Here is a 69,174-nt window from a genome sequence, read left to right as displayed (position 1 = left end):
ATGCCCTTATGGGATCTTTAAATATAAGCGAAAATAAAAATGGATTGTGAAGTACAGAAGAAAATCAGCCAAAGTCTGTAAAGTATAAGAAATAATAAGCAAGGACCTTAAAATACCAGAGAAAATTAGTGAGGAATGTAATATATATGAAAAAAAATCAAGTAATTTTAAAAAGACAAAAAATAAAACTTACCTTGCAGCAGTTGAAGATCTAACAAATCCACGTTGCCCATTTTGCAGAATTATCATTCTTAAACCGTTCTGTGAAAATAAAAGGAAATTAAACTTTTGTATTTAATAAATTTAATAACTCTACATACTATTTAAATTTGGCATTCAATAATGTTTAATTTATTACAGATAATACAAGATATGTACCAACCTTTAGTGTGAATGGCTTTAAACTTCATTGCTTTTATGTTAAAAGCCCTAATCCAAATTAGGCGTTGTAACTTTGCCTGTAAAAACAAACTTTTATTTAATTTAATATATATACAAAAAATGTTAAAAAATTGCATCACACATTAACGTGGCCAATTTAATATCAGTTACTAACAACATTTTAGAAAATTGAAATTACCTTTTAATATTGGATAGTTTAACAGTGAACTTGTCTTCTTGTTTGCTTTTTTGTAATTCGTACAGCAATCTAAAATTAAATTAAAATTAAATGTTAATATTATTAGTTTGATAAAACTTACTTTTTAAAGGTTTGGTAACCATGCCATATTATTCTATCAAATAGAAAATGTTAACCAGGCATGTCTAAAATTATAAACACAATTTTTATTTTTCGTTATATATTAGTTCTCTTACATATTGCCTTATTATAAATTGGTTTAATAACCAGATATATTTACCTTATATCGTAATTGCTGTAGCTTTGTAAAATGAATGATTAAATCTGCGTCTTTAAATCCCTCCATCCAACAGAATAGTGTTAGCAAACCATATTGAACAGGATGATGTTAATCATTTCAACATGAAAAAAAATTTTTGTTAGTTGCAAATATTGTTAGTTTGGAAATCAATCCAAAAATTGTGGTGTTACATAGAAAATTTTATCATTGCAGTTCTTATTTAAAAAAACTGTTATGCACAATTATATATTATAATAACAACAAGAAATATATTTACCTATATCCTTATTGCTAAAATAAATGATCAAGTTCGTGTCTTTAAATCCTTCTCCTCAGAATGATGTTAACCATTTTGGCATAGATGTTATTTTCTCCAAGAAAACAGAATTCCTCTTTTGCTTTAATAATCATTCCTTTGTTCCAATAATTCCCATTTGCTTTACTAATTCCTTTTTGCTTCAAAAGTTCCTCCTTTGTTCTGATAGTTCCTCCTTTGTTCCAATAATTCCTCCCTTACTTTAATAGTTCCTCCTTTGTTCCAATAGTTTCTCCTTTGTTCTGATAGTTCCTCCTTTGTTCCAATAATTCCTCCCTTACTTTAATAGTTCCTCCTTTGTTCCAATAGTTTCTCCTTTGTTCCAATAGTTCCTCCTTTGTTCCAATAGTTCCAATAGTTCCTCCTTTGTTCCAATAGTTCCTCCTTTGTTCCAATAGTTGCTCCTTTGTTCCAATAGTTGCTCCTTTGTTCCAATAGTTGCTCCTTTGTTCCAATAGTTGCTCCTTTGTTCCAATAGTTGCTCCTTTGTTCCAATAGTTGCTCCTTTGTTCCAATAGTTGCTCCTTTGTTCCAATAGTTGCTCCTTTGTTCCAATAGTTGCTCCTGTGTTCCAATAGTTCCTCCTTTGTTCCAATAGTTGCTCCTTTGTTCCAATAGTTGCTCCTTTGTTCCAATAGTTGCTCCTTTGTTCCAATAGTTGCTCCTTTGTTCCAATAGTTGCTCCTTCGTTCCAATAGTTGCTCCTTCTCTCCTTTGTTCCAATAGTTGCTTCTTTGTTCCAATAGTTCCTCCTTTGTTCTAATAATTCCTCCTTTGTTCCAAGTTAAATGCAAAACGAATTTTACAGTTGCATTGCCATTAGGTTTTTGTCATAAATGTTACTATGGCTTGTATAATTGTCATTTGATATTGTTTTTTAATGTATATACTTGTTAAATTGTCATTAGTTAATTGTCAATTGTCATTCACACATTATTGTTTTTTTTTGTTTATGCAATTGTTTGTTAATTTAAAGTTTAAAAAAAATGAATAAAATATAAATTTCAACTAGTTTGTGTTTTATATTAAAACTAACTCAGTTTAACTCAACTTTAATGTCCAGTAATACCTAACAATAATATGCCAATTTAAAAAAAATGTCAACTTTACTAACGATACAAAGTAGTAGCGAATAGATTCACGTAACCTTAAAAACCGAAAACTATACTTAATCCAAAAATTTTAGAAAGCCAAGTTTATAAAAGGGATAATGATTATGCAAAAGCTCACTAGAGCGCTGATAATTATGATCGCAAAAAGCAAATGCAGCAGCAGCAGCAGCAGCAGCAGCAGCAGCAGTTAGTAACACCATGCAAAAAATAAAACCCATGCAGTTCATGCAGCATACATGCAATTTGGGAAGGGATGGTAAGAAAGGGACATTAATTTATAAACTTAAAATCTAAACTTGGAACGAAATATTGTTAACGAGTTTTTAAAATTATCGTGAATCTAATCGCAAGTACTCAACACCATTAGTTTAGTTGATAGAATGTTTTAAATTTTTATATTATTGCTAGGCACACCTTTTATTAAAATTAAATTAACCAGGTATAAATTTGTGTTTTTAGCATTATAGATATACTACAAATATTGCGTAGGGTTGTCATGTAAAACAACATAATCACTTTTAACAGTAGAGCTATAAAATGTTTACAGTTAGTTCAGTTGACAAATAAAAAAATTATTACGTTCGTTTTATAGTAAAACGACATAATTACAAATATGGTAAAAATTAATAAAATATATATTTATATAAAAATTAGTTAAAAATGTATAAATTTGTGCTTTAAAAATAATATTATTGTATCATTTTATAGTGAAACGATATTTTGTTTCGACTATATATTAAAAATTAAGATAAAAATGTATCATAAGATATAGAAATTAATAAACAGTATATTAAAAATTAGGTTAAAAATGTATAAATAAGTGTTTTTAACATTATATATATACTACAATCATGCGTAAATAAATGTATAAAAATTGCTTTGCACTATAATATCTTAATTGTCTGTTTATAATATACAGTCATTGTTTGTAATATTGTTAAAGTCTGTATAAAGTTATTTTTGTTACAATAAAGTTTTGTAACTCACTCAAATTTGAATAACGGTTAAAGTTTTCAAATTCCATTTAACTCTGCATAACAGTTTTCCACATAATAGTAAAAGTTTTCAAAATCTTAACTCAAATCCAGCAAACAGTTGAAGTTTTCCAATGAAAATCCAAATTTTATACATTACTAATTAACAACACTTCAACTATATTAACCTAAGTAGTTGTCTTAAAATCTAAAAAAAAAAAATATAAGATTAATTTTAAATCAATTGAAGGTTCTCATTTTTATTTAATCAAATATTTTTTTGCTTAAATCTTAAATCAATTTTATTTTAAGAATTAGTAACATTGTTTTTAATAATTTTTGTGACCTGGTTTTGATTATTTTTTTATTTAATTTTTTTCGAAAAAATAATTTTTTGTAATTTAAAATTTTGGATATCAAAACCAGGACACTCTGGTTTGTTGGTGATAAGCCATTGCACCACGACAAGGTCAACCAGAAAGCAATGGGTTAGTTCTAGGCCAACACCGGAATTTTATGGGAGTCGTCGGGAGGAGGTAAGGTCAGAAACCCATAAAACCCGATAAAAACCTTTGGATGTATACAGCGGACTAAAACTAACTCTCGGTGGTTGTACATATTAGCAGAATATCGGTCTGGTTGCGATTGGTTCTGAACCACTAAAAACGAATAACTTAAAGTAACATGAACTGAACTGTAATACTGTATAACTGTGATGATGTGATTGATATTTTGATTCCCCCAATTTTAGATTGTTAGATTGTTAACCTAAAAACCTTAAAAGAAAATGGGTTAGGGTTAATTTTAGTTAACCTGTAGAGCTGAAAAAAGAAAATGGTTAGGGGTTAATCTTAGTTAGCCTGTAGAGCTGAAAAAAGGAAATGGTTAGGAGTTAGTTGGGTAAAAAAAATATGCCAGCGAGATACTTGCATTGGGGACCATACTTGCCCAAAAATTGAAGTTGTTAGATGACTTGAAAATGTTGAGTCTTGTTGAGTCCAAATTTTTTCCAAATTTAAACTAAATAAATTACTTAAACCACCGAGCTAAATTAAAATATTTCTTTATTGGAAATATCTAAGTCTACAAATTTTATAACTTGAAAATTACTAAGTCTTCAAATTTTCTAACTTGAAAATTACTAAGTCTACAAATTTTCTAAGTCTACAAATTTTATAACTGTATTCTATAAGTAACTAAATGCTTTTTAAAACTTTTTACAAGAATTATTTGCTAAATCTGCCATTTTTTTTAATTTCCAAAATTGCATAATTTTATCTCAGTTCTACTTTCTGCTGCAACTACATACAACGGAATCGCAAACGAGAGTAAAGCATCGGAATCGGAGCGATTTAAATTTAAATTCTTTTACGGAAGAATTGAAGAATAAATGATTTATTCAAGCGTCGCAACACAAAATATCACACTAGTAATATTATAACACATTTAAGTGTTAAAATTCTTTTTTGTAAGAATTTTTTTAAGTTAAAATTCTTTTCTGAAAGAATTTAACTTGAACTATGACACCACATTAGTGGTTATCATAACACCAACCTTTATTTGCTCCATCTTCGGTCCTGACTTTCTTCAGCCCCGAGTTTGTTATATTTCATCTTCAGTCCTGAGTTTGGAAGTCAGAGTTCGATAAAAGTTTAAAAATCCATCAGCAGCACGAATTATCAACACAAATTATCTACTATCAACTTTTTTAAAACCTTTAAAAACCATTTTACAAATTACAAATAAAATTTAATATTTTACAAAAATTTGAAGACTTCATCCAAAATCTTTTTCCTCCTTTTTTGCTCTGCGAAGACTTCGACTCATGTCACAACATTTACATTATATAGAAAAAGTTTAACCCAAGCATGGAAAATACTTGACCAAACTTTTAATTAGAAAGATAATGAAAAGATCATACCAGTTAGAAAACTGATATGATGGAGAGCAGCCGAAATTGCGATCGGTTATCCGAATTGCGCGTTTACCGATATCCGTATACATCCAGATTTGATGCGAAATTACTTTACAGATGTTTAAATATATCAGTTAATAAAATTATCAAAGTTGTGTTACTTAAGTTTACAGTTTAAGGACCCCCCCCCCATTATCCTAACCTATCCTAACATGACCCCCCCATTAACCCTATTTGTTTAAGGGCCTTAGTTGCAACAATGTTGCAGTTAGTTGAAAATTGAAAAGTGCCAGGAGGCGAAGCATTACACACATTAGAGCTATCTTAGCCTAGTGAAAATTAACAAGAAGAGTTTAAATAGTAAAAGAGATAGAGTTAATTAACTTAATTAATGAGGTATTACACCACTAAAGTTCGATTGTGTAGTGTGTAGAGATTGTGTGGTGTTACACCACGTAGATTGAATTGTGTGGTAGTAGAACCACTGAGGTTTGGTTGTGTAGTCTAAAGCAGAATCCATGTCATAGAAAGATGTCTAAAATAAAATAAGTTTGTAAGATAGGAAATTTATTTAAAAGTTTTATGTTGTTGAAAAAGAGTTTTACATTAAAAAAGAATTTTTATCTAAGCACACATCTAAATTGACCAGTATTAGGTTAATGCATAATTATTGTATAACCTTTTGAATGCCAAAAAAAGCAATAGAAAAATATAAATTATCTTCAAAAGCACCCAATAAATTACCTGGAGCCAAATCGATCCAAATTTTTGAATTGATTATCTCATTTTTGAGCAGAAATCCACATGCTTATTTTGCGACATTATTGTTTGAAACCATTCTGTAGAGGTAAAATAAAGAATGTTAAAGTTTTGCATTTAGTAACTACTCAAGCATGCCACTTACCTTGGCATTTAAATATGTCTAGTTTAATATTAAAGTTTATGGCAATGTAACTTTGCCTATTAAAACAAGATAAATAATTTAGGATTTATTTTGGGATACTAGAAAAAAAAACAGTTTTATCGTTACTGATTTTTAAGTCAAACTTTAATATTTTTAGTTACCTGGTAGAATTAGATTGTTAAGCATCGAACTAGGTTCAATAGAGTTGAGGGTTGATGTGTGTTTGATACATTAAGCAACATCCATCGTAGAAAGTTGTCACCCAAGTTGGATTTGAGGATTTTCTTTATATTAAGGTTGAAAACTTTGTTTAAATGATTAAAAACTGAGTTGCAATGATGTGAAATTGCAAGTTTTCAGGTAGGAAATGTTGTTAGCAGTGATAGGCGAGAAATTTCAGAGTGATTTTGTACAGCGAAATCTCTAGAAAAAAAAAAAATTTTCGGTTAATAGGAATTAAAAAAATTAATTAAATATAAGGCAACAGCAAAATTTGAAATAATTTTAATAAGTTAAAAACCCAAATAAAAATTACCTGGAACCAAATAGATTCAAATTTTTGAACTTTTGAAATTTATCCGGTGTAAGAATAGAAATCTTGACTCTCATTTTTGTAGAAATATCATTCTTAAACCATTCTGTTAAAATAATATATATATAAAGTTTTACACTAAACTCCTGCTTAGATATGCTTTCTACCTTGGCATTTAATTATGTCTAGTTTAATATAAAATGTAATGATTAGAAATTGTAATACCTTTAGAATGAATTGCTTTTAACTTTATTGCTTTTATTTTAAAAAGCCTTAATCCAAATTTAGACATTGTGTTTAACTTTGCCTTTTAGACATTGTGTTTAACTTTTAGACATTGTGTTTAACTTTGCCTTTTAGACATTGTGTTTAACTTTTAGACATTGTGTTTAACTTTGCCTTTTAGACATTGTGTTTAACTTTTAGACATTGTGTTTAACTTTGCCTTTTAGACATTGTGTTTAACTTTGCCTAAAAAAAATAATTTTATTATTTTACTTTAAAATACATTAATAAATGTTGCTATTTATATTAATCTTAATCAAAGTTTATTAACACAAACTGGAATATTTTAAAATCAGTTTTACTTAAAAATGGTTACAGCCAAAATGAAATAACATAACGACTTGGTAAACTGAAAACATTAGAAGTTTGAAATTATTTTAGCCAGTTTGTTTAAAAAAAGCTTACCTTTTATTCTTGGATAGTTCAGCAATGATCTTGTTTTTTAACTGCTTTGTTTTCAGTTGTATTGAATAATCTTTGTTGATTGAATGATCAAGTCGATGTCTTTAATTCCTTCTGTAAAAATAATATATAAGCAATTATTAATGGATCTCTAACATGCCTACAAACAGAAGATAAAATCAAGTTTAATTTTTAGACAAAGAACTAGAAAAGTACAATATTTTTATTATTAATATTTCAAGTAGAACTTAAATTTTCCACATCAAGGATAAAGATATATATACACAAAAAAAATTACCTGTAAGAGTTCGATTGTTGAGTATTAAATTTAGTAGTGTTCAGGGTTGTTGAATGTTTAATATATTGATAAACATCTATGGTAGAAAGTTGTCGTTTTATTTGGATTTGACGATTATTAGCTGTGAACGTCCTTTTATTTGCTTTGTTGTATGTACAGCAATCTAAAATAAAAATACTGTTAACTAAAGTGACAATAAAATAAATAAATTAATTTACCATATTTAAAAATTCGACACCTTTGTCACATATTCTACTGGATACATAAAATAATTCTGGTACGTCTTAAAACATACACAAGATTCTTTATTTTTTGTGTTTTTCTTTTTTGTTTATTTAAATATAAAACAGAGTTGTGCCTACCTAATTTTGCTATTGCTGTAGCTTTGCTAATTAAATAATTAAGTTTGCGTCTTCAATTCCTTCTGTAAAAAAATACAAAAATTGTAATTTTTGGATCTCAAACATTGTGTTTTTGTTGTATTCTTTAATAACCTAACGATTTTTGAACCTTTGTTTCAAACTCTTATTCGCATTAGATTATTTAAAATAATTTAATTACCTTTAAAAGTGTAGTTTATTGAACATTTGAAAACTGTTGAATCTGTAGTCTTGTTTGCAGAGATAACTTAACTAAAGCCTTCTAGCAATGTAACTTTGCCTACAAACATAGAATAAATTCAAGATTGATTTTGGGACACAAAACTACAAAAATAAAATATTTTATTTATGACTTTTTTCAATTAAAAATTAAATATTTTTTAGTTACCTGTTAAAAGTTGGGTAAAAAAAAGTTGGGTGAAAAACCATGGGTGAATAGAGTCAATAGTTGTTGAATGTTTAATATATTAATTAACATCCATGGTAGAAAGTTGTTGTCCCATTTAAATTTGACCAAGTTGCGATGATGTGAAGTTGAAGTTTTAAGATAGATATTGTTGTTTACAGGTGCAGGCTAGGATTCCATAAGTGTTTAATAGAACAGAATACCTGAAATCTAAAAAAAATTTTAGTTAATTGAAATTTAGCTAAAAAATAATTTAATAAAATGAAACAAAAAACTCGGAATAATTTGAATAAGTATCTTATAAATTCAAACAAAAATTACCTGAAACCAAATAGATCTAAATTTTAAAATAGGTTATCAGTTGTTCCAATAGAAACCATTATGTTAATTTTGCAGAATCATCATTTTTAAACCATTCTGCTGAAATAAAATATATTAAGTAAATTTTTACATCTAGTAACTACTTAGATATGCTATCTACCTTAGTATTCGAATATGTCCAGTTTAAAAATATTTTTATCGTTAGTATTTAAAGCCAACATAAATATTTTCTAGTTACCTGTTAAGGTTGGATAGTTCAGAATTAAACCATAGTTCAATAGAGTCGATGGTTGTTGAATGTTTAATATATTAATTAACATCCATGGTAGAAAGTTGTCGTCCAAGTTGGATTCAACGGTTTCTCTATATTTAGATCGGAAAATTTTGTTTAAATGATTGCAAACCAAGTTGCAATGATGTGAAGTTAAAGGTTTTAGGTAGATTTTGTTGTTTGGAAGTAGTAGGCCAGAATTCCATTAGTGTTTTTATAGAATAGAATACCTGTAATTAAAACAATTTTTAGTTAATTGAAATTTAGCTGAAAAAAATAAAATTAATAAAATGCAACAGAAAAACTTGAAATTTCTTTATTAAGTTTTCTTGAAAACCCAAATAAAAATTACCTGAAGCCAAATAGATCCAAATTTTAGAATGCATTATGTTGTGTACGAAAAAAAATGTTTAAGTCCGTTTTGGCAGAATCATCTTTCTTAAACCATTCTGTAAAAAAAATCAAATAAAGTAAAATTTTGCATATAACAACTACTAAACATGGCATTTACCTTGGCATTGAAATGATTTAAGCTCTCCGATTAAAAGTAATTATTTGTAAACTGATAACATTTAATGTTTGAAATTGCTTTACCTGACTCTTACATTAAAAACATTAAAAAGGTTTTATATACCTTTTGTTATTGGATAGTTTAGCTGTAACATTGTCTTTTTTATTTCTTTATTTTTAGCACTACAGTAAACTTCCTTGCTTTGATTTTAAAAGTCTTGATCCAAATCGGACAGTGTAAATTTGTCTATAAACAGAAGATATATTCAAAATTAATTTTAGGGAACAAAACTAAAAACATGTATTTCTATCATTAGTATTTAAAGTCAAGCTTGATTATTTTTTAGTTACCTGTTAGGGTTGGATTGTTTAGCATTAAACCGTGGCTCAATAAAGTCAAGGTTTGTTAAATGTTTGATACATAGATCAACATCCATGGTAGAAAGTTGTCGTCCCATTTAAATTTGACATTATTTCTTTATTTAGATTAAAACTTTGTTGTTTTAAAAATTGCAAACCAAGTTGCGATAATGTAAAGTTGAAGTTTTAAGGTAGATATTGCTGTTGGTATAGGCCAGGTTTTCGTAGATAGAACATGATGCCTGAAATCTAAAAACAATTTTTAGTTAACTAAAATTTAGCTAAAAAATTAAATTAATTAAATGCAAAAGAGAAACGCGAAGTACTTTTAATAAGCTTTCTTAAAAACCCAAATAAAAATTACCTGGAGCCAAATAGATCCAAGTTTTTGAATTGATTATTAAGTCCATTTTTGCGAAATCACCATTCTGTAAAGATCAAATAAGTAAAATAAAGTTTTTTATTTACCTTGGCACTTAATTATGTCTCGTTAAAATTAGAGACGATTTTCAAAAATGTAATTACCTTTTGCATAAATGGCCTTAAACTCCCAACTTAGGTAGTGTCAATTTGCCTAAAAAAAGAGAAAAAATTTATAATGTTATGTAAAAGTAGACCAGTAAATGTTGTTATTTATATCAATTTTAATCAAAATTTAGTGATACAAACTAACTACAATATTTTACGATAAGTTTTGTAATAAAATGATTACAGCCAATATCAGTAAGCAATTACTTGGTTAACTTAAAACATAAGAAGTTTAAAATTAATTTTACATATAAATATATATATGCATATAAAATATTAATACATTTACCATTTAATATTGGATAGTATTGCTGTAAACTTGTCTTTATATTTGCTTTATTTTCAGTATAAACAGCAATCTAAAATAAAAATATGTATATATATATTGCCTAAAATAAATTTAATATATATATTAAAGGTTTTGTATATATAGGCTATTCTACTTTAAAAAATATGGAATTGGCATGTCTTTTAGCAAACAAAAGTCAATTTTACATTTGCACTATTTCAATATATATATATTGTCAATTGCCAGTCATATTTGCTGTATTATATTTGTTAACATGTTTGCAAATATTATCTAATTTTTGACCATGATAATTTACTTGTAATACAAACAGTAGTTGATATTTTATTTGGAGGCCTATAAATTGAACATATATATATATATATATATACAGCAGTTATAATAAATTGTACTTACCTTATATCGTTTGTGCTTTAGCTTTGTTAATTGAATGATTAAGTTTGGGTTTTTAATACTTTCAGTAATCATAATAAAAAACGATTATTTATGGATATCTTTAACATTGTACTATTATCAATATTTTAGAATAACCAAAAAAACATAATTACCTGTAGAAGTGTAGATCCAAATTGTTGTGTCAAATGTTTAATGGCAGAAAGTTGTCATACTAGTGAAAGTTGAAAGTTGTTGTCCCAGCAGAAACTTGAAAATAAATTTTGACCAGAAACCTTTGTTTATATGAATGCAAATCGAGTTGCAATGATGGTTTTTTGATAGAAATTTATATTAATAGTAAAAGGGCAGTTTTTCTTAGGTTTTTTCGTGCGAGAATGCCTAAAATTTAAAAACAGATTTGAATTTATTGAAAATTTTTTAGAAAGTTCAATAACAGGAAAAAAAAGCTTAAATAATTGTGAGTTTTTTTAAACATAAATGAACTGAATAAGCTTTCTTAAAAAAAAAATAAAATTACCTGAAGAAAAAAGAATAAATTTTTCGAAATGGTCATCTTGTATATTGATGTGTCCTTTATTATATAATTGACTTTAAGAAAGTTCCAAGAATATTTGCATATTAAAATTCCTGGAATTTAAAAACAATTTATATATAGATTATGAAAACAAACAATTTAAACTTGAATTTTTGTAAATTTACTACTAATAAGAAACAAAAACTTAATTTCTAGGAATTTTATTTTTTAATAAATGCAAATATTAACTATCAAATTAAACAAAAAATTTTAATTCTAAGGGTGAAGTATATATTTTAAGAATTTCGAATTACCTGAAGCAGAAGTAGATTTAAATTTTTCACAGCAAAATTTTTAATTTTTCATGCCAATTAAACTGTTCAAAATTGGCCAAAAAATAACGTCGGGTGCATCTCACAATGAGGTGGCTGTTGTAGAATTTGCTCTTATGTTAAAACCCTTTATCCAAATTTGGTTTCGTAGCCTGTAAAAATTAAATATATTTCTAAATTAATTTTTAAAATTAGATTGTACCTTCTAATAATGTTTAAAATTTATAACTTTTTTTTTGTATGTATCTTTATCCTCGATGTGGGAAGGTCGAATGCGCGACCTAAACATAGAGTAACATCAGTTACTCCGAGTCTCGAGTTGCCTGTGGCAGTTTGGGATATTATAGAGACTATAATTGCCTGGTAATTATGCTGCTGATGAAGTGCTGGCTCAGCAAGAGTTTATACCATTTATAGCGCCTCAGGGGGCGCTACAGCATGAGAGCAGTGGGGATTAAACCCACAACCTCATGGTGGTGTAGCAAGTGTTCTTACCACTACACCACGCTGCCGGTTAATAACTTTTAAAAAAATTAACTTGTTTTTAGTTACCTGATAAAATTAGATTGTTTAACTGTTTAATCGATTTCTTCGAAGCGGGAAACTTGTTATAAAGTTATCTGTAATAAACAAAAAGCTTGCTTAATTATATCACAAAAAATCATAAAAGCCAAACCAATTAAGAATAAAAACAGTGTAAAATATTTACCATATATCGTGATAACTCTGCCTTCCAGAATAAATTGATTTATGCCTCTCCATATATTGTGTGCGAAGGTTCAGCCATAATTTAATAGAGGTTCGAATTGTGGTATCCTTTATATTATGTACAGAGGATCTTTGCGAAATTGAACACCTAAAATATAAGAACAATTTTTAGATTACAAAAAATAAAAAATTAACCTGAAATTGTAATTTTCTAGGTTAAATTTTAACAAAAAGCAATTACCTAATTTCCAGGTATTTAAATTGTTAAAACACTTAGTAAATTATCAAAAAATTTATAAAAATTAAATCACCTAGAGCAGAGCAGATTTAAATTGTACACAGCAAAATTCAAAGTTTGATGTGCAGTCGAAAATTGTCTCGAAAGATAAAATCGTGATGTATCTCACAATAGAATTGCTGATGTTAGTGTGTAGTATTTTAGAATCCAGAATTGGGTGCCTTAGTTAAGGGAAAATCATTTCAAAGCCTTTTAAAACATAATAAAAAGCTTAATAAATATATATATATATATATGTAATAGACCAGTTTGCAATTTAGGTAATTACTTATTTGTCTTAATAAAAATAAATAGTTTTAGGAACTACAAAATGTTTTAATCACCAGTTTAATTAAAAAATATTACAGTTTAATTGTTAATTAAGAATAAAGTTGCTAATCACCTTTGTTGTAAATAGCTTTTAGCTTCATTGCTTTTATATAAAAAGCCTTTATCCAAATTAGGCGTTGTAGCTTTGCCTGTAAAATTGAAATTGTAATTAATTTTAAGCTTTTTATATATATATATATATACAATTTTTTTTTTTTTAAATTAAAAATAATTTTTTGCAGTTTAAACCTGAAATTTTTTAAACTTTTTATCAGCTGTCAGAAACATACCTGTTGAAATTGGATTGTTTAGCTGTTTAACTGGTTTCTTGTATATATCGAGAAACTTTATTACAAAGTTACCTAAAATAAATAAAACATTAAAAAAACAATATATATATATATATGCAATTTTTATGTTAAAGACCAGCAATAGAAAAAAAAGTCGTTACAAATTTACCTTATATCGTGACAACTTTGCCTTTTAAATGAAATGATTAGTCGGCACCTTTACATTTTCTTTGTTGAAAAATATCATTTGTTAAAAGATTGTGGGCCAGATACAATGGGTAAACAAAGAGTTAGTTGCACTAAAAAAAAAAAGTTATTTTAATTTTAGATTTACTATATATATTGAAAAAATTGTTAACCTTATCCCCCAAAGTTAAAGCTATTTTAGCAGACTACTACTCCAAAAATGTAATCAATAATGTCTTAAACTGCAAAAAACAACTCAGGACTTAAATACAGTGGCAAATGTTAGAGCTGCAAAGTCAACCGTTTCACGTCAAGAATATGTAAATAAAAAAATGAAAGCAACATTTACCCTTTAACAATTGCCATAAAAAAATTAGCAAAAGTTTAACCTTAATAAAATAAAATTCACCTGAATATCTGGATTGACTAAGAGGGTTAAACTTTATTGTAGTTTAAAGCATTGCATTGTATAGGATGGTGTTTCAAAAACAGGTCATCAAGCTGAATTTCATTAAAAGGTTATTTTATTTTTCAGCATGTAGATTGTTCTTCTCATTAGCCAGTGTTGATGTTGGTGTTACGTGTTCGTAAGCAAGGTTGAAAAAAAATTCACATTCTTCATTAGAGTAGTTTTTTTTTCAAAGGAATTTTATCCAATGAATTGTCACGATATTCCCTCTATTAAAAATTCCAATTTTCCTTTCCGATGAATTCCTCAATAAAAAATCGCAGTATTCCTTTCCAATAAATTTCTTTAAAAAGAAAAATTACAATTTTCCTTTCCAATAAATTTCTTCTAATACGAAAAATCTAGTATTCCTTTTCTGATAAATTCCTTTCAATAAAAAATTCAGTATTCCCTTTCGATAAATTCCTTCCAAATATATTCCAATCCAATTAATTCCTTCCTTTAAAAAAATCCAGTATTCCTTTCCTGATAAATTCCTTTTAACAAAAATCCAGAATTACTTTCCGATTAATTCCGTCCAATAAAAAAATTCACTTTTTCGGTCCGATAAATTCCTTTTAATAAAAAAATCCAATTTTCCTTTTCGATAAATTCCTTTCCATAAAAAATCCAATATTACATTCTGATAAATTCCTTCCAATAAAAAAACGCATTGTTCCAGTTCAATTATGATAAATTCTTTCCAATAAATGATCCAAGTTTTAATCCTCTGAAAACCGGTGATAAATGCACATTGCATTAGTCACAACCCCAAAATATATATTTGTTATAAATGTTAATATAAGTTGCTTAATTACCAACTGCCATGGTTTTTATGCAAGTGTCTATTACCATGTTTTTTTATTGTCAGTATAAATTGTCATTATTTATAATGTAATCAGTAATTGTCATTGTTTCCAAACACCATTGTTTTTCAAATTCCAGCATTAAAAATGAATAAAAACATACTATTGAACCACTTTTGTGTAAGATACTAACTCAGTTTAACCTAATTTTAATGTCTAGTAGTACCGAACATTAATATGCCAATTTAAAACAAAAGTTAACTTAACTAGTGGTGCTAAGTAGTAGCGAATAGATTCACGTAACTTTAAAGATCGAAAGCAATACTTAAACCAAAATTTTAAAATGCCATGCTTATAACTTTTTAAAAAATGCCAATTTCGCAAAAGCTCGCTTCAGTGCTGGTAAATATGATCGCAAAAAGCATATGCAGTTAGTAATAACACCATGCAAAAAAAAACATGCAGTTCATGCAGCATACATGCAAATTTGGGGCAGGGAATAGATTATTAAAAATTTATAAACACGGTTTCCAAACTTTTAGAATAAAATATTGTTCGGATTTTTAAAGTTATCGTGAATCTATTCGCGAGTACTCAACACCAATAGTTTAGTTGACAAATTATTTTAAATCATTATATTATTGCTAGGCCTACCTTCTATTAAAATAAAGTTAACCAGGTATAAAATTGTGTTTTAACATTATATTACAATTATTGCGCAAGTTTTCAATTGAAACAACATAAGTATATACTTTTAATATAAAAAATAAAATATATTGATGTAAAAATTGTCTTTAAAATGCTTTGCATTACTATGTTAATTTTCTGTTTTAAAATCAAAGATGTTGTCCATTTATAATATTGTTAGTGTCTGCAGAAAGTCATTTTTTTACAATAAAGTTTTTGAACTCACTCAGATCCAGCAAATAGTTTAAATTTTCCAATTGAGTCCGCAGCAGCCTTATAGCCAAAAGAAATTCATATATTTAAAAACAATCTAAAAATGTTTTTAATATTTTTAAATTAATGATATATATAACAAAGTCAAATATTATAATGTATATTGTTTTATGATGATAACAATGCTATAATAAAATTCTTAATTTATTAACCAACTAACCAAACAAGGCTAGGCGACTGAGTGCCACGTGTTTCAAACAATGGCAACGATAGTTGACAAATTGGATTTAAGGGTTAACAACCGATGGCAATTTCAAAACATCCAAATTCCTTTATTTTACACGCCGTTTGGATAACGCCTTTTGGCACGGTTTCCAAGTGATTGTATTATAATCTGTATTATAACATTAAACGCGTAATTGCAACAATTGTGCAATTTGTACTATTACAACACACAAAAAACAATTTTAAAACAGTGAAACCGTTCATTTTTAATCTATTTAGTTTGCGTATAATAATTAAATGTTCTAACGCTATATTTCGTTAGGTAAAACCGAAACCAACCCTTTATATGACTTTGGTTAAAACAATTTGCAATATTTAACGAATAACACTTACAAAAAAATTCGCGCCATTTTTAATTTATTACATTTTCCATAAAAATCTGCTTTAATTTGGCAAACTTTAATATTAGTAAAAAGGCCAGCATATTAATCTATATTATTTATGTCTAGCTTTAATATCTAACAAAAACACTTAATATTCTAGTAGGGTAAAAATTTAACCATCAAATTACCAAAAAAGAATTAGTGACAAACTATTAAAAGACGCGTTTACAATCCATTATCAGTTTTTAAAAACAAATACAGATAAATTATTTAAGAACATAAGTTTAAAACCAGCAAACTCGCCAAAAAAGACACATCTTAGAACAGAGCTAAAAAACACGCGCATCGCAAAAGCGCAACCTAAAGAGAACCAATCTGTGACGTCAAAAAAACACGTTCCCGGGTTTTTTGTCTAGCAACTCTTGTGCTGACATTCCAACGCTAATTGTTTTTTTAAATAATTACGAAAATAATATTTATCCCCAGTTTCTAATTTCTGTCGTGCCTAAATGTTTTTTATATTTAAACTAACATAGTTATTAATATTTTATTAAACTGAATATACTTTAAAACATCTTTATATGAAACTATACATCTATTAGGTTATGCTTTTATAAAACGCACAATGTAAGAGCTTTAAGACATAAGCATACATAACAAATAAGGATTACATTTAAATGCAATAGTTTATAAATAATAATTGTGTGTATTACTGTATTTTATTTTCAAAAGTTATCGATACCCCTTTAACCCTGTAAATCAACGAAAATTTAACTCCGTTAACTCACAAATAACTGTTTGGTGCTCAACTTTGGTTGTAACACAAGAAATATTGCGCTGTTTTTTTTAATAACTAAAAATTCTTTCTTGTTTTGTATGTTACTACTTAAAAACAAGTGAATCTTATTGCAGTGACTTTATTGAGCAGCAAATACTGTATGTAACAAAAGCAAGCTAGGATAAATTGGCGTACAAGAAAAAAATAAAATAAAGAAACCATTTTTTTTGGTTTATATAGTTAACAGAAGCATTTCAATTTTTCACACAAAAATAAGCACTTTCCTAATTATAATGTATTAGCGACCGCCCCTTGCAGCACTTTGTTGGGTTTGTGCATGAATTCTTGCAGCATCATCATAACTTTTAACCAAAACTGTTTCTTTAGGTCCTGTGTTCCACCAAACCCCATCCTTATCCTTGACTATAGTGTCTATGTGAATATTATAAATTCCTGAAAAATAAAAATAAAAATTTCTAACTTAAAGCTAGCATAATATACCAAAACATATTTAATTGCATAGTTAAAGCAAATTTTTTCTTTAGCTTTACTCAATTAAATAATAAAATAAAATTATTAGGTAATTATATACAAAAAACTTTTACCTGCAAATGGAAATTGAATGAGAAATTGGGTGCTAAAATAATCATTATGGGAATCAACTATTTGTTCCAATTCAGTTGTGCCTTCATCAACCTGAATAAAAACAAATTAATATTCATTCCAAATTAAAGATGTGATGAACTATATAACTTTTTTTGCAAAATCTTACCTTGCTATTTGTTACTTTAACTTGACCTTGCTTCACTTTCTTTAAAACAAGTTTGATTTTGTCAACGCTTCTAAACTTTTGTAACTCCGCTCGCTCATGTATGATGTTTGTATTTGTGACATCATCATCTTGTGATTGGCTGTTTTCATGTTGGATGACCCCTTCAACTTTAAGGGCAAGATGTTGACTTATTTCAACACTAACTGGTTCATTTGTTCCACGTTGGCTTGGTGAGATTGCAAGCTTCAAAAAAGTAATTTTAAATTAAAAATCAAATTGAAATGTTATATTTTAGTTACTTTTTAGGGTAAAAATATCATTTATTTATTGTTTTATTTAAATATATCTTAAATATACCTTGATGTTTGTTGTTTGCAGACTTTGGTAAAAATATCTTGGGAAAGACATCGAAACAGACAATATGATGGATGAACACTTCACTAGACATTCTGTATGCTAGAATTAAATAAAAATATCATAAATTTATAATTATTAGTTGAAAAAAGGGCAAGGCTATCCAGTCTCAAAAACAATTTTAAAATAAAATAACATTAGAATCATTTTGAAAATGTAAAGTTAAATATAAATACTTCGCAAATTTATTAACCGTTTACCTTATGACTAATTGGTTGGCTTAAATTTTCATTTTCAGATTTTATAACTTCGGCAACTTGTGACATTACTTTAGAGAAGGCATTCTTTAAGGACTACAACATTAACATAATAAAAAGATTTAGTTATTTTACAAAATGCTCACAAAAAGTCTGAAAAATGTGGAAATACTCAAAATGTAAAAGATGGTTACCCTAACGTGATGACTGTCATCTGAATTAGTTGCAACTGTATCCAAGGATCCATTCTTCAAAGCTATTGAACCACTGTTAATAAAATTAAACAAAAAACTTTTTTTATTGTTTCTTTCAATTAAAATTTTCTTAAATAAGTATTAAAAATTTTAATTATTGATTTACCTTCTAGACAAAACCAATATATCAATGATATAGGCCATTATAGAGCAAGATTGTTGCAATCTAAAAAACAAATATTGTAAAAGATTAATTATTTTTGTACAAAATATATGGCTGTAATAGAAAAGTTGCAAAGGTGTATATTTAAAGTACAATAAGTTTTAACTTACATGTCCAAATTGGCTAGAGTAGAAGGATCACAATCAAATGAAGTTAGATGTAAGTTACTGTAACTTCTATCAACTGATGAAAACCAATCTGCACATTGCTTCATCTAAATTAAACACAAAACTGTTTTTAGTAATTATAAAGTCTGATTCCATAACATAATAATGACAAAAATAATGGGTAAACCTGTGTTATTAAGATTCCTTGTTCTCCCGTGTCATGTGATCCACCTTCACCACTAGATGTCACTGCTGACAATGCAGAGGGGGGAGAAGATCGAATTAACGAACAAACTTTTAAAAGTTGATTATGTGCCTGAAGAGTTTCACAGCGCAAACGGGAATACAAACATTGGAAGTTTAAGGAGTGATTTGGTGTTACTGCTGCCTAAACAATATATTGTTTTTTATAGTTGAAGGTAAGAAGCCAGACAGATATACGAGAAAAACTTCAATTATTTTTCATAAACCATAACTAACATAAAATCCTATTAGGAGTAAATGCTATTAATGTTGGTGTCTTAAATAATAATGATAATGCTCTGCACTATTTACGGTTTCGTCACAGGTCAGCAGTTTTTTTTGTATATATCTTTATCCTCGATGTGGAAAGGTCGAATGCGCAACTTAAACATAGAGTAACTCCAAACCAGTCTTGGGTTGCCTTGAGCAGTTTGGGACATTATAGAGATTATGCTGTTAGCTAAAAGTTGTATTATACAATCTTAGTGCAGGTTATGCCATTTTTGACTTGTATATGATAATAACTTACTGCCATGGAAGTATTGGCTTCATGGTAACTATGAATGGCATCCATAAGTGCTTTTGAATTTTGTGAATTCCATTTTTTGCCACCTCCAAAATTATCACAGATAATGGATTCAGCCAAGGACAAGTCAGCTAATGCAACCAACCAAAAATAATGACTTTCTGATGCAACTGAGTGAGAAGTTTTGGAGAAAATTTCATGAGCTACTTTGTGTTCTCCCTACAGAAAATAAATAAAAGAATTTAAAATAAAACCAAAAAAGGCCTAAAAACATTTTAAAGTATGACATTTATTGTTACTAACTCCCTTAAATTTATAATAAAAATACTATTTGTATAATACATTCAATTAGAATCTTGTAAAAAAATAATTTTATGTCATTTTACCACTCTTGATGCTTGTCTAGCAATTCTGTACAGTGTCCAATGATTAAGGTTTGAGTTGTTAATTTTGTCAACTATTTTACTCGGAAATCGAGAATGATTTAAATCCCGATTGGAAAGAAATAATAAGTAGCACAACAGAGTCTGCAAAAAATTTTAAGTAAATTATTACTATTTGCCTCTTTACACACTATTAAACAGTGCCTTTTTTAATTTTCCTATTTCTCTAAGTTCGATATTTAAATGTTAAAACTTACAGCTACTTTTTGTTGATTGTTTGTGTTGTCTTCATTAGAAATTACTTTTTCCAGTAGCTCAAAAAATTGGTTTTTAGATGAACTTAATAAACCTGAATGTTGGCTTTAAAACAAAAAAAATTTTAGAATTTAAAATTATTGAAAATAAAATAATTTACATTTTTTTATATCTATTTTAATTTAAACAGTAAAAAAATAATAAGCCAGCTATTTTAATTTTGTTTTTAACCTGTTAGAAGCGATAGAAGCCAAAGTTTCCAACAACATTTTAGTTGTGTTTGAATTTCCACAAATATTTTCACTTTCCAGCAAACTAGTAACTACAGAAGCAAGTTTAATATCACTTTCTTTTGATGCACTGCAAAGACGATGCAAGCAAGGCAGAACAATCTAGAAAAATAATAAAAAGATTTTATAAAGATTTTAAGAATGTAGAGAAGTCATTCCAACATAGACTTAATTTAATTTCTTGAATATATTGAGTAGAATTAAATACAAATTTTAAAAATTTCAACTAACAAATTATATTTCCACCTGTAACGCTTTCCGATCTTTAACACTTTTATCACTAGTGGGCACCAACATCAACAACAATGCCTCGGCTGATTCTATTGACTCATTTCGGAACTCTAATTGTCGGTGATCATTTAGCCGTGTCACATGTTTTGTGATTAAAGAAAAGAGTTTGGTTGCTAATGCAGCTTGAATAACATCAATATCGTAACAACATTGTTGGCAGAGTTGTAAAAGTAAACTCTCTAAAAATTTACAAATTTTATTTTAAACAAAACTTTTTATGAAGGCTTACTAAATATGGGCTTTCCTAAATGAAGTCAGTAAAACTTATGTTACTAGTAGTTTTATTGTAATAAACATTGTTTTTAGATAAATTTTAAATTATTTTTAAACAATCAGAATATTATTATGCTGCTATTTATTTACCTTGCTTAAAATCTATGTCCACAAACGAATCAGATTTCATTAGAGTACAAAGAACTAAAATTATTCCTCGTCTGTGGCTCACTGATATCGTCTCCAGCTTAAATGACTAACAAAAAAATTTTGAACATTTAAAGCTTATTAAACATGTTTAACAAAATATCATTGTTATATTTTTACTTTACAAAGTTGATTAATGTCATCAGAATTCCACAGATGAGGTGCCTTTGTGGCCAAGATGTTGAGATTGTGAAGAGAATCTGACTTCACAGCTTCCCGAGGATCACATCGAAGATTTTGAAGCAACAAAGAAACCTGAACCAATCGACAAAAACACTTTTTATAAATTTAAGACTGGTAATTTGTTATTTTTAATGCAGTTTATTTTTTACTAATAAATTATAGGCAGTTTGGTGTAGTAGTTAAGACACAAGAACATCTGGCTTCAATCCATGAGGTCCTGAGTTTAATCTGCATTGCCCTTATGCTGTAGCATCCTTGATGAAGGCGCTATAAACACTATTAACTCTTGTTAAGCCAGTATTTAACCAACAGCTTGATTATCGGGCAATTGTAATCTATAATATCATAAACTACAAGTCAACTCGAGGCCAGGTTAGGGTAACTGAAGTTCACTTGATTTTTTAATTTATTGCTAATAAAATGAGTTTAAACTTTAAAAGAAAGATTTAGTTTATACTTACTTGTGCAGGAATATCCACCAATGAATGTAGAGACAAATTAGTAAGAGTTGCCAAAGTTATTAAAACAAAATCCTGAGCTGGGTAAGAGGGAAGAAGATCTTGTAAAACTTGGCGTGCTTTAGTTGATATTTGAACATCATGATGCATGTGCTGCATGACTGGAATTAATTTTAATTTTATCTCTAGAGGAGTTGATAACCCTGATAAAAAAATAAGTTTATTTTAAAAATTTGGTTTTAGTATATTTTAAAATTCTGTTTCTAAAAATAAACATCAGTTTTAACATTTATTGTATTTATCATAACAGGACACTTTTTTTAAAATAAAACTAGATAAAACTTATAACAAAAAATTTATATACTCCTACTTATGTATTGTATTTCAAATAATTTAATTTTTCTACCATGTTTTAATTACAACAGTTACATAACTATAAAGAAATGTATTAGAATTAAACATAGTTTATTAACTATCCTAACATTTAAAAACAACCTTGTAACATTGTTGCAATCTTGTTGCAAATTCCTGAAGCAAACTCATGTGAGTACGAAGCAAATTGAATGGTTGCAAATATTGCTGCATCTTGCTCGACCCGATCATGGGAGTCAAGACCAAGTTGGATGCTGTGATGAACATTCTTCTTCTCACTTATCACACAAGCTACACTCCCAAGCATTCTGCGTATCAAAAAAAATTACAAATATAAGTATAACTAAATAGATATAAATAGTTAAGTAAAAATAATTAAGCATTTAGCATAGGCTAATGAAAATAAATCAGTGTATGCATAATAGACCAAATAAAAAAAATAATTAAACAATAAAAACTTTATTAAAATAACAGGAATTTGGTAAGGTATGTAACCCACACATGTAATATGCAAAACAACATGATATTCTGAGTTCGATCTCTACTTATTTGGTTCTATAATACAAAAAAAACAAAATTTACTGGAATTGGGTAACGGAAGTTAATCTGATTTTAGGTTGTAAAGTTGATGTTCGGTGTTTAAAAAAACAAAAAATAAAGTTTAAAAATCGTTTTTACAATTTTTCAACTTACCTTAAAGTAATTGCTCTTGCATATGGATCATTACTATGAATTACCATGTAAATTCTCTTCATAAATTCATCAACATTTAATATTTTATCCAAGTGTTTGTTGCTTTGTTGTGCAACTCTCAGAATACAAAGTCGAATAAAGTTGTTGCTGTTAAATAAATTTCCAATAAAATTAGCTTTTCTACTAAAATTTAGTAGCTTTTCTACTAAAATTTGGCCAATTTATAAATAAAAAATCAGGTTTTATAAAAAAAAAGGTTTAAAATTAAAAGTTTTTCGTAAATGTCAGAGAACCACAAACTAACAGAAACTTATAATATCAGACAAAAGATCAGAAAAATAATTTCTAGTTATACTAATTAGCAAATAAATGTTAAATTTTACCCAGTTCTAAAGGTGTCAGCAAGTTTGAAGAAGGCTGAGTTAATTAAAATGGGAAAAGGAAATCGAGAAAATAAACTCGGAAATCTGACAATTGCTTCACATTGTTCACCAACTTTATGAGCTCTTAAACCTAAATGATAGTTTAAAATAAATTTTACAGTTTTTTTGAAGAATTAATTGTAAAACGATTAAAGGAAATGTTTATTTAACCAAATTAAAATGCTTAAATTCTTTTTTACGTTTACATATTTCTTGCAAAAATGTTACTGTACCTTTATCTAGTTCCATGAGCGCCGAATTGGCATCTTGCTGATGTTCATCCATTGCATTAACTGCTAAAATTCGAACATATATTTGTAAACTAATTTTGATTTTATGCAATGAACGTGTTTATAACGTTTCAGTTATGGGAGTTCACCTTATTATAAGTGTGTTGCCAAATTTTTTTTAAAGTACTGTATTTGAAAGTAGTAGTTTATCCTCAAAAATAAAAATAACTTTAAAACAATGTTATTGCACATTATAGAAAAAAATGCATTCTGTATACCCACAAAAAAATTATTTACATATAGAAAAACACAAAATAGGGTAAATGTTAAAAATAGTTTTTAACCGTGCTTAGTTAATGACGTCATACTGGTAGATTACTTACCTTTTAAAAATCGTCACAACAAAAGGGTTGTGTAACCGATCTATCTTTCTATATTTGGACTCAACATTAATACTAGGCATTCATAAAAACATAAGGTATTAAATATTTGTACAAATAACCATTACCATGTCTGGGCCAGGCAACAGAAGACTACAAAAGGTAAGAAAATTATTTATCTGTTTATACTTATTTTTTTTGTAAAATATTGTAAGATAGTTAACATTTGTAAATTATCATTTATTAACATCAGTGTTTATTTACTAATCTTTGTTTTAATGAATGGGGCATTGTAATACAAATCCACGTGTACGTTTTTATGGGTATATTATTACTTTTTTTAATTTTTAGGAGCTAATGTCTATTCAAAAATCTGCTCCTGAAAATAAGTTGTACAGATTTATTGATCCGGAAGATACAGAAAAGAATATTCTAGAGTGGAAGATGTTACTAACTCCAGTATGTAAAATTGTAGATTACTAAAGAAAGTTTTTCATGGTAAAATATTAATTACCATTATTTTCTTTTTTTTTAGCAATCGGTACCCTATAGCAAAGGAGCATTTAAAATAATTATTACTTTTCCAACCGAATATCCATTCAAGCCACCAAAAATATTGTTTAAAACTAGAATTTATCACCCTAACATTGATGAGAAAGGCCAAATTTGTCTTCCAATTATTAGTCCCGAAAATTGGAAGCCTGCGACTAAAGCAGATCAAGGTTGTTTTTTTTTGTATATATCTTTATCCTCGATGTGGGAAAGTCGAATGCGCGACTTAAACAAAGAGTAACATAAGTTACTCCGACCCAGTCTCGAGTTGCCTGTGGCAGTTTGGGATATTATAGAGACTATAATTGCCCGGTAATTATGCTGCTGATTAAGTGCTGGCTCAGCAGGAGTTTATACCGTTTATAGCGCCTTACTCAAGGGCGCTACAGCATGAGAGCAGTGGGGATTGAACCCACGACCTCATGTGTGGTGTAGCAAGTGTTCTTACCACTACACCACGCTGCTTTTATTTACTATTAAACTACTAATAATTAATAAAACAAACTTTGTGTATTAGAATAGCTGTTTAGTATGTGCCTTATTTGATAATAATAAAAAATCGTGTTTTTTCACCCTTGCACTTAGCTTTTGCTTTTTTAGATATGAACCTAACCAGAAATTTATTTTTAGTTTTAAGAGCATTGTCGGATATTCTTAAAAGTCCTCAAGCGGATCATCCTTTGAGAGGAGATGTTGCAGAGGAATACACTAAAGATCGAAGCAAGTTTAATAAAGTGGCCGAAGAACAGACCAAAAAATACTCTGAAAAAAGGCCTTCAGATTGCCGGTAAATGACTTCTAAAACAATTTTCACTTACCCTTAAATGCACTTCAAATTTGTGTAATTCCTTTCTTGAAAAGAAAACTGTATCAAATGTGCATTTCAAACTTTGGTAAAATTTAAAAAAAATTGCATATTTTTGCTTTATAAATGTAACGCTTAGTAGGCCAATAAGATTTTTTCTGCTTAAATGGAAAGTATGTTATTAGATCTAGTATTATTTATCCAGCAAAGTTCTTGTTTTATATGGGCGTACAGTTGATTTTCAAAAGGTTCATGTTATGCTTTATTAACTGTCAATAATAAAACAATTTTATGTTTATCAAGTTTGTTAAGCAATGACTGTGACATTTACAATCACAATTTGCACATGATGAGTTTTACATTAACAAGAACATTTATAAACCATAAAAAATCGTTAAAAATATCCAAATAATAAAATATGTACATGGTAGCAACACATGTGAATTACTATAAAAATAAAATAAATAAAACAAGTGTTTTTGTTGTAGATTTGAAGATTTGTATTGTTTTAAATAAAATTCTTCAATAGTTTAGTATCTTGTAAAAGAAGGTAAAAAATGCGTTTCGATTGCTTCTGCCAAGTCAATTTTTTGACTTTGTCTGGCTGCATTAATCATTTCAGGGACAGTCCCATTTCCATTCCTACATAACAGCATTAAAACAAATTAGTTTGTATTAAAACTAACCAAGCTAAAACATAATTTACGGCATCAAAAATGATTAGTCGATAGCCTGACCTACAGTCGGAATTTTATTTGTCGTAATATGGTCGCAACTATTAACTTACATTTCCCAACACACTGAAAACTGCAGTTTTACCAATTTAACAGTGCTAAAATATATATAGTATTCACTTAGCTCCATTATATATATAAATAATATACCTTCCCCACCACGACAATGATTCCACAATTTGTTGCTTCATATTGTGATGGTAATTATAAACAGATTGACTTATCACTCCATCAGGAACATTTAGATATCGTGCTAAAACTTGCCAGTTGTGAGACAATCGTTCTGATACAAATGTAATTAAATTTTGTACTAGCGGATCTAGGCTCTCGCTTTCATTTTGTGCCTGTTGTTGTTGTTGTGTTACAAAAGTTGGTTCACTGATATCTGTAAACTCGGGTTCTTGATAATTACTTACTTCAGGATTGGAAAACGGTACAGCGTTAAGTTTTGCTGGCTCTTCGTAATCGGAAAACGTTTTAAAAGTTAGCATTTCTTCAGATAGCCATTTGTTTTTATATGCTTGGACGTGCTTTACCAAGTCTTTGCGACGAATGTTTGTTAATATTTTAATCAAAAAGTCAACATTGTCAGCAGAAATTCTGTCACGTTCTTCTAAAACTGTAAATAACTCCAATGCGCTTTTTATTTTTTCCATTTTTCCTCTGCCAATATCATCTTTGCATTGATATTTTAAGGCTTCAAAATCGGAAATTCGGTCACAAATTCTTAAAATCAAAGGCCGGAAATCTTCGTTTTCCTCCATATTAAATTTTAGTAAGATCTTTTGTGAAAATACTTACATAAAAATGTAAACAATTTATCTGTAATATAAAATTTTTTCAAGAGTCAATATTAATATTATATAAACTAATCTACATTTATTTTATACCTTAAGTTACTATACCAGGTACTTTTCCACAAGTTAATTATTAAAAATTTAAAACAAACAACTTACGTTTTAGAATGGGAGAAAAACAGTTACTTTCTCTTTTATTTAAACGGTTTTAGAAAATAACAATTAATTTTTCCTGTTACTGTAAAAACTTAAAATCTGTATCTTAAAAAAAATAACTTGTGTAAAAAAGGCAGCAAACTTTACTAAAAAATTGTACAAAAGGAAAACAAAACAGCAAAAGTTTTTAATTGTTTTATATGTCTACAGGTAAGATAAAGAAACGTCTGGTTCTGTTTTGTGTTTACGTCTAATATGACTCAACACTAAGTACTTTAAGCGGTAAATGTTGCCACAAATGGGACATTGAAACGGTTTTTCATCCAAATGTACGGTCATGTGACTGGTTAGGTGGTCATTGTTTGTAAAACCTTTATTACACACATCACAAGTGAAATCTCTTTCGCCGTTGTGAGCTTTTATGTGATTCTGCAACGATAGATTCTTAGCGAATTTTTTCTCGCAAATTTCACACACAAATTTTGGATTTTTCTCGTGTGTTTGCAGATGTGATTTAAGATTGGATTTGTCGGCAAAGTGCTTCTCGCAGTACTGGCATTCGTGTGGTTTTCTCCCACTGTGCAAAAACATATGCCTCCTTAACTTATCTTTGGTGTAAAACAATTTTTCGCACACCACGCATTTCTCTTTGGGTTTAAAGTTTTTGTTATGCTGCATATCTTCATGATTTTTTAAAGATCTTTTTTGTGCAAAAGTAGAAGGACAGTAGCTGCATTGCAGTTTTTTGTTTGCAGCAGATTTTTTAGTGGAGTGAGTTTGTATGTGTTTGTTTAGTTGATTGTTTTTTTTAAAAGACTTTGTGCACACTTTGCACTTGAATGGTTTGGCTTCATTTAAACTATAATCCAATAAAGGAAGTTCGAATTCCAATGCAACTCCACCATTTTCATTTTCCTCCATTTTTATACTTCTACAAAACAAATTTAAAAATATAAATTAAAAATAAAATATAAATTAAAAGTAAACTATTATTCCAAAGTAACTTTAGTTAGTAAATTTAGAGTTTAAAACTTACCAGTTATGGGTTGAAAAATGAAAATTACTTTTCGTTAGCAGCAGCTTCAAAACATTTTTTTTATTTAAATAAAAATAAACCTATACACCTGCAAAATACAGAAAAATGTTAATGAAGAATTGCATAGTTAATAATTTAACATAATTGGCAGATTAGGGTTCATTTGCACAGGACGATTAATAGCACATAATTTCATAAATACACATTCATAAAAAATTAACACTTTTTAATTAATAATAATAATATAAACATAAAAATTCAGTACAATTAAAAAATATGAAGAATAATTAAATGTTTTTTTTTCTTTAATTTTTAATGAAATAGTTAATAAGGTATTTCATCTGGCAGTGGGTTTCCATTTACAGCAGCGGTAACATTATTCAAAGCTTTTCGGAGCATTTGTACTCTTGTTTGTAATGTGGCACTGCCCTGGTGTGGTGTTATAATCACATTTTTAAGTTTCAGTAGTTCGTGGTCTCGTGGTAAAGGCTCGGGACTGGTTACATCCAGTGCTGCGGATCTTATTTGATTTTCCTTCAATGCTTTGACCAAAGCATCCTGGTCAACAACATCACCTACATAAAAGTCATACCAATGAACAAAATGTATAAATTTTAATAAAAATGTCATAATTTAATAAAATTGGTTACGTTACTTTTAAGAGTTTTTAAAAAACATTTTTTACCAAAAAATCGTAATTCTTGTAAATACCAAATGGTAATTAAAAACTAAATAATAACCTCTGGATACATTTATGAAAATTGCAGATTTTTTCATTAGTTGAAACTGTTTTGTACCAAACATCTTAGTTGTTTCTGGTGTGAGACAAACAACCACAACAACATAGTCACATAATGGTAACATCTCATTTAAATCTTTGTAATAAGTTGCATTTATTTCTGTCTCATCAGAAGGAGATCTAAAAAAATTAAACGTAGTTTTAAAACAAAAATAGTAGCAAAAAAAAATTTTTTTTTTCTGTTTTAGCTTATAGCCATGTAAAAACAATAGAATATAAGTTTTACAAAAAAAAAAAAATTAATTTTACTTACTTTCTGTTTCTGTTATGATACAAAATCTCCATTTTAAAACTTTTTGCTCTCTGAGCTATTTTAAATCCAATTCTACCCATTCCGACTATTCCCAAAGTCGTTCCATTAACATCAACACTCCATCTATTCTCTTCAAGACGGGTTGTCTCTGGGCTCATAGCATACTGTATATCTATAACAGAATGTAATTTTATATTAAAATCTGGCATTTAAGGGAAGGATTTAGAAGTATGTTTTCAAAATAGTTATTTGATAAGGTAGATCTTATTTCAAAATACATCAGTGACCAAACAATTTGAATCGAATTCAACCTAACTTTTGGACAACTTAACCTAATGGCAATGCAACCTCTGAAAAAATTATTTTATTTACATAAATTAATAAGAAAAAGGTTGGTTTGTTTAGGGCAAAGTCGTTATAACATTGTGTTTTGGTTAAATTAACATAAAACCAATAAAACAAAATAAATCAGAGTTTTTTAAAAAAACTTAATTATAAAACATTTCTTACTTTGATAAATATCTCTTCCTGCTGTCAACAAAAGAGCAAGTGCCAGGTCAGCAACCGTCTCATCCAAAACACCGGGTGAGTTTGATATTTTTACTCCAAAAGATTTTATAAGATCAACATCAAGATGATTGTATCCTACTCCATTAACAGCAACAACTTTAAGGTTTGGAAGTTTTTCTAAAAGTGTTTTGGTAACCTGTAAAATAAAGAAATGCCAATAACATAAAAAAAATTGTTTATTGCATGAATGCTAGATAATTTAATAAGGTTTTTATTAACTTTTATTGTATAAAACCAAAAGACAAACTAAATAAATATATATTTTAACTTACCTTTGGTTTGGCATGGTAAGAAAGTATTCCAATGATTTTTTCAGCATATTTGGATGGGTTGCTTTCAAAATCAGCTACTAAAACTAATTCAAAATTTTTTCGTATTTCCTCAACATACTGAGAAGGCAGACCATATTGTTGATCACATAATGAGCCAAGAATAAAAGGTTTTTCTGCCATTTTTTAATATGTTTAAAATAAATTAACTTTGTAACTTAATCTGTAATTGTACAACAACATTTATTAATTAGGTGAACCAAATATTTTCAAAATATTATAACGAATAAAGAAGAAATTAAAAGCTTTATGATTTATTAATTTAAAAACAAAAAATATTTAACGTGAAACAAATAAAATATAATACAACAAATTAACTTGCCACAAATCATTAAAACATTTAATTAAAACATGTTTTTTGCATAGTTTTTTTTACATAAATACATCTTATATATACTAAAAATTATAAAGAAGAATTTAAAAATGTTTAATTAAACTAAGAACTGTATTATAAGGTATTTTAAAAATGACCTCTATAGTCCCCTTAATGTATTATAAGGTATTTTAACAATGACCTCTATAGTCCCCTTAATGTATTATAAGGTATTTTAACAATGACCTCTATAGTCCCCTTAATGTATTATAAGGTATTTTAACAATGACCTCTATAGTCCCCTTAATGTATTATAAGGTATTTTAACAATGACTTATATACTCACATTTCTAATGCTACCTTCAACACATATTCAGAAAAAGATAATTTAAATTTATTGTTCACTGAAAGCTTCATAGACAGCATTTAACCAAATAGCAACTGCTGTAGCCCCTGGATCTGGCTGGGTAAGGAGAGAAGACTCGACGTAACTCGCTCTTCCAGCCTTGGCTTTCATAGTAACTGTTCCCTCGGCAGCCAAATTAGCACATCTTGCAATTTCTTTTAAAAGTTCATTGGAATTCATTTTCAGTGAGTATTTTAGTATAGTTTGTGTAGCTGCCAAAGGGTCTAACATAGTCCTGTCCCCTGCTTCTGCCCCTCCATACTTACTTATTGCTGAATTACCAGCATCTAGACATTTTAACCACGACTCGGCAGTGTTGGATTTTGCATGATGTGATGCAGCAGTGAAAAATAAACTGTATAGACCGCCCGATGCCCCTCCCATAGTGTTTTCGGCACATCTTGCAACTTGCAAAAGTATATCAGCCATACTATAGTTCCCCCATGTATCAATTTTTGACAAAATTTCCGTTGTGCCGCGTTTTAAAGTAGAACCACAATCCCCATCTCCAGCTGATGTATCCAATTCATTTAAGTGTGCTTCTTGTTTAATAAGAGCTTGGCATGCTTTTCTAATGATAGCTAACAACATCTTACTTGATTGTTTATTAGCATCATCTAGCTTATTGACCGAAGCTGCTAAATTTTCATCATCTTTTACAACAATTTGAGGGTTATTTACCCTTCGAAATCCAGTGGAAACTGATTTAGAAACTCTTGGCCATGCAGCAGCATTTGTTTCGGCATCCAATGCTTGGATAATAACATCGTTTAGTTCCATAATATTCAGATTAAGACCAGACATGTCGAGTGATGTCATCAAATGACCATTATAAAATCGTTCCACCTTAACTCCTCTTTCTTCCAACAACAAAATTAGTTTTCGAGCAAGAATGTGAACTTCTAATTCCGATAATCCACCAAGGTTGTTGATAATAACAGAGACTTTTATATCTTTCTTAAGCAAGAAACCACTTGCATTTTTAGGGTTAGTCATGTGATCTAACATAGCTTCAACAGTTTTATCGGCTGACAGAATAGTCATCCTTTTGACTCCTGCTTCCCCATGTGCACCCAGACCAAGCTCCATCTGAGAACTATCCAGTTCAAATGAACTACCGCTTCCAGGTATAGAACAACCTGTTAAACTTACTCCTATAGTCCCCATGTTTTTTGCAGCTTCAGATGAGATCGCAATAATTTCCTCCAGACTTTTTCCTTGTTCTGCTAATGCACCGGCAATTTTTATAATGTTAACAATCCCTACTAACCCTCGTCTTCCAGCAGTTTTATCATTACTTTCCAAAGCACAATCTTCGCCCACCACGGTCATATCGACTTTAATTCCCAATGCTTTTGCTCTTTCCAAAGCTATACCAAAGTTGAGACGATCTCCGGTGTAATTTGCAACAATAACAAGTGTACCAGCAGAAGATTTGACCGCTTTTATAGCAGCTAGAATATGATTAGGAGGCGGTGATGCGAAGACAGAGCCAGCAACTGCAGCAGTAAGCATCCCCTGCCCTACAAAACCCCCAGCAAATGGTTCGTGCCCCGAACCTCCTCCACAAATTGTTGTAACCCGATTTGATTTACAAAATTCATCCACATCTTCTCGGATGATAACTCGATGACCTTCAAGGAGTCGGAGACTGGGATTTTGGAGCACAATTCCTTCCAACATCTCGTCAACACAATTCTCAACACTATTTATTAATAAACGATTTGTCCGTGACATTTTGATAAATAATTGAACCAATTTACAAAATTTAAAATAATAAATTACATGCCTTCAATAAAATACAAGAGTAGTTTAATTAGTAGGTACGCTGTGTATGTAGTATGTTTTTCAAATTTAGCAGTCTGACAGTCCTAAAATTTGATTAAACAAAGCTTTAATCAATGCAAAAAACAAGTTGGCAAATCTTTAATTTGGTGAAATACATGAAACCATGAGGATAACAAATTTAAAAATCCTCCAGAACGGGTAAAAGTCCCATTAAATGCATCTTAAAAATGCTGACATTGTGCAACGCTTTATGATCTTTGCATTGTATAAATTTGTTTACCTTTCTGGATCACTGGTCACGTTTTATTGCACCAGCAGTTTCCAAAAAAATTTATCATTTTACCTTTACACACTTTAACGTTTTTATAAGAAAAACTGTTTATTTATAGACCGTATATTTTATTTTATTATTTTAATTTTGTTAAAAAAAAACAATTAATTAATATTGTTCAAAAAATATATTAAACGTTTTGGCAACATTGCTCCTAAATCCGATGTCAGGGTAACAATCAACGCTTCCTGTATTAAGCAAAACGCGCCAAAATTATTGCATTTTATGCAATAATTGGAAATATTGTAAAGCAAAAATAATATGTAAGTATATGTTATAGTAATTTAAATAAATTGATTTAATATTCTTTAATATTTTAAAAACCTATTTAGTTAGGCCCATTAATAAATTGTTAATATGTTAATATAATAAAAAAAAATAAAATAATAATATCTTAGATTTTTACCTTTTTAAATGGCAAAATGGAAATTCTTGAGAGCGAGACAACTTTTGGTTTGAACTTTATTTCTCCAACAAATTCTCTGATCATACCACCTATCAACAACAAAATTGATAACAGCTATTTTCAACCACACCCTCATGGTATATTTTATGATGAAAAGGCATTACAAACAAAACAGGCCCAAGCAAGGCAAGACACTTCTCATACCAGAAAATCAATTCTTAAATGGTTTGAAACATGGCAAACTTGGCAGCACAAAATACTTCTAGCAGGACTTGCAAATAGATTTTCAAAATCTCAACTTCGTAGTTTATCTATTGCTGTTGAATCTGTTTTTCACAGAGACTTTCTTGCAAATTTATCTGAAAAATATCCAATGAAACGTGTAAGAGCTTCTATAAAAGAAGTTACACCTGTTATAACAAAACTTCAAGAAAAAGAACCAACAATCTTACAACCCTTAAAATCAGCTTTTTTATCCCATTCTCCTATTCATGATAAAGAACAAAAAGACTTCAGTCTCTTGGAAAGAAGAAGAATGCTTAACAAAAGCATTGAATTTAGTCAGAGTGGTGGTAGCTCAAGAAATCTCTCGCCCATTGATGAAATCGAGAAATCACCAACAGAAAAATTACCTCAAGTTGTTCAAAGTATTATGAACCCATTGCATGCATCGTTAATGAACGAAAAAATTCGAGGAAGTCCAACGAGCTCGTCTCAATCCATTGCTCCAAGTTTGTCCCCAATCGAGGAAGCAACATCACCCTTAAAGTCACCCAGATCTCCACAAAGTAACCCTCCAAGCAGAGGCACACCTAATAAAAAAGAAAAAAAGAAACGACCAGATTATAGAAGAAAACGGGGAAGCAAAAAAGAAAAGTAGAATTTCGTTTTAAAATTTTGTATTTACAATTTTGAATATCTTGTATAAAATATATTTATTCATAAATTTTGTAATTTAGTTAATATACCTCTTTACCTTAAGTTGTATTGTAGCTTGGTGAGGCCAGATTCCAAGGCATCTATATGGGAGATGGGGCCAGCTGATAAGTCAAGTGGGGATATCGAAACTAGAAGTGGTCTAACTTCATTGCAACTTAACACTGAAGATTTCTTCTCAACCAAGGCTTTAAACAAGGGGCAATATATTTCCACCAAAAGTAAAGTTGGAAATGATTTCGTTAAGAAGTAAGAATATTTTTAATAAAGGTTTATTGTGTTATTGGACTTAATTTGTGTGATCTTTATTATAAATTCTTGAGCAGAATAATTCCTGAAAGAAATACAGTTCCTATACCTACACTTCCACAACTTTATAAACCTGCCAAACTGTGGTCAACCTCTAATAAAGTTGAAGCAAACAGAGTAAGATTAAAAGAGCAATTTCGAGAACAACTCAAACAAATTTGGGAGGTAAGAAATGTAATAACATATGAAATATTATTTGGATTAGATATTACAACCCAATTAAACGGAATGTAGTTAAGGTTAATTTTAAATATAGCTTATAAAATTACTAAGTGTGTTTTTTTTAAGTGGATTACTCCTTGGGAGGAATTCCAAAGAGTTAGACTCCTTCTTGAACTACTGGCCTTAGCTGAAACTACTACGGTTAAATACATGGCTGATATCATTAAGAATAAACTTACTGAAAGTAAGTTTTAAGTTCAAGTAGAAACTTTTTCCTATAAGGTCTTCAAATATGCTAAACAGCTTAAAATAAATAAAATAATTACAGGCCTTCCTTTTTTTAAAACTTGACATTGCTTACAATACTTGCAAATTATTTTTAGCCTCTTCTGCTGAAACTACAGTCGATGTTCTGTCAGAGAAATATTGGTTAAATGTTTTTAAAAACTTGCCTGCTGAAGATTTGCTGAATATAAGTTTAGTTAGTAAAAAGTGGTACTGCATAGCACAAACTGAGTCGATTTGGATTTACAAGTGTGAAGAATTGGGTAAAATGATAAAATATAAAAATGAACTGACCCTTACTTAACTCTATGTATTCTTAAAAATATATACCACTGAATTAATTAACACTTACACAAAAACAACTTTTTTTTTCCTAAATATATTTACATATTCAGGAGAGCAATTTGAGGTCCCAAATATCATCAATATAATTGAAATGAATGCTTGCGACAATGAGACTTTAGATTGGAAGCAAGCATACTTTGAGGTTAGAAGACGTTTGATGACTAATGCTTCAAAGATAGCTTCAATACTGCATCCAGCTCATCAATATACTGGTAATAACTTGCTCTTTATTTCTTCTTTACTTAATAAAAAACTGTAGTATAATATTTAAATTTCTATGAAAAACGTCAACATTTCTAAACTTCTTAAAATTTATTTAGACGGAACTGAAAGCATGGATGAAGAAAATCTAGACTCCATTGCTGCGAAATACAAAGATTATATTCCTTTTTGGAAGTTGAAATCTTTTAAACCTGCTAATAAACCAGGTGAAAATAATATTCAGTGCAAATTTTAACATAAAAAATCCTTACTAGTATTTTCTGCTAATAACAAAAAGCTGTACTGAAAAACCAAAATATATTTGTTAATATTTATAGTGCCTCGCTCTCAAAAGAAAATACTTGGAGACTCAAAATATAACAAAGGTAACTTTACTTAGTTTTTTTTTAATATTTCTTACTTAAAGTTTAACTTTAAATATTTTTTCATTTTTCTAACTATCAGATACTTTTGATAATGATGATAATAATAAAATTACTCCTGATGAAATAAAAGATCCTCTCATATTAGAGAATAGGGTAAATGAAACCCAAGAAAGTAAGGGGCCAGGGGGTTTCCTACAAATGTGGAAAAATATAACTGAAGGTTTAAAAATGTAGTTTGTTAGTGGGATTTGATTCCTTGTTAATATTTTTCGCAGAATGACAAATGACACTAACATCTTGCAAGAGGAAAGTTCTGCCCTATCTTAGTTTTATACTAACCTTACTAATATGTTATACACTAACTCACATACCAAAATTTCCTTTCTAAATGTAGCTTGTTGAATGTTAAAACCTAAGCAATACCTTTGATTTAAACTTAACTAACATTACCTTAGCCATAGTCAACATACAAATGTATAAATTTTATGTAAAAATGTTGTGGGATTTGTAGTAGTCTTTACTGAACTTTGTAGCTTATAATTATCTCTTTTACTAATTTAATGCGCTTATATTCCAGATTGATTCTGTTTAAAACTATAACTAGTTTATCCCCTTTTTCTTAAATACTAATTTTTTCAGAGTTAAAAGACACTGACACGGGATCGGAGGCGAATCGCAGCGATCGATGTTATGATGTTGATATTATGTATCAGATGTTTTCTGATGATGAAATGAATATTTTTCAAGAAGAGGGAGTTCCAATCTCAGTTGATTATATAACTAAAGCCCCCACTAGTGGCTCAGGGGGGTAAGATTTTTATGTCACTATTTTTTACTTTTAAATTTGAAAAAAAATGCTTTGTCTTGTATATACTTGCTATGATTTTATATAATAATTTTTCTAAATTACCTTTTTTATTTCTTAGATTCTGGCTTGTTGATAGCAATGTGTTGCCCCTCAGTAAAGTTCAAATCCTAGAGGTAAAATTTATATATTTATTTATTTTGTAAACCCTAATTAAAAAAATATTGTTAATATTATAAGATCATGAAGATCATAACCAAAAGCAACATATAAAATATTGTAATAAAAATTGGACAAAGTTTTAACTATCATCAAGTAACTTAATTTTTATATTTTTCTAAAATTTATGCTTGTTGTTTAACATTTAAAGGGTCATCGAGGACCAGTAATGACAATAATGTGCCATGGAAAAAGAATATTTAGTGGTGGGATGGATAGGAAAATTAGGGTGTGGTCAACCAAAGGAGAAACTTTCTCCAAAATGGAGGACTGTTTAAAAGGTTCAGTACTATTTTGTACATTAAAGACTTTTTTTTACTATTAAAGATTACTGTTAATTTTATTCCATAAATGCTCTATTATAATTTGCTTGTTCAAGTAGGGTAATTTTTTCACTATTTTTTTTCAGTAAATTTAGTAAAAAAATTTACAGGTAGTGTTCTTTCAATGGCGGTAGGTTCGGACGAAAAATGTCGAACTTTATTCGTAGCATCTTGGGATACAACTGTATCCGTGTTTGATTGTCCTATGGAGAAGCGCATAAAAACGATGAATGGTCATACTGATACTGTATCAGGAATCGCCGTGGATAATAATTACATGTAATATCATACAATAAAATAACTGTTTTTAACAGTGTGGTGTAGTGGTTAGAACACTTGGCTTCACTACATGAGGTCCTAGGTTTGAATCCCAGTGCTTTCATGCTGTAGCACCCTTGAGTAAGGCGCTTCAAACGGTATAAACTTCTCCTGAGCCAACACTTAATCAGCAGCGTGTACTAAACGGGTATTATTAATCTATAATATTGTCAAGGGCAACTCTAGACTGGGTAACTAATGTTTTTCTATGACATGTTAGGGTTGTAAAGTCAACCTTTCCAAATCGAAAATAAATAAATATAAAAAAAACTAATGAAATATTTTTTAAATTTTTAGTGTTTCGTGTTCATACGATGGTACATGTAGAGTATGGAGTATTAAGAGCGGGTTGTGTCAACGTGTTATTAAACATCATGTCGGTGCTATTCAGTGTTTATCATATCAGGATAAACTTATCATTACCGGAGGAACGGACAAGTAAGAATATTTTTTATTTTTATCTAAAATAAATATACGAAAATTCATAAAAATTTTTGGTGACGTAGCCCTATTAGGATTGGGATAAGAATCTAAGTGCTTTTTATACAATTTTGTTAGTTTATAAAGATAAAATTATCTGATTGTATTTAGGTTAATAACCTTGTCCGATCCTGACAATGGCAAATTACTAAAAAAATTAGAAGGACATAAAAGCGCTGTTAATGCAATAGAGGTAAACAATTATAACTATTTCAAAATGTGGGTGTCTACAAGCAAACCTTTCAATAAAAATACTTAATATTTAAATTTGTGTTAAAAAATGATTTTTAGCGACAACGAAGTCTTATAGTGAGCGGGGATTTTGACGGCACGGTAATATTCTGGTCGCTAGATGGGGATGGTAAGCCTATGGAGTCGGTTAAAGCGCACTCGAAACAAATCAACGATATTTCGTTTTACGGGGGGAGATTTTATACAGCCTCAAGGTGGGTTAACTTTTTTAAGATTAAAATTTTAAGATTGGATTTTAATTGAGCCTGCTTGTGGCATATGGTTTTACTGTATATCTTTTTTCGTTATAGCGACAAACTGGTCAAAGAGTGGGAATTAATGACGATGACGTGTATGAGGGTTATGCAAGGTCATACTGACGAGGTCACTGGGGTTCAGGTTAGTTTTTTGTACATTAGTATTAATTCCTAATTTAAGGCCCTGTGTTCTACTTTAATTCCATATTACAATTTTTAATTTTTTTTTCAAATAATACCACTCTTTTTTTTAGTACACAAGAAAATTTTTGGTTACCTGCAGCAAGGATAAAACCATCAGACTTTGGTGGTGGGGGAAGGAAAACGACGCCATCTTAACCTCGGAATAAATCTCCTGTTGCGAAAAAATTTTTTTTGTATTAAGTAATTTTGTAATATGTACTTCTCATGGTGTTAATTTAGAACAAAATTAATTATGTGTTAAGTTTATTTTAGCTAAAATGCCTATACTTATTATTGCACTTCTTCATTTTTCTTTTTTTAAGTGTTATTTTCTTGTGTTAAAATTAAATGTGTTAAAATGTAATGTATAAAAAAAATTGTGTTAAAATTTAATGTATAGAAAAAAATTGCTTTTTTTAGTTGAAAAAATATTTTAATGCACTTTTTATTGCTTCGCTGTCTATATTTTATGTTAAACGGGCACTTTAAATTTTACCTATTTAAAACCATTTAAAAGTGTTATTACTTAAGAGTAAAAAATTTTAATAAAAAAAATTGCAAAATAAAAACGTGTTAAACATTGCACTTAAAATGTGTCGTTTTCGTGGAGAATTTGAAAATATGTTTTATGACCATTTAAAAAATTCTATAATTTCTTTAAATCTAGACATAAAGTACTTAATGTCTAAAATGGTAAATTGCGTTAAAAAAATAGACTTTTAACTTCTGCCTAATTTAAATATTTTGTGTCTTTAATGTAAACGTGAAATGCATATGGTGTAAATCCATTATTTAAAAAGGAAAATTTTCCATAACAATTTCTGCACTTGTCTGAAAAACACATTTTAATTACGTGAATTTTTTACTTAATTTTCGCCAATTTATTAAACTCAAATCACCGCCAAAAATTGCGCCATTTTTAGCATTCCTTATTTAGCAAAATTTTGGAAATTAATTTTAAGGAACTCGCGTGAGAAGCAAAAGTTGAGACGAGTTTTACGAGCAAGTAGGAGCCGTTTGTGACTTCGCGTGCGGTACGTTTTATCAGACAAATTAGTTGGTGTTTACATAAAAATTAAATGGATTGATTCTGTTCAAATCCAAGGCGACCTGTCAATCAAATTTTATTGTGCATTTTTTCCACGAAATAAGACTTCTGTCGCGAGTGAGAAAAATTAGGGGTCATGTGATCTACTAAAAAAAAATTTTTCACAAATTTTGATTTTTGATTAATTGAATATAAAAATTTCGTTTGTTAAAATTAATAAGATTTTATTTAATTATTTTGCACTAGAAACCAATTTTTTTTTATTTTTAACGTGTGCAAAAGTTATTTCATTAACGAATATAAAATATTTTTCTAATCCAGAAATGTAAAATTTTGGACCTCCTTCATCGAGCTCTAATTTTAAATTTATGAAATCATAAAAACATCAAAGCGCGGGGCTTAGGGTTCGAACCCACGGACAAACACTTAGCATAAACATTTATTTTGTTCCTAATCCCTAAATCTTAGCCAAAAAGTCGGGTAGTAAGAGCTAGTGTGACTCTGTAGAATTAGTCATGGGCACAAGAAAAATTAAACCTAATTTTCTATGTCAAATAATTCACTTATAAATTAATCTAAAATTAAATGGTTGGTAAAGTTAAGAGATTTATAACTTTTTTTTACAAAATGATTAGTTTTTTATTCGAAATTTTACAAAAAATCTAACCAAAAAAAATTAAATATATTAAATTGAATAAAAGGCGCACAAAATCTTGTCAATCACTCACGTCTACCCGCCTATGACTAATTAAATGTGACGTCACAATATTCGATTCACCTCCACTTGGACCACGTGGGTAGAAGGTCGCGTGACAAGAAATGTTCGCGTGGTAGAATGGGAAATCGTAAATTCTGTTATTCCCGAAAATCAGCGAATTTTTTCCTTATAATCAAATCCTCGACAAAGAAAAATTATTTTTCCGACAAGTATTATGGTGACGTCACTGACTATGTGGGAATACGTTAATAGTTTTGCTCGCACGGTTGTCGCATTTTTGCATTTTTATTGCCCATATTTTAAAAATTTTACAAATATTTTTTTCTGGTTAGCCCCAGTAAAACCTGTAAAGTGGTCAATTACGTATCAATATATTTTAATAACTAAAATAGTGCTGCCTATTTGAGATAATTTTTCATAATATTTACCCAATAATATTGTACTATGTATATTTATACCAAAACGAAACGTAATGAAGCTTATAAAACCTAAATCTCATGTTGTGTACTGATAGGATGGGCAACTCAAATACATATTAGTGACATTTATATTCTTGGCAAGGATGATTTTTATGTTTGGACAGGTGGAAAAATTTAAAAATAGTACAAAAAAAAACTTAACCTTTTAAATATACTTGGAAATAAACGGTATAATTTTTTCATAAAAATAGTGTAAGCCCTTTTAATTCGTTATGTAAAAGCTTATAAACAACATGCTATGTAAATATATCCGAACTAGACCATAAAGCCTTATGTTTATGTCTCTCATTTAGGTTTCCATATGGTCAAAATGCACAATTTAACAAAAAATCGGGTATATAAAAAATGTTTTATGAATAAAAAAATTAAAATGTTACAATTTTTCAGTCGGCAGATGGGGTAAAACACCGCATGAGTTACGCGTATACTATCGCGTTATTAGCGCTCGTTCAAACGTGTCCTCGTTAGTATAGTGGTGAGTATCCCCGCCTGTCACGCGGGAGACCGGGGTTCGATTCCCCGACGGGGAGAATTTTTTTTATTTGTTTTTTAATTAAAATTATTACAATATTAAGGTTTAAACAAAATTAATAATAATACCACACAAGTAATATAAAAATAAGCCGAATAACTATTTTAATAAAACATGGGCTACTCTTACTTTAACTTTAAAAGCATTACGAGCCGCAATTATTTTATAAGAATCTATATAACAACAGGATTATCCTATTTATACGTAATTAAGGCAACTCTTTACCACTTTTTTGATCCTTATCCAAGCATAATGGTGCCTTCGTTCTGATGTGGTTATTAATCTTTGTAGGTTTACGTTCATTATATTGTCAAAGGTGGTCAATTGCATAGGAGAAAGTTGCCGGGTTTTCTGAAAAAGTTAAAACTTATTTACATAACTCCAGTATTAAAATATAAATTTAAAGTTTGTTAAAGTAAATGGTGTGCTATGCATAATGAAATACCTAATTATTTTTTAATTAGACATATTTTAAGGATTTTACATTAAAGATAAAATGTCAGTAGTCTATTCGTATTGCTAAGGATTTAAGCTTTCAGTCATTAAAATTCTGGGTCAACTTAGCAAGGAGTTTTGCCATTTAGTGCTTGTAAAAGTTGTAGTAGGCTACAATTGTCATGCGGTTACTTTTACTTTTGTTTCAAAAGCCACAGCTTAACTTCTTAGAGCCCAAATCTAGTTCAATAGTCGAATTTTATTTCTAATTATAGAAAGTGCGAAAAACGCGAATAAGTGCGGTTTGAAGTATTTTTTAAGGAGTTTTGCGCACTGTGTAAGGGTGCTCATGAAAGAAAACTACAAAACGGCACACGACTATAATGGTGAGTTAGCATTTTGCACATAATTAACCACAAATACAATTCGGCATTGCTGTTTAGTTTTTAATAAAAAGCAAGTCACTTTAAATTTTATTATTATTCAATTTTAGCCGTGTTCAAGTAATAACTAGCTGTAGATTAAGGTATTCAAAGTTAGATTTTGCTATTTTTCTAAAATTTTATTGTTTAAAAAAACTTTACGTGAGTGTTTGATTATTTTTTTGTTATGCGCGTATTATAAGTTAAGTAAATGTAATAAAACTATTAGCCATTGAAAGTGGAACAAAGTTTTGCTTTATGTGTCTTAAGATTATTGTGGTTAGCGACTTTTACGGCGTTTAAACAACTGCCAAGTGTTAAGTCAACATGTGTTTTCGGTAACAGCGTGCCCGGTTTAGAAATATAAACATCGTTTTTTGTTGTATGCCGAAAAGCTGTAATCGCAGAACCTAAAACACCTTAAAGTACTTGTAAAAAATCACAGCTACAGTGCCAGGACGACACGTTTAAAATGCTTTACAGGCTTAGCGTTTGATGTCAGGCGAAAGAAGTAATGTAAATTGCTTTTAAAAACATCGTGGTATATCATATCAATAAGCCGGATATAAATGGCACAATAGTTTCTGACTCAGCTTCTTGTACCTATATGGAATGTAAGGAACAGTGGCAAAAATTGGTGATTTATAATTTTGAAGTTTATGTAGGTTGACGTAAGCTTTGGCAAAGTTCAAAAATTTTCGTTGCGTTGGTATATTTGTATAAGTCAGAAGATTAACGACGTTTTGTGTAAGTATAAATGAAATCACCTTATTACATAAATCCTTGTTAAATTTCCTTCATCTATTTTGCATACCGTTAATCTTGTTTATTGTTTGCTTGATTTTCGGTGCCGTCGCAAGGCCTGTTTGTTTTTTGATTATCTCTAGCAATGGCGGTCAACGCTGCTAACGCAAACACTGTGGTTTTAAATTAAGTTTTTCTTCGATAAAGTAATCCTGATAACGTTATCTGGCAAGGTCCAAGGTGTAAGGTAAAAAACAGGTTATGTTTGTATAAATTGACCAAATGTCAAACAGTGTTAGTCACACAGACAAGAACAATGTTAAACAGCTGCTTACAACAAGTATTATTCAGCCTCTTATTCAGTACTTGCTGCAGTTTAAACTATAAACCTGCAAAGGATATGTTGCAAATTAAAAAACACGTACAGTCGAACGACAGCCCGTTTGACTTAGTACAAATTCGAAACGCTATAAAGACAAGTAGAAACAGTATCAAAAATAATGAGAATTATCAGAAAATTAGTTCTAACGAAGAGAAAAACTTCTTGGAAGAAACGTTGGCAAAGAAACAAGTGCCCAGCCTAATGTCTGAAATGTATTTGCAAATGCAACATTTTGAATCGACCTCATCAGCCCAATGTGGACAACCCGGTACCCCAGGTCACGTCGTTCGGAGCCTACAGAATAAGGGTAGGTCAAGTAAATGTTAATGTGTAGATAATAGTCTGGTTGAATGTCAACTAAATGAATACTAACAGTACTCAAGCGCCCAATATCATGTTGTTTGATTTAAATTTGGGGGCGTAACTAAAGATTTTTAAACTTTCTTAACCCAATTGTGGTTAAGTAGTCATCTGCGTTCAAAGATTACAGAATTTCAAAAAGAAAAAACCTTTTAGCACCTTAGGGCTTCAAAGTCAAGTTTTGAAACCTCTAATCCTGTTAAAGGTGGCGAGAGGTCTTCTAAGGTTTCTATTATAGCCTTGTAATGCAAGTACCCTTAGTTTGTAGCTAGTCAAGTGGGAGGTATACATTAAGGGATTTGAACTGTTCGTACTTAAATAAAAACACGAGTTTAATTGATATTTTTTGTGTTTAGGCGGAATTTTGTATCAAGATGATAACACAGTTGTGACCGAGTTGCGGTTTTCTCTTCGTGGCGTGTTTTTGGAGCACGAAAAAATCAAATCTTCCATGATTTACATACCACCACCTTCCGATATAAATCAAAATAAGTGGATTTCAAATCGTGCTGGAACAGTATACCAATACAAAATTTACGTAATTCCAAATAAAAAGTGGGGCCACTTTGTACATAGACTAAAACAGAATTCAGCTAGTGCTCTAATAAATAAAAATCGTTCAAGCAAACTACACGAAAAGAATATTTCAGATTTGGTTGATCACTTTGGTAGTTTGATCAGCAAAAGAAATGTGACAATCAATCACGGTCAAACAAGTGACATACAGACCGACTCTCTTCAGGTACAAACTTTAGTATTAAAGTGGCACAAAGAGTTTTCCAAACGCCAAGTTCAAGCAGATGTAACTTCTCGCGCAGTACTAATTATCACGGAAACAACAAGTTCGAGTTTTGAAAGACAAATGATGACCGCAAACAAGGAAAAGTGTGTTGTTAGCGAAACACCAAAGCTTGTGATAGTGTCCGTCGACCAGACGCAATGTCCAGACAGTGGGGATGAACACAACGAGTTAGTTCGAGAGAAACGTGATTTATCCTCAAAGAATAAAAATATCAAGGACTCTAAGGCTAAAAAATCAACAGATAATTCTTATTTACCTAAACAACGTGTCAGAAAAAGCACGATCTGTCAACGTTATCCATTGTGGATCGATTTTAAAGATGTCGGATGGTCAGACTGGGTTATCGCCCCCGCTCGATTTCAAGTCTACAGGTGCGCGGGCGACTGCCCCTTCCCACTTGGTGGTGCACTCAACGGGACCAACCACGCAATGCTGATGACGATGATGAACTCTGTTGACCCCGGGAAATCCCCCATGCCGTGTTGTGTCCCGACAAGGTTGAAACCGGTGTCGTTGTTGTATTTGGATAACTCGGATAATGTAGTGTTAAGGCAATATGAAGATATGGTTATTGAAGCATGTGGATGCAGATGAGTTGTAAAGTTCGAAAAAGAAATAATTTTAATTTAATTTTTTTATTTTGTTGGTATTGTCTAAAAATTACTCTATTTTATTAAAATAAAAAAGTGAAAAATTATTCGGTTCGTTTTTTAGGGATGTGGGTATGTCTAGGAGGGGTCAAAAAAAGTTAAACAGTCTGGTAAAAATTACCTCTGGAAATTTTTTGTGATATCATTAATGTCATTGCGAGGTCGTTTTTAAAATCACGGAAAATATAAAAATTTATAACATCAATTATGATGCCTCATTTAACGCTATAACGAGTTTATGTAACCATAAACAAAGAATTTCATAGTTTGTTGTTGTTAATACCACCGCTATTTGTAACAGACGTGCACGAAATAAAATAGTTATGAATTTTGATTTGCGCAATCATGTCTATTTCGTGGGTATAATATATTAAAGAATGCCACATAAGCTATTCTTGGTTGGTCAAGTGGCAAAAAGTGTGCTCTTTATGCGAGGCGTTGTACCATCAGTTAGGCTATTTATTATTTATTGTTTCCTCAGTAAGTTTTGCGAGCAACAGGTGGGATTGCATTTCACTTTTACACCTGCGTTCTGAATATTTTCGACGTCATGGACTTAAACCGAAAAGTATCCAGTTTTACAACAAATAGATCCAATTTTAAATATAAGTCATTTGCAATCCTGTGGGATCCTAGGATAGCGAAAGGTCACGTCCCGGCGTGTTTTTAGGTTAAATTTCAGACCACACATAGCCGAAAATTGTCGCTTTAAATCCATTAAAACAGAACATCGTAATATAAGAATTCCGACAGTCACGTTCGAAACCTCTTAAATCGAAATTAAAATATATTTTTTAGACCTTATTGCGTGATAGCGATCCCCCTAAACTGGCTTATATATACTTTGGAGATATTCCAACGGGTTTTTGAGATAACTAGCAGATTAAATTACCTTGTACTTCAACTTGCAATAACCTAAACGTAACCCTGTGTGGTAAGCGATAATATGTTGTGTCATTTCTTAAAATAAACTCAGCAGTGTAATTGTAAAATTTAAGCAATTAGCGACAATTTGCGCAATTTTATCTAATACGCCTATCCATATATATTATCAGCTTGATATAAATTACAATTGGATATGAAAGTGTTTTAAAATTCAATTTAGTTGGCTTTGATTAATGTAAATTTAATTAAGTGCTAAAAAGGTGTCGTCTTTTCGTCCCAATCTTGTTCAAGATCGCTATTTTAGAACAAGATACATAAGGGGTCGAGTTACCCCTTTTAACACGACTTTGGGTTTTTATTAGAGACGCGTCAGATTAGTTGTAAAACAAGTGTAAATTTACCCTGATTAAGGGCATAAAAATGTATCCTTTTCCGGCCGCGTTAGGTGGTAACTTCAACTGGCACTTGACAATTAGTTAAAGTATTGGATCGCCAAGAACATCAAACTACTGGGTTAAATTTCACGTGGTGCCGAGTATCTTACATATTAACACTTGGAATTTCATGCAATCAAAAACAATTTAGTCTTTTTTTTTACAAACTAAAAGTTTGACGAATGTAACTATGAGGTTATATACTAAAAACCATGCCTTATCATAAAAATAGGCAAACAATATTAGTAAGATGTTGTTGTTTAGAAGTAATGTTAAAATGTAAAAGTTAAAATTTCGTTTTGAAATGTAAACTTGGAATCGTTTTTTGCAATTTTGCGTTGGCGTAAAATCAATCGTAACCTACATACAAACATAATTGTCGCATGTGACCTTGCGATAAGAGGTTGAATTCCCTTATTCCGCTCCGTTTTGTTGTGGTGCCCACAACACGGTATTAGTTTCATATCTGCGGTTTTAACTAACTAATCTAACACCAAACTGTATGCATAGCAATTGTTTTTCGGCGTTGACACGTAAACTTAGGTTTCTGTTTGTTTCTTAAAAATAGGAAAAAGTCTATTTGTTGGGGTCAGTAAACTGATATTTGAAGATTAGTAAATGAGGTATATAAAAGTACTCGACAAACTTTCGTGGACCTTAACCACAGCTTTAAAAATGTCACCGGCAAAAACAAATACTACAAAAACGAGGTGAAATGTGAAACGTATTTCATTTCACACATATAACAAAAAATTGAAGAGTACAATTATATTTTCATGCTGGTAAATATATTTTTTTTATAAAAAATGTCTGCTTTATGCGTGAAGTTTTCAAGCTCAATATTTACCAGAATTTTTACGAAAATTGCACCATTTTGATGTTTATTTGGATGTCGAAACTTTTATTGCTAATATTGTAAAAAATGCAATTATATTTTAATAAGGCCAACGTAATATAGGGCAAATAAATTTACACCGGTACGTAGAAACATTTTCCATCTAGGCATGATTTATACAGTTTATACAACGTCTAGCCAACTTGGTATACGTTAAAACCACGCAGGTATAACGTACATAAACTTTATGGGTAACAAATATATACTAAAAACTTCCCACAATAGATTTTAAAACTTTAAGACCTATAAACGTATATAGAAATATACACCTTCGTAGCTATAACAGTTTAATACAAATAGCAAGTTGCAATCGTATTATTTTGCGACCACTAATTATTTATATTATTAAAAATCGATTCAATGATTTATAGCTACGCAATATAAGGCATGGATGTATATTTTTAACGGTAATATTTATCTAATTGGCGCCAAGGGTTAGGGCGTTCACATTAAAAATCAAAGAAAAGCGGCAACTTCTTTGTTGACTGTGGGGTTGTTAATTTTGAGTTTGATGCAAATTGTGGCCACGTGATCTATAAATATTATTATTTTGGCCCTAAATTTTAATCTGTTTTTTAATTAAATTGACGTTTGCTGGAAATGCTTGCGGTACTTAACCAATATTTATAATCATTGTATTGCTAATAGTGACTAACGCTAAAATTCAAATTATTTAAATTAAATCCTAAAAAATACACGTTTTTAACATTATATATTTTACCTAATTCTAGTCAATAAAACGTATTAACTACATTTATGTATCCGCATGGTGGAATAGAGAGCTGACTGCGAATTGTGTATGTTTACCGATTCATGCCTTCAATAAACTTATTATTACACCCATTAAGGTTTAATAAGCTCGACTTCGCTTTACTCTTGCAAACTAATGGATATAATTACTGTTTGATAGCACTTGAAATTGTCAATCGGTTTTCAACTCGATATGGACAAATCATGTACAATACTTTAAAGCCTAATGGCACGCCTTCTATTTGATATTCGTTGGGATGGTGTTTGCCCAGCTGGGCTTAGCAATGTAAGTTATAGAAAAGCAAAGACATTTTAATGTGTTGTTTGCGTATCATCACCCAGCACAGGCATTAAAGCGACGTTAAAACACCCCTATATTTAATATGAGGCAGAGGGTCAACATTTTAAGTGGGTGTTAGTTGCGCAAAACATGGCCCGATCTATCAGACGATTATAAAGCGAAATTGGAGTTATGAATTTAGTTTTTTACGACAGGACTTTTCGCTCTACTGAAGCACCTTTAACGTTAAGATGACTTGGCTGTAAATGGAAACTAAAACCAATAGAAAAAGGTAAAGAACTGTATAAAAGCAAAACAAAAATTGGGGACAATTTAGAAAAATAATTTCAACCCTCAAAAGATAGAAATTAAAATTGAAGAAATTATTTAAAAATGAAGAAATCAAAATTTAGAATGGCTCCGTCTAAAATCCGAAATTTAAAATCTCGGATTATATCGATTCGGTTATAGTAAGGTATATCGAATAGGGCAAACAGTTTGATTATATACGCCAAAAATTACGCACGGGTTTAAAAAAACATCGGCACAGATGCCTCTTTAAACAGTCGTCAGTACGCGCTAGTTGTTCTCGAGTACGGAGACCAAGATAAGACCGGCAATTTTCGATCGCCGAACGCGGGAATTCAGAGGAGAATTTAGGGCGGAATTTTACGAGTAAATGTGGCTAATAATTTATTAGAACTATTTAATGTACTTCGACTTTGGACAGACCACAGGTATTAGTTATTTCCAGGGTTTTATTATTTTAATGCAGTTTAAAGTAAGGACAAAAATGTTATCTATTAGATTTAAGTTATTTCGTATTAGTTTTTAATTAAAAGTGTAATGCTGTGTGTTCAGTTATTGTTCAAATAAAGATTAGTCATCATTTGTTTAATATGAGAACAAGTATCACAAAAACTGCTAAAATATTAACAAAAAACAGCTTAAAATTAAAAGTGTTACGTAATAGGTTCGCTAGGTTGGAATATTAATGTGTTATATTGCCAATATCAGCGATAAGAAAACCTACACAACTGAGTAAGGCTCGACTAATTAAACAAAAAGTTGAGATGATGAGCTAATACTGTAACGTGTAATATGTGTGTTCACTGTTTTCAGTTTGCTCAATATTTCGACTGGCTTGCTCAATATAGTTGTTAAAGGTCGGTAGTAAATGGCCGTTTTAAAGTTTGTTTGCTAAATTAATGGCGGTCAACAAGATTTAAAAGTTGTTTTCAAAGCGCCACAGATTTTCGTATAAGCACAGTAAGTCATAAATTTTCGAGCCAGCGTAACCTAAAACAGGATCAGAGGTTTTTGAAAAGGAGAAATAAGTACAAAAATATCATCTTATTATGCGATTAGCAGCTGTACGTTATTGAGGATAAATATTTACCGTTACGCATGGCTCGGTAAAATGCAATTTTTGAGCTTTGATGTGCGTAACCTGGAACGAAAACTATGTAATGCACCTGGGCTACTATAAGGTACTTGTATGTATTGAACAAATGTTTTTGTACAAGGTATTTGCTGTTTTTGAGTAAATAACTGCGCCATTGACCGCTCCACGTTAGGAATTACGTAAAAGTTTTCTTGCCGTCCCGAGATCCTTTGTTTCGTTTTTATAATATCGTTTTAATTGTGACGAGGCCCCCAATCCATTATCCGCGCACAGAAAACGAAGGAGCGAAAGGTGGTGGATCGGCGCCATTTCGACCCTTTTTTCTGGTCGGCGCCGGGATGTCGGGCCCGAGGTATAGTCTGGGGTCGAGCGAATAAAACAGGAACACTCAATGGATATTGAGTCATTGTTTTTGTTTTTGATTTCTTTTATACTGAAAAAAATCGCACGCGTTTAAGCAAGTGTGTGGATTTAAATGGTCGTAGCGTACATATACTTATACCATACTCAGCTATACTCGAACGCTATCACAACGCGCCTGCTAAAGTAGTGCGGGAGGAATATTACGATGACAGATCGCTTGTACATGTCAGTTATTTACAAACAATGTTAGAGCAAGGCCCACATCAAATTGCATTACGAATCTACAGACATCTCGATGCTAGATAGGCATCTGACAAGCCAAGTTACGATAATAGAGCACCATTAACCCGAGCGAACTACTATAAGGTACAGTGTAATGGCTTGTAAGCACTTGCGGTTGAAATATGAATTTGGATTTCGCAAAAATCACCGTAAATTATAACGTTTTACAAACCGCCTTTGATATTACGTTTAAATAGGTTTTAATCATTTATCACAATATTTGCAATCCATTTCAACTTGATTTTTACTTGGTAATTTTTGAGTTTTTTATGTAGGGCAAATTACGCCGAGTTGTCAAATTTTTATTAGTTTTTTTTTAATGCAAATCGTCCATTTAATAACGTCGTTAATTTTATATCCATCAAACTTTCGTGTAAATAAATAAACGAAAGGCGCGATGGAATATCCATCATTCAAAATTTCTGCTTGCTATTTCGATATAAATAAACATTTTGCGAAATTTTTTCCGATTTATTTTTTTATTGTACATAAATTATGCCAAATCGAAACCGATAGAGCCTCGTGTTTTTAAAATAAATGATTTGTGAAAAGATTGGGCTATTTTTCTTCCGCTTAAAACGAAACGTTTACAAAAGCTGAGTAAATCGCATTGCCCTTAACTTTCTAAACAAAATGAAATTATCGAAACGTCAAAAACGAAAATTCAATTCATCAAATTTTTGTTCACGAAAATCGGGAAATCGATTTTATAAGTTTGTTCCGTACATTTAAGTATTACGACAAACCGAATAATAGGCTTTCCGCGTTTTAATTACTACCTGTCGGTTGCCTGTTGTTCTATAGCGCGTGGGATCTACACATTTTAAGTTGCGAATTATTGTTAACAACAAGTACTAAGTGGGTAATTGCAACATTTCAGATGGAAATAATAGCTAGCTTTATTGCAAAACGAGCAGGTCACCTGTTGTCTTATAGGCTTATTGCATGTAGTCTAATGTACATTAGCGCAATACAACTATCTATCGCCAATGTAATTTGCAATAACTCTTATGTCAGTGTGGTTAGCGTGTATAGTGCTAAAACAGGTGCATATTAATCTTGAAAACTAATTAAGAGTAAGCATGTACCGCGAAGCTGTATTTTTGGGCCGAAAAGCTTGCAAATGATATACGATTTACAGGTGCGAATTTGCTTTCGTTATTCGTAATTAAATTTTTAATAACTTTTCAAATCAATTTCTATTCTTTAACAGGTTTAGTAATTTCAGGTGTTTAAGGTTTAATTTGCCCGTTACTTTCTGTTTATAAGCATCGACGAAACAGAATTTCGGATTTACAAAAGAAAAGTTTTGCGAAAGAAAAATCGAATTAAGAAAATTGTGCCACAGCTTTAAAAGTAAGTATTATTATTCATGCAAATTTTGAACCAGGATATAGATAGCCCTATATTACCTGGCCATACACTATAATCAAACCGTGATTTTTAATTAATCTTTCAGCCTAATTGTCAGCCTGCGTTCGCTGCATTAGGATATTAACTTATCGAGATGGTTAGTGTTAATTATAGGACAACAAACTCCTGCTGGCTTGTACAACGTTTAATTCAAAATTTCCTCCTATTGAACTATCACGCGAATGACATTCGACGCCAGCAAACTCGTACTTCGGATTAGAATAATTCATGGCAATTAAATAGCTTATACACCTGACTTTTTCCGCCCGCTTAGGCTTTTATTACGTATATAGTGACGCGTTGGGTATTGCATCGCACCTTAATGCACGCTTTTAAATATCTTGAGCGCCTTAAACTTTAAATAAAAGCACCCGGAGTTTAAAGGCTATTACAGAATGTGGGTGGGCCATCTCTAAAGGTTAAACTCGGAATACTTTCGCTTACGGTATATATTGGCATACGCGCGTACGATTTCGGGCTCTATATTTATTAAGTTTTAATGCGATATCAAGTTTAAAGCAACGCACTGTGCGGTGAAATCTCAGTTTGTGGTTAGGGTTAACGAGCTAAGTTACCTCGTGGTTGATTTGGGTCGTCCCGACGGCTTTCATTTTGTGTTTTGTGTCTTTTTTTCGCCACCAATTAGTTATAAATTCGTTATACAATGTATTTTGGGAGGCTTTGTATAGCAAGCAGCCTGCACGGAGCCGGGCGCTTTTTATCAAAGCCAAGTTGATAGTGTTGTAGATATAGGGCAGTGGTTAAAGTGTATTTAAACATGATGTCAATAGATATGTATTAGTGCTATATATAGCCCAAAAGTTGGTCGCCTATTAGCAAATTAAATCTGTTTTAATGCATAAAGTTTCACAGACCTGACGCCTTAACTTCTTTTGTAGAGTTAGTCGTCAATTGGGTTGCTTTAAACAGGGCTTTAAGCATAGGAAAATGTTTTCAAAATATAAGGCCACTATCAGACAATTTGTCCTTCATTTGTATATACGCCAACGCCTGTAATAGATCATTAAGAGTGACAGTGTAAAGATAAACTGCATTTGTTAAAGCTGACCAGGCTACAGCAATACAACAACTAATTAGGGAACAGTTAAGTGAAAAGGCATTGCACAGGGGTATGTAATTAAAGCTAAGCTTGACAGAAAGCGGACCGGTCGTTGATGTTGAGAATTTTTGCTAATCCAATCTTATGCTTTACGTGCCAGGCATACAACCTAGCGTGAAATTGTACGATGCAAAAATCAACTGCTCGGAAAAGTGATCCAGCATATTTAAAGCCTCGCTAATTGGCTCAAAATTTTTGCCAGTCGCACCAAACAAAGCATTAAAAGGGCCGAAGGTCAAAATGCTTTCAATTTACTTTAATTATGGACGAGCCATTACCGAAAATTTACCCAAAACGTTATATTGAACACAAAATGCACAGTAAACTTAAATGACTTTGCCGTAGATACATTTATAAATAGTTGGTAATTTTACAAGAATGTTAAACCCGAATTTCGATACCCAATGGTCCATTTTCATACACTTTTGTTCCAATTCGAAATAACAATAGCGATACATTTCAGTCGTAACAAAGTAACGGAAACTGAACTTAAATCTGGCAAACGATTATTGGATTTACAACAGTGGTTATTAGCCCAGTGTGTTCTGGCTTTCTTTGAAAAAGTAATAGCTGTTTACCCGCTTTCTTACCCCAAAACCTATCTTTAAAAATACGTGTGCTCTAAATCCCGCAGCAGCGCGTCATAAAGCTATATAGATTTAAACATTACAAAGCTACGTACTGTTCAGGGGCAGTATTGGGTTACTCTAACTGCTGGTTTCTTTTTTTAAACGGGGGATAGGAACCGGCAATTTTATGTTATCATAAACAATTTTACATTCGTGGTTTGAAAAAATTTGAATGAAAAATTCGAGATAAAATTTGTAATGTCAAACTATTATTAACCTTTTTAAGTTCGTAGAGTTGTCAATAAGCAAAAATTATACAAACCTGAAATTACCGGACAAAGACGCGATTAATGTAACTGTATTCTATTTTGTTAATGTAAAAAACGTGACTATGATAAGGCTTTAAAATATTGTTAATATTTGCTTATATAATTTTCTTGCAAATAGCAAAACACGTTGTCTTTTTTTTAAACAACGCAATCATTCAAGCATTTAATATAAGTAATTTGATATCTTAACGAAACTTTAAAATTGCGAATATTTTAGGGTAAGGGTTTTTTGGAACTTTAAAATTTTCGAAATATGTGTTTTGTTATGTTTTGTATTATTCTAGCTCTTGTAGTGCGATATTTTAGGCTGTTAAGGCCATTGCAAATAGAACGTGCCTGATATTGTGAAAAATCGAAACTACTGACGTAATCTGGTAATCTTAACCCAAGACTTTACCCAACAATACCTTTCAGTTGTCAGAATACTGAAATCAATATTTTAAGTTGGCACAACTTTAGTGCGGTTTTACTTGCACATTTTTCAACCATTTATGACAGGTTTTAGACTATTTTAAATGCTTGTTTAAATTTTTAAATGCAGTTATATTTGTGTATGCTTTTTACTAAGCGTTTTTTTCTCTACATATTCTAAAAAGTAAACCCAAATTCAAAATGAAGTATCAGAAAATGACAAAATAATTAATAAGTATATAGCTTTTAGCCGTTTGTAACGGAAAGTAATGTATAGCTGAGTTATATCAACACAAGTATATCTGACCCATTAGACCACCTGGGTTAAACCTTATTGGCGAGCAAGTATTTTTATGAGATGTTATGACCGTTAAATTGCTTTTAAAGCCCTTTAAAAACGTCCCCTTTCGGCCATTTGGATATCCGGCGACGCTTAAATAAAAGAATATAGATTTTAAGATATTGACCCTGCCTTATATAGGGTAAAATCTATTTTCCCCTATCCCTTTTCTCTGTATCGTGTTCTATGTTATTGCTTGTACAGACTGGGCGTAGGTCTGGGCTATGCTTCATATACTACATCTTATATACAAATCTCTAAACGCATAAGAGTCGATTTTTAAACTATCTAAGCTATGTGAAAATTACCCTATTTCAAACCTATGCACTTAATTTAGTATGGTTTAATTTTGTTATTTTTGACGTATATTTATTTAAAGCGCACACCCTCTTTTATTTGCCAACGGAATAGTTACGATTGCACATACAGAATTTACGTCAGATTTCCGATTCGAGCTGACAAGAGTTAATGCACCTTTGGTTTAAATAAGTCAATCCCACCGAACAGCTATATAGTTATAACTTACGAGTTTTCCCCTGCCGAGCCGGCTTTTATTTGCAAAAGTGTCGCAGTGGGCTCATAAATCATTTTCGTTATAGGAAATATTCCGAATCAGACATCACAGTAAATAGTGCCGCGGTTAGGTTAGAGTAGGCGCAGAGCTGAAATGCGTAGGCCTTACATTTAAACCCATATTGATTTAATTTCGTTCGATTAAGTTATAATTCGGAAATAGCGATTATTATGCATATGTAAACTGTTTGCTGTGTTATCGGAGGATCTATAAATCACAAAACGAGGCCGAAATTAAGCGGAGAAAATCCCAATACCCGAAGCTTACTGAAAACTTGTCGTACCTACAAATTTGCAGCGCTCAATTTTGGGACTTCGTTTTTTTATGGTTTTGTAATCCAATACGAATCAGATGTAGACGGAGGTACTTGATACGAATCTAAGCAATTACCTGGCGTCATATCGACGAATGAGGCCTGTTATTAGGCCGTTTATTTTATACCCCTTGTATTATTGCATAATGTGATTTCGCTTAAGGAGAATAGGTTGGGATTTCTGGGATTCGATTGTGCATGCCTGGCTAGTTTTTAAAGCGCTCACGAATTACTTTTTAATTTTGTGACATTTACTCATTATTTAAAGTTTTAAGTAATGTTTATGTTATAATAATAAGGGTTAATTGTGTTTAGCCTAAAATAATTGGCATTTTATTAGGTTTATCTATAAGTTAAATCAAAATATTTTACGCGCCAAAATCGTATTTTTTAGTCCTTAATATTTTAAAATATTAAAACCCTATATTATAACGCTTGGTTGAAGTTGTTAAAATTTGTAACAAAAGCCCGAAAAGTTGACCACTTTATGAAAATCAATAACGCTAATCCATGTCTTAAGTTGCCCGAGGTGCTACAAATATAAGAAGTGCAGGCGTCCAGTTTATAAACCATCGATCATCGTCATATATTTCTGACACTGATAATAAACTGTTCAACTTATTTTTCGTTTTTTTTAATAAAAAATTATTAAGTGTCGGTTTTTGTGCTTTTAACGGTACAGCACGAATTTTGTTAAGTTTTTAATGGTTTTGTAATTGAGATAAAAATGAAATTTTTTATATAAACAACCCCTTTTTTGATTTCCTGACATTTTAAGGCATGTTGCATACTTTTCTTTTTTTTTTCCTTATTTTAATTTTAAGTATTTTATAAAACATTTAAATTTTTCTTTTTTGGCAGGAATTTTAAAAGGCGCAATTTTATTTTTCTTGGTAAAATTTGGCCGTAAGTTTATAGCATAAAACGTCCATCAATCTAAGTCCCCAGCTCATGGTTTATGCTCCGTAAATCAGCGTAATTTACAAAACACGTTTCCAAAAACAACACCAAATACCCGATCCTAGACTTTTTCTTTCATCAATATTGATTATGCTAACATCACATTCCGAGTAAAGCGTTAAATAGATGTTCTGTGACAGAGACCTATAAACTCTGGCTTGGGATTTTTTTTACGGTTCAAGTAGATATAAACCAGTTAGCGGTGCGCGTACATTTTCCGCATTAACTTCTACTGGAAATGATTGACAGGCCTCGGCAGTTCATTTCCTGTTAGTATGACCTGGGTACCCGGTTTTATTTATAAACAGATTGATGATGCTAAAACGCGGCATTGGTTCTTTGCTAAGCAGCCATTTTGTTTCGCCTAATTATACGACGTCTCGATATTAAGAGCTAAACATGAAATCGACTGGCAGTAATAGATCAAACATATTCAACACACTTTGCTTACTAAAAAGTCCCCTAGCTTGTAAATTTAATAATAATTTCAATTAAATCTTTAAGATAGCGGTCGCACACTTTGATGGACAATTGTATATAGCTCGAATGTTAAATTTGTTTGTACGATAAGCACTTGTTCATTAGTATCGCTTCAATGCCAGATTCATTCAAACGGGCATCATAGCCGAACGCTTGAATGAAAACGCGTTAAGTGCTTTAATAAATATATAGCAGTTTCGCATATGTTAACCCAAGTGTTTAAGTCGGTATCTAGATTAACGTTGGCGAAAAAAGGGCGGGAAAAATACGATTGGGTTACCATTTGCGTAATAACGCGTCGCTGTTGACCTTGTTGATTTGTAAGTTTTCGTCTACACTTGTACAAGATCTATGAGCAACGCTTTTTAATAGCGGTCGTCAAGGCCAAGACTCTATGTTATTTTAACCCTCTTGCGAATGTACTTGTGTTAGAAGTGTACAAGGAACAACAACATAACTTGGTCGCACGCTGAACTTATAAGTCTGCACGCAAAGCTATATTAGCTTACACATAAATACTTTAAAATTTAAATGATTTAATATTCAGAAAACTGATGGTCATATTTTACAAAACTAAAATTTTAAATTACAAAAACGGCATGTCAAAAATATGAAATCAAGTTATAGCATATATTTGCTGATTTGAGTACAGAATTGCGAACATATTTGCGTTTAACTCAGTAATTTACATTACTAGATAACGGGAGTAAAAAACAAGCAGAATTGACAATTAATACACCGAGTTAATTAGTAATAAATTATACCTGGAACGCAGTAGAACGAAAGCTTTGTTTTCTCATTAAGTATTCAGTTGACAGAATGCATATTTTGTAGGTTTAGGTTTCGAAATTAAACTTTTATCTTTTAACTAGAAGGAAGTCGTTAACCACAAGGACAAGGGCACGTTGGCGTTTATGTCGTTCAAATTATAGGTTTACCGGCATTTGGTGAATACTTATAGAAAGACATTTTTTATGAGATTTTTAGAAAAAAAATTTTTTTTTAAATTTTGTTGCTGTTATTTTTAAGTAAAATTTTTTAGGTGTTTTTTATAAACTTTTTTTGTTAAATTACGCATTGCATAACTCTATAAATCAGTACATTTATTACCAATTTACAATAAGAATAAAACTTTTAACCGCAATACACCAACAAAATTTTAAAACCTAACTAAAATTTATTTATTAAGAAGATATATCTGGCATCACTATTAGATGTATAAGGAGTAATAATAATATGGATTTTAACACTAGTTTATTTTTGAACGGAAATTCAATTTAGGTGGAATTTACGCTATTTGTTATGTGATATTTGTTATTTAAATAATATATCAATCAATATCTATTTTTTTAAATGTAAAATTATTGCCCTTTACTTTTAGAATAAAAAAAATTATTTAATTTTCTAGCGTAAACATATAGCCGTCGGTCTTACCTTTAAAATATTTTTAATGCCACTTTAAGTAGCAGCTTTGCACAAAAACAAGGCTAATATTGTTAAACAAATAAAACAAAACGGGTTTACGACTGGCCAATTAAAGGATTAAACGCATGTCAAGTCGAACTTGGCCAGCACTAAAAAGTCACGTGGCTATGTTATTATTTTAACTGTCAGTAGAACAACATACTAGGTTTGTGATTAATGTTGTTTTACTATATTCACTCCTCTTGTAAATAGATTGGGAGGTATATGTAGTACATGTTTTTAGGTAAGTTTTGCAACGAAATATGTTAAAACCTTGTTTTTGCAAGGCTATATGTTCAAGTTCAAAGCAAAACTAGATACAACAAAATTTGAATACAGTCAGAAAGGTGAAAGGGGGGTTATGACGATTTATCTATCAGCGTCTTGTTAAAAATTTTCGAAACTCTTTTTAAAAATTTACAAAAATTTATGAAAAATCATTTAAAAAAAAAAATTCAAAATCGATTTTGGGTGAAGAAATTTTTGTGCGTGTTAAAAATCTTATAAGCGTGTCGGGCAGACCAATGGTCATCCTAAATCAAAGCACCGTCCAATTTTTCCCTTCAAAGTCTAGTTACCGGTTAGGACAAATAAATCCATAAAACGCTTCGGTTTTTAGCCCATTGCAAAACAAACAGATTAGGAGCAGCAAGCACAATAAAACCTGACTCGCTTTGTTAAAAAACATATTATTTGTCCGGCTTTGTAAATCAGTGTACTTCTAAGTCGTGAGCATATAGATTTAGCTTTATGACATTCTGTATAAAAACATATTTAAATGGAATTTTCAGGAAGGCAAAAAATACTTTTGTTCTGCATGTTGTAATATTTGATATGTAATTACTAAGTTGTTTTTGGTAACAATTCACGTTCTATATTCACTGATATTTGATTAAGTTAAGCCTATCAAAAAAAAAAAATTTAGCGATCAAATTTTTAAATATTTTTTAAAAAATGCGTCGTTACGTAAATGACAATACACGTGTAAATTATTTTTCGCAATCACATACTGTTAATGCAATAGGATTTTGTACGTCTATAACCGACTACTAATACATTATAAAGAGTCCGAAGTTACGATTTAATTATAGTCGGCGGGCAACTTTTTTTCGGCAACTCTCTCGCAGCGAATTTTTGTTTCGCCCGTTTCGATTTATCTCCAGACTTCATTACGCCGAGGTTGTGCTCACGTGAAGTTGTCTAACCATTCGTTTTTCTCTATTTTACAGAAGGATCGTAGGCAAAAATTGACCGGTGACTAGTAGCTTATTGTAAACGATGAACGCTGTGGACCACGTCAGTTCGGATTAAAAAAAATTTCAGTCTGCATTTTATTGAATTTAATTGAACTGTTCAAGTTAAAGGAATTACAGTGATGATGGTTGCTTTAGCCGACTGGACGTTACTTGGAACCTTACTTCTGCATTTATTCATCGACTTGAGCTCGGGACTTCTACCCGACGTCGGCCGGAAAAACTTAATTAGACAGGCCGCTAAAAACGGCGACAGTGCTCAAGAAGACGAAGAAACAATTGTAGTCGAGTTTGAGAAGACTTTATTAAACATGTTTGGACTTAAGCGCAGGCCTACGCCGTCAAGCGACAAGCAAATACCGCGTATTATGCAGCATTTGTATAAAGCGCACATGGGAGATACATACGAACCGCAGCACAACATCGTTTCGACCTGGGAAACTGGGTTCGATTTACCAGGCGATGAAATTACCAGTAAAACCAACACTGCGAGAAGTTTTCATCATATCGGTAAGTCGTTTATTTTAGTCTGTGTGTATATTTGCGTTTCGCGCCATTGCTGTTATACCCAATTTATCAATAATATTTATAACTTAACAACGACGTTTCGATACAATTCATTTACAATCTACGAGCGAAACTTTCTAATAATAACATTTTTAAACGTTAATGGGTTAAATATTATAAATAAAATTGTTTATCAAAATTTAATACACGCTGTGAACATCAATAATTTAGAATGAAAGACAGAGTTTTTTTTGTAAAGCTACATTTTTTCGATTTCGTTTTTTCGGGAAAGAATGTGTCGTGATGTTATTTTTTTGTTATTGAAACAAGGTGTAGAGTTGGGTGTGTAGGGTTGGCGTCCATCGCCAGTGTGCAGACAAAACATTTCGCAATTTGGGGTAAAATTTTTGAACTCGATTGGAGTGTGTGCGAAATTTAAAAAAAAATATTTCTCTGGGAACTTTTAGGCCGGCACTGAAACAAGCCAAAACCCTGTTTTTATCATGTAGTTGACCGTAGAGGAAATACGAAAGGCATTAATTACAAGTCTCCGTCTCGCGCGTTCTATTCTCATTAAACTATAAGCCACCACAACTTAACTCACAAAACACAAATCCTATCAAAAACCATGATCGATGACGTCACATGCCGCTTCCGATATAAATATAACGAGATGATGACGTATCGTGTCACGTGTCGGTCGGATTAGGGGCTGTCGTTTATTAGTTTTGAAAGTCGGATAGTTTCCCATCGCGCATATAGGCGTGTGACCGATATTTAATAAGAAACGTATTGTGACGTAATAGGGAGATTGGCAGATTTAAAACAAGGCCCACCCCGCGTTTTTAATATGTGATTAGAGCTTGATCTGACCGAATGATAATGGCTCTCGTTTATTGAATTTTAACCAAGATAAATACACATGATTATTACATGAATATTGGAAGGAAGATACGATCGTATAGTTATAAATTACCGCCACTAAAAGGAAAAATGGGCTGGCGTTTTTAATTAGATTTTTCATATACATCAACGTCACTCAAAATTAATTAAAATATAGATACGATAATATACAAATTAGAAAAATCAAAATAAACAATTTTAAAATTAAAATTAGCAACACGTTTTTTAAATAAAATTTATTTTTTTGCTAAATATTGGGTATAGTGATTAATGAATGGTGTTTATAAACATGTTAGAATACAAAGTAGGTTCTACGTCTATTTAAACCAACAGACATGTCTAAAAACGGCGCCGTTCAATTGTCTTTACATAATTACACAACTATCACAAAACAATAACATTTGACCAAAAATCAACCTTTGCAAGATCCCGAAACACTGTGCACGCGCGACTTCATTGTTAAATCGCGCTTTCAACAAGGCATTCAACAAAGAGTCAGGTTTTGTACGACATTCCCGAATTTCCGACCAATAGTCAAACTGTCTGGCTCGGTGCTGGCCCGATATATTTATCATTAACTTTTCTTATCGCATAATGTAATCCCATTAGATGTTTGCTCGCCCCCCTCTTGTTTGATTATGTATGCACGAGGGCAGATAATTGCATTGTTTTCCGGACATAGCAAAGTGTGCGACACTTGCAATAAATCAACACCAAGATTGGCTTTGTTGCTGAGCAAATAAAAAACTTTTAAATGAACCCCTTTGTTTTGACCTTATATGCTTTACAGTGTTGTATTTGATAAAATATTACCAACTTTCGGGAATTTGTAATACAATAAAAACGCTGCGTCGGTGTTAATATGTACTTAGCCATAGTTCGAACATATTTATTTATTTTACACATTTTTTAATTTTTACTTTATTTTTTAGATGAAGACGAACACTTAGAAGGAATGCCTGAAAATCACATTCGACTTCGGTTTGATGTCAGCAGCATTCCTAACCACGAGGTAATCGGAGCGTCAGAACTCTTACTCCACAGAGAAGCGGTAGCGCAACACATTAACCTGGACGAGCACCATATTCATAGGATTAACATATACGAGATTATCAAGTTACCTGACAATACAAAAAATCAAGTCGCGAAAAACCCGGGCCTTCGGTTGCAGGAACCTATTACTCGCTTACTGGATACGAGGCTGGTAGACTCTCGCAACTCCACTTGGGAAAGGTTTGATGTTAGCCTTGCCTCAATGAAATGGGCCACGAATAAGCACGAGGACAATCACGGGCTTTTGGTCGAGGTGGTCCGGGAGAAAGACGGCGGGGAACCCGAGGGTGACCACAAGTCGCACGTTAGGCTTCGTCGTTCTTTACACAAGGACGTTTCAAACGACGAATGGCACCACGGTAGACCAAAGTTGCTCACATATTCCCACGACGGCAAAAATACAAACCTGCAGCGTAGAACGCGAAGAAGTAGCCGAAAAAACACGAACAGTTCAAAAAAGAAGCGAAGGAAGCATCGTCGCCGTCGCAACTGTCAGCGACACGATCTTTACGTGGACTTTAAAGACGTAGGCTGGAACGATTGGATTGTCGCCCCGCATGGCTACAAAGCATACTTTTGCGAGGGACTTTGTGAGTTCCCGCTGTCGGCGCATATGAACGCTACGAACCACGCCATCGTGCAGTCGTTCGTTAATTCGGTAAAACCGGAGGCCTCTTCTAAGCCCTGTTGCGTGCCAACCGAGCTTAATTCCCTGTCGATGCTATACTACGACGACCAGAGTATAGTGTTACTAAAAACTTACCATGACATGGAAGTCGGCGCATGCGGTTGTCGATAGCCAACAAATCAAATGTGTTGCTCGGCATAGCAAGAGTTTCCACGCGAACAGGCAAAATAGTGACGTCACGCTAACCGGCTAGTGGAGAACGGAACCACGTGACTGATAGAGGTAGATCACGTGACAATGGGTTGCAAGATAATCGGCGACTCGGATTTGAAATCGAAAAAATTCTTGCCAAAAACATTTAAGCAAAAAAACAAACACACCAATATATCAATGTAGTAGGGTATACGTGCGCTGTATAGCTACCTCGTGTCATTAAGGGTAAATTCTACGGTTTGGACGGCATTAAAAGCAATAAAAGTTACGATATTTTAACCACTTCAATATGATTTTAACTTTATTGCATCATTAATGCTTTAATGGCTGGTGTTTCGTTTTTGTCAATAAGCTATTTCGAGAAGTTGTTGTATACCATACTCTAAACCAAACCTATTTCAATCGTCGATTTTAATGTATTGCTTCAGCATTATTTCATTATTTATTATTTTTTTTGTTTCAATTTTGTTTTTTTGTTGAGTGTTATTATTATTTTTGCTAAGTTTTTTGGCGTGGCTCCTATAAGCTATTTCTTTTTTGCTGATAGTTTTGTAAACAACAACGTGGCCTGGGTATAAATAAAATTCCGAATATTTATAAACTTAACAAAAATAAACTTTAGATTTGATCAGTCTTCACACCACCATTACGATGGGTTATGCCATTTTACGCAAACAGACGATGAATAAAAAAAATTACCGAAAATTTTCGCTTATTTAAAGAGGCGTTATTGTTAAAATTTTGACACATTTCGTAATGATTTCTTATTCAAGTTTTTGCTGTAGAAAAATAGTGATACGCTATCAAAAACTAATTTTTTCTCAATCATATTTTAATTAAGAATATTCTTGACAACATAAGCTTCAATTTTTTATCCATTTTTAAAACGATATCTTTGTTTTATTTTATTCCATTTTGCAAATAACTTTGCCAGCGTTTCTTTTTCTTGTTGCGTGAAATGACATCTTTTTTACAGTTTACTATTTTATATTTTGTACAGAATTAAACTGAAGGAAATTGATATAAAACTTTGTGATAATAATGCTCGAAATAAAGGTAGTTGCAAGGGGAAATATTGAAAATATATACTTGTTTAAATAGAAAATATTTTAGGCTAAAAAATAGTTTAACCAATATAAATATGTCTGAACGGCGTAGAATATGTAAAGGCTTTAATAGAACAGTTGCAGCAAGGGTTAAAATGACAGGAAGACTATGTCATTCCTACCATATAGCGTGACAATCTAAAAACTGTCGCCTAGTGACTTTTTCCCGACATTCTGGATTAACGAAGCGTTAAAGACGCACAAAATTCTCTCCAGTTCTGCGAAGTCTCTTTCGCCACCAGTAAAAGAATTTGCCTTAAATCGAACTGTGTGACTTATAATTAACCAGACCTACATACTGCCACGGCACAAATCAAACGCAGTTAACATTTGCAGGCGCAAATTTAAGGTGGAAGATCAGCGAGTGCAGCTGCGCCAAGTTGTTTAGGCTAAAAACAAATCGGCGTTTAGAAAGTTTGGTGCCTGTTGATCAATACACAGAAGAACACTTACTTACGCTTCACGTGGAACTGATTAAACATAGCAAAAACATTACAAAACGTATCCCAATGTTAAGCCCTACACAATAGCAAGATTTTGAAGTGACTAAATTCCTGTATGCTTAAACCTAAAATAAGGTTAACACTTATAGCACATCTGCATTATAATTGCCACTCTTGCTATAGAAGTAAACAACACTTAACTCTTTATCAAAGCCAAGTGATTTTAAGTTTTCTTGTTAATCAAATATGAAATCGACACAATGCATGCACTTGATGGTAAGCGTTTAATAAAGCGTCCGGTCAGTATAATGTGTTAATTATAGGTATGAGAAACATGTAATTTGCAACTTTTCTCCGCTTTTTAGACATTTAAGCGCAGTAATCTGATGATAGGTCGCGATCTGTGATAATCGCAAGTACTGGTACCTCGGAATTAACACATATTTCTTATCTGACAATTACGAGAATATATTAAACAAGCTGTGATATTGCATAGGTGCCCTTTGGCATATCTCACACGTGAAGTGGAATTCCTGACATTGCCAAAAATAAAACTCAAGTTGTAAACCAATGGCATCGGAAATAGGGTGTACAACTTCGGTGTTTCAAATAATACAAAAATATTAATCAAGGATAGTTAACGTTATTATTGTAAATGGTATACAAAAAAGGGTAATTTTCCAATTTCAGTTCAGAGCCTTAGCAGTTAATAAAATTTTAATTTTAAAATATTATAATTTAATCTGTGTTGTAAAAAAAAGACCGTGAAAAATCGATTTGAACCCGAGTTGTCGACTCAAAGACAGTTAAGTTTTATTCATAGGCGTCGGTTACCGGCGCGCGTTTTACGTTGATTTACGTCAATATTTGCTGAACGATTATTGCTGATTTGTGTAAGGGTTTAAACTTTTTGCCCACGCGAAACAGTTTCTTACGATGACACGTCACTTTTACGCCTTGATACAGATCTCAAGCGTTTAACACCATTTTGTTAAACATATTGCTATCTTAAACCGTAACGAAGATATATCGCTACAGATCGGCATTTTTTCGGACAAAGTTTCCGTAAATAATTTACCGGGCAGCTCATAGTTAAATAAAGGCTAAGTCAAATATTTTAATTCGTTTTAAACGAGCTTGAAATCAATTACAAAACGTTTTCCCGCACTGCGTTCGCTAGGGCCGATTGTAATCGTTTCTGCGTATGCCACACATGCCGTATCATACCTTAAATCATTGACACCTTAAGCACTGCTTGTTTACAAGCAATTTCATGCTAGTATAGGGCCGATATGTTGCTAATGAGAGCATACACGGTCTATTTACACAGCTGATTTACGCACTGAATTCTTGACATTGACGAGTTTTTAGTGATTGGCAGATATAATATTATGACAGTTAAATCCACAATCAGATTAGAAGTGCCTAATCCTTTTTGCGGTGCATGATTAATGTAACTTGTACTCTTCAAACAGGTGTTATTACTTCAATTACTTAAAAGCTAAATATACATTTTATCTTAAGCAAATCTCCATTGATTTAAATTTTGTTTCTAACTTTTGTGAAATGGAAACATTTAAATCCAAATTTTAAAAGTGATTGTGATTTTAACATACAATATATTAAATTTAATTTGTCACACAACCCATTTAAGGTATTTATAACATTCGATGCCTATTTTTGGTTACAATTTCTATGTTCCACGCCTTAGTGACATTTGTAAAATTGTAAAACATTCCAAACAACTTTAGAATTACACGCCCAAAAACTAAAACATTACCATACGTAATATTCATATGGATATTAAGTGGTTGGGACCACTTGTAGTTTACGGTCCTTCGAAAAAAGGAAAATTTGGCAAGATCGGTAACAGTAAAAAAATTGCTAAAGGACGGTAAACGAAAAGTGTTCCAATGATTGTTACATATTTTTACACATCAAATAATATTTAGAACGGTTGATTAACTATTGCATAAAAATGTAATATATCACTCATTGGTGTTTGAGCCGGTCCCTGACTAACAATTATGGAATTTTCTGACAAAACTACTTTTTGTACAAGGTCGTACATTAGTCGTGACAGGTCATAACAAAACATTTGCTGATAAGAACAAAAGGAAACACGCCTCACCTGCAAGCCTGTGACAGTTAGTGCATTTGATCCATATACAGCTGCTGCTGGTCAGTCGGTCGAGTGTCCGCCGTTCGGAATAGTTTTACCAAGTCCTAGGTGGCCTAATCGATCTGTACAGATTAAAACACGACTTACTTTACAGCTAACATATCCGGACCGTATTCCTTATCTTCATACATAACTCGACGCTTCCTAATTATCAGGGGGAGTGTTACAATGTCGCAAGGTTAGGGTCAATGCGCATTAGCTAACTGGCTAACTGCAAAACATGTAAAGGCCATGACCTCGGCCAGAAACTGGCTATCGCATTGCAGTTTTATATTATCAGAACTGAACCAAAGTAAAGGTCATTATCTCGATTGGGGTTAAAAAGGAACAACTAGCTTTAATTCTTATGCTATACCTATAGATTAAATGTACTTGTTATTTTCTTATACCATTAAGCCACTTAAGCAAAGGCTAACTTTTGTAAAACGCTTTACATTGTTAAGGCGTGCACTTGTTCGCTTTTGCTTAACACCAAACAAGCTTGCAGCATATTAGGCAACAAAAACGATTTTCTATAAAACCGCAAAAAACAAAGCACGAATTCCGCTACAAGCTTTAATTTAAATGTTAAATAAGATTCAATTTTATTGCAGTATTGAAAATTTTAAATGTCTGTAATGTCTTTAGTATATTTGTAAAAACAAAACATATTTCTAACAAAATTTTTTAACAAAAAAACAAAGTTTTCTTCAAAGCAAAACAGTATGATTAAATTAGGATTGTGAAAATCTTATTTACATATTTTTTGTGTTTTTTTTATTGAATTTTGTCTTTATCAGTTTGAATAGTTCTTGTTTGTTTAATTTCTTCACAGTTGAGGATTAATCCATTTATCTCCACGGTCGCAAGTTAAGTGCGGGTGGTCACAGTTTCCACAAAGATCGATCAATGTAGGGGGGTTAACATGCCCAGATAAGATAAATGTCCTCATGCTGTTTACATTTCGCTTTTTCCCTTCTCGGTTATGTTAGAAAAATGTTTGTCTTGACGCGAAAACTCCCAGGCACTGATCCGAGCCTGTCTGCCACTAAGCGCTTCCGTCACGTGACCTGAGGAAGATCGATCACGTGACCTGGCGGGTTTTTGATTCGACGAAACAACAACTCGAAACGATCCGAAAGTGGAGAGCGCGGATTAATGGTCGAAGCTGAGTAAACGGAGTAAAAAATTTTTAGCAACCGCCAAGTGGGAATCAGCCGGAAAGAAATATGTTTACTAAACAGTTTCAAAGAAGGCGACCGAGCTGAAAAAACGATTCCTAGGACTGATTAAACTCTGCCTAAACCTTAATTGATAACAGCTGTTTTTAAAACGCAAATCTTTTTACCCCAAAAATCACAGCGGAACTCTGAACCGCGAAAAACAAACATGTTCGGTTTCTATTGTTTACAAATAATAAAACATCCTTCATCGCGATTTAGCTGTAGCGATAGTAATGACGTCAAGCACCTGTTTTAAGAAAGCCAGGTGGCGTTTTCCGAGCCATTAAAACAGGGTTTTCTATAATTGACTTTTAGGGTAAAAATTAGTAAAAATCTCGGGCATTTCCTTTATTTAAACGAAGCAAAACGAACTATTTCCAAATTGCCTTTTACCGTTTTTTTTTAAATCGTTGGTATTAGTCCTAATAGAGCATAATTGGATATTGGAAGGTGGAAAAAACTTCAAAGGAAAATTGCCAAAAAGGTCGCTATAATCGTCGCAATGTTTTGATAAAATCTAATTTAGTTTCTAAAAGCGCTTTTATTTCCAGCGAGTTTTAATATTTCGGTACAATAAAAAAGGATTTGTTTAAAATTGAGAAAATCTGGGACATTGTTCACTTTTGTGTTTATCACAGTTTTCTTCAAAGCACAACAGTTTATTATTAAAAAAAAACACAAATTTATAAATTAAAATAAAAATGTTCCTGACATTTTTTTGAACATTACCATATTACAAAATTTCTAAAATTATATGCTTAAAATTAAAAATATTTAAAATATTCAGCTGGGCAGTTTGTAAGACCCATGTAAGGAAACCGCT

The 69,174-nt window shown here is 31.1% G+C and overlaps 9 protein-coding genes and 1 non-coding gene across 10 annotated transcripts; 5 read left to right on the top strand and 5 right to left on the bottom strand.

Moving 5' to 3' along the window:
- Nucleotides 1–17,450: 17,450 nt before the first annotated feature.
- On the bottom strand, nt 17,451–24,041 carry LOC145752191 (integrator complex subunit 7-like). Its single transcript, XM_082568421.1, has 21 exons — nt 23,931–24,041; nt 23,659–23,788; nt 23,276–23,422; nt 22,706–22,890; nt 22,214–22,413; nt 21,690–21,824; nt 21,513–21,618; nt 21,105–21,328; nt 20,800–20,960; nt 20,571–20,673; nt 20,317–20,457; nt 19,934–20,149; nt 19,349–19,549; nt 19,165–19,268; nt 18,998–19,057; nt 18,832–18,904; nt 18,641–18,733; nt 18,384–18,482; nt 18,027–18,269; nt 17,860–17,950; nt 17,451–17,707 (listed from the first exon to the last, which is right to left on the bottom strand). Exons 1-21 carry the CDS (start codon nt 23,980–23,982, stop codon nt 17,553–17,555), a joined length of 2,919 nt encoding a protein of 972 aa, XP_082424547.1. The 5' UTR covers nt 23,983–24,041; the 3' UTR covers nt 17,451–17,552.
- Nucleotides 24,042–24,308: 267 nt separating this feature from the next.
- On the top strand, nt 24,309–26,159 carry LOC145753672 (ubiquitin-conjugating enzyme E2 L3-like). Its single transcript, XM_082570094.1, has 4 exons — nt 24,309–24,469; nt 24,659–24,766; nt 24,843–25,029; nt 25,490–26,159. Exons 1-4 carry the CDS (start codon nt 24,437–24,439, stop codon nt 25,648–25,650), a joined length of 489 nt encoding a protein of 162 aa, XP_082426220.1. The 5' UTR covers nt 24,309–24,436; the 3' UTR covers nt 25,651–26,159.
- On the bottom strand, nt 25,905–27,475 carry LOC145753670 (FAS-associated death domain protein-like). The gene is made up of 3 exons (XM_082570092.1): nt 27,355–27,475; nt 26,549–27,220; nt 25,905–26,306 (listed from the first exon to the last, which is right to left on the bottom strand). The coding sequence occupies exons 2-3, from the start codon at nt 27,160–27,162 to the stop codon at nt 26,195–26,197; spliced, it is 726 nt and encodes a 241-aa protein (XP_082426218.1). The 5' UTR covers nt 27,163–27,220; nt 27,355–27,475; the 3' UTR covers nt 25,905–26,194.
- Nucleotides 27,456–28,477, bottom strand: LOC145753671 (uncharacterized). The gene is made up of 2 exons (XM_082570093.1): nt 28,388–28,477; nt 27,456–28,282 (listed from the first exon to the last, which is right to left on the bottom strand). The coding sequence occupies exon 2, from the start codon at nt 28,270–28,272 to the stop codon at nt 27,556–27,558; it is 717 nt and encodes a 238-aa protein (XP_082426219.1). The 5' UTR covers nt 28,273–28,282; nt 28,388–28,477; the 3' UTR covers nt 27,456–27,555.
- Nucleotides 28,478–28,481: 4 nt separating this feature from the next.
- LOC145753669 (putative 2-ketogluconate reductase) lies at nt 28,482–30,496 on the bottom strand. Its single transcript, XM_082570091.1, has 5 exons — nt 30,282–30,496; nt 29,950–30,145; nt 29,440–29,611; nt 29,128–29,306; nt 28,482–28,962 (listed from the first exon to the last, which is right to left on the bottom strand). The coding sequence occupies exons 1-5, from the start codon at nt 30,459–30,461 to the stop codon at nt 28,712–28,714; spliced, it is 978 nt and encodes a 325-aa protein (XP_082426217.1). The 5' UTR covers nt 30,462–30,496; the 3' UTR covers nt 28,482–28,711.
- A 269-nt stretch (nt 30,497–30,765) lies between these two features.
- Nucleotides 30,766–32,794, bottom strand: LOC145752379 (triokinase/FMN cyclase-like). Its single transcript, XM_082568656.1, has one exon. The coding sequence runs from the start codon at nt 32,792–32,794 to the stop codon at nt 31,046–31,048; it is 1,749 nt and encodes a 582-aa protein (XP_082424782.1). The 3' UTR covers nt 30,766–31,045.
- Nucleotides 32,795–33,358: 564 nt separating this feature from the next.
- On the top strand, nt 33,359–39,498 carry LOC145752401 (uncharacterized). Its single transcript, XM_082568680.1, has 19 exons — nt 33,359–33,439; nt 33,575–34,458; nt 34,576–34,767; nt 34,845–34,992; nt 35,116–35,233; nt 35,373–35,537; nt 35,670–35,831; nt 35,940–36,047; nt 36,159–36,206; nt 36,286–36,426; nt 36,846–37,014; nt 37,133–37,187; nt 37,382–37,511; nt 37,664–37,832; nt 38,169–38,309; nt 38,463–38,544; nt 38,643–38,797; nt 38,894–38,981; nt 39,094–39,498. Exons 2-19 carry the CDS (start codon nt 33,599–33,601, stop codon nt 39,187–39,189), a joined length of 3,027 nt encoding a protein of 1,008 aa, XP_082424806.1. The 5' UTR covers nt 33,359–33,439; nt 33,575–33,598; the 3' UTR covers nt 39,190–39,498.
- Nucleotides 39,499–41,725: 2,227 nt separating this feature from the next.
- On the top strand, nt 41,726–41,797 carry Trnad-guc (transfer RNA aspartic acid (anticodon GUC)). Its single transcript has one exon. It is a non-coding gene; the product is annotated as a tRNA-Asp (tRNA).
- Nucleotides 41,798–43,800: 2,003 nt separating this feature from the next.
- Nucleotides 43,801–45,538, top strand: LOC145753315 (uncharacterized). Its single transcript, XM_082569725.1, has 2 exons — nt 43,801–44,089; nt 44,499–45,538. The coding sequence occupies exons 1-2, from the start codon at nt 43,801–43,803 to the stop codon at nt 45,536–45,538; spliced, it is 1,329 nt and encodes a 442-aa protein (XP_082425851.1).
- Nucleotides 45,539–51,828: 6,290 nt separating this feature from the next.
- LOC145752018 (bone morphogenetic protein 2-like) lies at nt 51,829–64,433 on the top strand. Its single transcript, XM_082568200.1, has 3 exons — nt 51,829–52,244; nt 60,091–60,624; nt 62,457–64,433. The coding sequence occupies exons 2-3, from the start codon at nt 60,237–60,239 to the stop codon at nt 63,374–63,376; spliced, it is 1,308 nt and encodes a 435-aa protein (XP_082424326.1). The 5' UTR covers nt 51,829–52,244; nt 60,091–60,236; the 3' UTR covers nt 63,377–64,433.
- The last annotated feature ends 4,741 nt before the right edge of the window (nt 64,434–69,174 follow it).

This window comes from Corella eumyota, chromosome 5, assembly GCF_963082875.1.
Source record: "Corella eumyota chromosome 5, kaCorEumy4.1, whole genome shotgun sequence".
Taxonomy (NCBI): Eukaryota; Metazoa; Chordata; class Ascidiacea; order Phlebobranchia; family Corellidae; genus Corella; species Corella eumyota.
The sequence above is the reverse complement of the archived record's forward strand: the minus strand, read 5'-3'. Positions and strand labels throughout refer to the sequence as shown.

Bases quoted from the DNA above. Each gene is read 5' to 3' on its own strand.
- LOC145752191 (XM_082568421.1), bottom strand. From the start codon at position 23,982: ATGGATGAACATCAGCAAGATGCCAATTCGGCGCTCATGGAACTAGAT. The intron at 18,734-18,831 runs GTAACCATCTTT...TTAATGTTGTAG, and splicing joins ATGACAGTCATCACGTTAGG to TCCTTAAAGAATGCCTTCTC. The intron at 18,483-18,640 runs GTAAACGGTTAA...ATTTAATTCTAG, and splicing joins GCCAACCAATTAGTCATAAG to CATACAGAATGTCTAGTGAA.
- LOC145753672 (XM_082570094.1), top strand. From the start codon at position 24,437: ATGTCTGGGCCAGGCAACAGAAGACTACAAAAG. The intron at 24,470-24,658 runs GTAAGAAAATTA...TTTAATTTTTAG, and splicing joins GCAACAGAAGACTACAAAAG to GAGCTAATGTCTATTCAAAA. The intron at 25,030-25,489 runs GTTGTTTTTTTT...ATTTATTTTTAG, and splicing joins TGCGACTAAAGCAGATCAAG to TTTTAAGAGCATTGTCGGAT.
- LOC145753670 (XM_082570092.1), bottom strand. From the start codon at position 27,162: ATGGAGGAAAACGAAGATTTCCGGCCTTTGATTTTAAGAATTTGTGAC. The intron at 26,307-26,548 runs GTATATTATTTA...GCTGTTATGTAG, and splicing joins TCATTGTCGTGGTGGGGAAG to GAATGGAAATGGGACTGTCC.
- LOC145753671 (XM_082570093.1), bottom strand. From the start codon at position 28,272: ATGGAGGAAAATGAAAATGGTGGAGTTGCATTGGAATTCGAACTTCCT.
- LOC145753669 (XM_082570091.1), bottom strand. From the start codon at position 30,461: ATGGCAGAAAAACCTTTTATTCTTGGCTCATTATGTGATCAACAATAT. The intron at 29,612-29,949 runs GTAAGAAATGTT...ATTCTGTTATAG, and splicing joins AGGAAGAGATATTTATCAAA to ATATACAGTATGCTATGAGC. The intron at 28,963-29,127 runs GTTATTATTTAG...ACTTTTATGTAG, and splicing joins TTTCATAAATGTATCCAGAG to GTGATGTTGTTGACCAGGAT.
- LOC145752379 (XM_082568656.1), bottom strand. From the start codon at position 32,794: ATGTCACGGACAAATCGTTTATTAATAAATAGTGTTGAGAATTGTGTT.
- LOC145752401 (XM_082568680.1), top strand. From the start codon at position 33,599: ATGGAAATTCTTGAGAGCGAGACAACTTTTGGTTTGAACTTTATTTCT. The intron at 34,993-35,115 runs GTAAGAAATGTA...GTTTTTTTTAAG, and splicing joins AACTCAAACAAATTTGGGAG to TGGATTACTCCTTGGGAGGA. The intron at 38,310-38,462 runs GTAAGAATATTT...GATTGTATTTAG, and splicing joins ATTACCGGAGGAACGGACAA to GTTAATAACCTTGTCCGATC.
- LOC145753315 (XM_082569725.1), top strand. From the start codon at position 43,801: ATGTTGCAAATTAAAAAACACGTACAGTCGAACGACAGCCCGTTTGAC. The intron at 44,090-44,498 runs GTAGGTCAAGTA...TTTTGTGTTTAG, and splicing joins TCGGAGCCTACAGAATAAGG to GCGGAATTTTGTATCAAGAT.
- LOC145752018 (XM_082568200.1), top strand. From the start codon at position 60,237: ATGATGGTTGCTTTAGCCGACTGGACGTTACTTGGAACCTTACTTCTG. The intron at 60,625-62,456 runs GTAAGTCGTTTA...TTTATTTTTTAG, and splicing joins GAGAAGTTTTCATCATATCG to ATGAAGACGAACACTTAGAA.